The sequence below is a fragment of the Benincasa hispida genome, chromosome 9 (assembly GCF_009727055.1).
Source record: "Benincasa hispida cultivar B227 chromosome 9, ASM972705v1, whole genome shotgun sequence".
Lineage (NCBI taxonomy): Eukaryota > Viridiplantae > Streptophyta > Magnoliopsida > Cucurbitales > Cucurbitaceae > Benincasa > Benincasa hispida.
In genome coordinates, this window is record NC_052357.1 from 86,406,389 (window position 1) to 86,478,477 (window position 72,089).

The following is a 72,089-nucleotide window of genomic DNA, read 5'->3' on the forward strand; positions in this document are numbered from 1 at the left end:
GTCTGAAGAAGTTTGTGTTGGAATTTTTTTTTTAATCTTAATCTCAAATTGATTAATATTTTGATGATAACAAATCCACTCTTATTCACTAACAATTTGAGTGTTTTAAAGTATCAATTATGTAGAGCTTGAAACAATGGTTCCAACGCAATTTCAATCACTCAAATCAGAGTTCAAACGAAGAAGATATGGTCGAAACCAGCTTAATGAAAAAATCCCGAGCGAATGACATGGCAAATTTTTTTCATCAAAGTGGACCAATTGAAAGATGCCACTTGGAGCATGGGTTGAATGACACATGGTGGATTTTTTATTTTCTTATTGGTTTTTTTAAAAAAATGAATTTTTAATATTATTTTACATTTATGTTTAGCGACTAGTTTTCGATGCATGACCTTTGTTTTTTTTTTTTTTGTCTTTTTAAAGAAATTATTTTTAAAAAACAATATATATTATTATATTATTTTTTAGTTGTGTCTAGTTGAGTTTAAGTCTCAACCATTCAATTTTCTTTTACCAACATCCAACCGCCTAAATTTGGTTTTTACCTACTCCCATCTCTTTTTAAACTTTTTCATCTTCTTCAAAAATTTAACAATAATTTTCTTTATTTTCAATTCTCAAAAAACACAGAATCACCGTTGTTGCTCTCTTTACGTTTTAATTTTCTTCTTTTCATCTTATTCTTAAGAGAGATATTTTATGTGGTGAGTATTGGTTTGTTGTGAGCTTAAATTGTAAATCCACTCTATTGAGAGAATTGTAAGAGTGTTTTTTTTTTTTTTTAATATTTTCAAACTTTTTAAAGGGTTGCTCTTAATCCCGAAAAAAGAGCGGTTGTAACAGTTTGATCATTATCCGTGAAAACGATTGAGTTCACTCTTGAACTCGTAAAAAGAACGGTGTAGCAGTTAGGCTATAATCCTTAGAAAGAGTTAGTGAGATTTTTATTTACATACCCAAGAGGAGCTAGGGAAATGGATGTAGGCCGGTTGTGTTGAACCACTATAGAATTAGCGGTGTTAATTTCTCTATCCCTCACATATATAATTTTGCAATTAATTTGTTAATATATTTCAATGCATATAATTAATTGCTACAATTTTTTCTTGAATTTGTATATGTCAATTTACTAATCTTTTTTAAGTGAATTCATTTGTATGAAATTCTTGCTTTAAGTAATTGCTAGCAAAAAAATTATTGATTTGTATTGGGCCCACATTAGTAAAAAGTTTCCATTAGTCTAAATTAACCTTATTCATCCCTCTAGGTACAATTTGCACATGTATAAGAATTGAATGCATGGACGGTTTTTAAATTTAATCTCAATAAGAAAAAAAGTCTAAATTCATTTGCTTATAATAATTTAGAAGTTTAATTGAAATAATGCTATGTTTTGCACGAAATGTTTAAGTTAGGTTTGAAGGAGAGTATAAATTGATCCATATACTTATAAAAGTTCAAGATTTAAACTTATACAATTAGTCGTTTAGGGTTTAAATTGATATAACCTCAAAATTTAGGGATGTAAATGATATATATAAGAAAAAGTGACATAAAATCAAAAGTTTTAAAATAGGGGATTTAATGAAAAGTTGAATCATAATTGATATTGGTTTTAAAATTTCGGAATTGGAAACCATTTTATTTATTTCTTTATTTTTCTTAAAAACCAACCTTATAAATACCATTCTCACTTATGAATTATTCTTGTTTATTATCTATGTTTGACAAACGATTTCGAAATAGAAGCAAAGTCATGAAAAAATTATAAAATTTTATTTTTAATTTTAAAATTAGATTAATAATTCAAAATTTTACTTCGTAGACCAAAATTATTATAATGTAATATCCCCGATGTCTTTTGAGTTTTTATCTCGAGGTAAGTTGAAGTTGAGACAAAAAAGAGAAAGAAGAAACTTAGATGGTTGAAAGTTAGAAAAATGTTTTGCAATTATTAGATCGATGAACATTTGATGATGAAAGTGATTTTTTTTAAATAAATTGTGGAACAAGAAGATCGAATCTCAAACTTCAAGATTGATAGTACAAATTTATGTCAGAGATCCGAACTTAGCTAGGCTAACAAAATGATTTAACGAGTCATATGCTCTCTTCTACCCATCACTAATCTCAACTATGGATTACTCCTCTTTCTTCTTTTATTTAAGATTATTCAAAACCTCTCTCTAACTTTCTTTCTTTTCTGTTTTCTTTTTCCTTTTTTTGTCTTTTTTATTTAAAGAAAATACAATAATATATAATTAATATAAGTAGGCGGTACGTCTTTGTTAACCACGATCTTATTTAAAGAAAAAACATGTCATTAAAATATTCTAAAATTTCTTATTATTAAAACCTGACTTAATTTCTTGCTTTATCACCAATGTATTGATAACATTTTAAAAATAATGCAAAAATTAGAAAGATTTATGGATATAAAAAAATTGATCATTGCTAAGATTATAATTTTTATTGTTCTACTACACATGGGAGCTAAGCCTCCTTCAGCAAACTGATTAATATTCTAATTATGTACCAAAATTAGTAATATATTTGGGTTGTGATCACAAATAATTTATAGAAGTTTTTTTTTTTTAATTATTATTTTTAATTTTTTGGAGAAGAATATATAGAAGTTACTTTATACACATTTTGATTGGGTAGAAAATAATTGATCTCAAGAGGAAACTTAACCCTATGCATTCATCGACTATCAACCACCAAAAACATCATTTATGTGTGGATGAACTTAAATATAGTATGTTATGAGTACGAATTTGAAATGAAAATAATGATAGATTTGCCCCCATTTGATTACGGTTTAAGTCCGTTTGTTAACTATTTAGTTTTTGGTTTTCAGTTTTTGAAAATTAAACCTATAAATATTTATTCCACGGTTTCATTCCTAAATTTATTAGTTTTTTATATACTTTCTACTAATATTTTTAAAAACCAAGTCAAGTTTTGAGAACTAAAAAGAATAATTTTTAAAAAGTAGTTTTTATTTTTAGAATTTGACTAAAAATTCAACTCTTTTTACTTAAGAAAGATAAAACCGTTGTAAAATATTAAGAGAAAACATGTTTAATTTTAAAAAATAAAAAACAAAAGTCAAATAAATACTAAACGAGACCTTAATTTTTAATTTTTGGTTTTTGAAAATTAAACTTGTTTCCTCACAACTTCTTTACCATAAGATTCATATTTTCTAACCACACACTTAAATTCTTATCCAAACTTGAAAATTCAAATTGGTTTTTGAAAATAAGTTTGTAAACCAATTGGTTTTTGGTTTTTCAGTTTTTTAAAATTAAACTTATAAACATTACTTTTACCCATAATTAAGCTTCTATATGTTTTGTTATCCATATATTTTCTTTTAATGTTACCTATAATCAAGTGTTTCATCGATAAATGTGAAAAACCATAATTAAAAATTTGAAACGAAACAAGCATAAATTTCAAAAACAGAAAACTGAAAATGAAATGATTATCAAACTATGTTTACTTTCTTAAGGTTTTAAAATTTGACTCGAATTTAAAAACACTCCTAAAAAATAAATAATAAGACAAAGAAATGAATAGGTGGAAATAAATAATAAGACAAAGAAATGAATAGGTGGAAGTAGTGTTTATAAGCTTAATTTAAAAAAATTTAAAACTAAAAAATAAATGATTATCAAACAAGATGTTAATCTATCAAAACTAGTATGCCATACTTAACCTCAAACACCATAAACCCTTAAAACCTTGTTTAGTTTCTAAATTAAAGAGGAGATTAATCATCAATAAAACCACTCTATTAAGAAGTACATTATTAATGTTCAATGAGCTATACTTAATCTTTTAGTGGCAATTAAAGTGTAAAAGAAGAATGCAAATCAAGATTTGGGTTTAAGAACATAGCAAAAACTTCCCTTGAAATGGAATTCCAAGCATTGAATTACACTATTTGAAAGCTAAAACCAACTGTATATTGAACAATGAATGAGTGACCATATGAGTTTTCGAAAAGGAAGGAGTTTAGGCGCAATTTTGCCACTTGAAGAACAAAAGTAGGGAAACTACCCTTTTTTCTTCTTCTTTTAAGTGAAAATTTACTCTTTGAGTGCTTATATTCAATTCATTGTCGTATAATTAATTCTCCCCTCATTATTAATGGTTGCAATAATAACTAGGCTATGCCTTTATTAAAGTAGATCAAATTTAGGGGAAGTTTGAGATTAGGAGTTTATTATTATAATAATCTAGGTTATAATAATTTGTGTTTGAGGTATAGTTTATTTTAATTTGGATTGTAATAGTATGTGTTTGAAGTGTAAACTATTTTAATTTAAGAAGGAATAGTAAACACCGTATCAAAGAATAAAAAAAAATGATGAATGTAAAATAGTAAAAATTATAGTAAATAGTAAATATAGTAGTAAATGAGAGTTTTGAGAATAAAAAATAACATTTACTGTAGTAAGATGTGGTTATTACAGTCTTAGGATAGTCCCTGTCCCAAACATACGAAAGGGGTGTTCAAATAACCCGACAACCCGAACAATCCGGACTACCCAACCCAAAATGTAAGGATTGAGTTGGGTTAGTTTTGTTCTTGAGTTGGCTAGAAAACCCAACTCGAATTATTTATATATATATATATATATATATATATTATATATATATATATATATATATATATATATTATATATATATATATATATATATATATCAAAATTTTCAAAAATTAATCAATACAACGAAATCAAACTTTAAACAAAGAGAAATAAATATCATAGATATTTGGTATTTAGTATCTTAATTTTATGAGATATTAGTTATTAGTCATGTATATATATAAATTTATATATTTTTCATTAAAAATAAGAAAAAATTATAACCTGACAACCCAACTCAACTCAACCTGAATTTAACCCAACTCAACCTGAATTTTAAGTATTAGGTTGGGTTGGGTTGAAAACTTTATTTGGGTCATTTGGGTAGCCAATTAAACCAAACCGAATTTTTGGGTTGGTCCAAAAAATACCCAACCCCCCAATCCAACCTAACCCATGTACATTTGTCGATTAGTATCTTCTCACTCAATATGAACATTAAAAAATGACATGACCCTTGTACTATTAATCTCAAGATTTAAGATTTGATCTGCCATCTTTATCTATTTTTTTAAGAAAAAAACATTCTGCCTCTCTCAATCTGTTTTTCCTAATTTATTTAATGAATTGTTCATTTTTTTAATATTTATAATAGGGTGAAATTTATGATTCATAATCCTACTATTTCTCCACCGATAAAAAGATGTAATAGTTGAAGGTTGAGAATCATCACACTAACCCTTATCTTTATCTATGGATGAAATAGGAGAAAAGATTGTCAATCCAAATTCCAAGCTTAGTTTTTCAATTTACATTCATAAAAAGTCGATGGTTCGAAAGAGCGTATTACCAATTTTGTAATAATATTGTGTTTAGTTGCACATTGACATTGATGCATAACTCTATATGAATTTAATGATAAAAGTAATAAGTCTCCTAAGAGATTAAAAGCTCAAATCTTTCTACCTCAAATATTGCGTTGGACAAAAAAAATCAAAGCTTAGTATAAAATTAGAAAACTTTATCGAAGTGACTTGTACTTAAATATCTCACTTACAGATGATAATTCTAAAAAAAAAACTTTTTTTTAATAAATGAAGTAAAAAAAATTAAAAAAAATGTAAATTGAGAAAATATTAAATGAAAAGGAAAAAAAAATCTCACTCAACATCTATTATAATATATTTAAGGAGTGTTTGATGTATAGACTTGAGTTGGTGATTATTATCTAAGAAGTTAAATTATCTATGTAATTAGATTGTATGTGTTTGTGGTACTAGGTTGAATTGGTTTAATTGATTTTTTCTTAAAAAAAAAAACAGTGGGATCTAGTTTGGTAATGACATTCGAGTTGGGTTTAGAGATGTTTGTGATCGAATAGGATTACAATCCATCGTTGAGGGATTTTAGGGAAAGACACTTGTGTTTTCAATTTGAATCTAGTGTGAGATTTATACTATTTTTAAATCAATAGACATTAACCTTAATAACCGAAAATGAGTATTTAATAAAAATTTAAGGTAAAAAATATAAATCATAAAATTTAAGAATTAAACTAAAGTAAAATTGTGACCTTTGAAACTTGTAAACTAAATTGAAAATAAACTCAAAAATCTACATATATAATATTTTAAAAGTAAAAGACCAAATAAAAACTATACCTAAAAACGTATTTTTCCGTTTAGTTTCCTATTGTCGATTTACGACTTACAGTGTTAAAAAAATTACTATTTATGGGATGTAAAAAACAAAATCTAGTACTATCGTAGTATCAATCATTTCTATTCATTATTTGACACGTCATTAAATAGTTTATTAATATTATTATTTATTTATTTAAATTATTAAATGCTACTATTGTGGTAAGTAACAAATGGAGGTAGATGGTGATTGGCCTTTGACTTTTCATTTTGGGATAAGAAGCATTGGATCAAATCTCCTTTAAAAGAAAGTTTTTGTTAAGTTATAAAAGCTAAAATAGTTCAACTTCAATTTACATTAATAAGAAGTTTGATAGTTTGATTCTCATCTACAAATATTCAACAAAAAAAAGTGTGAAAGAGTCTGTTGTGAAATTTTGTAATAAAATTTTGTTTAATTACATATTTTATTGAAAAAGTTGAAATATTTTGACCTATGACAAAAATAACATCGATGCATAACTCATTAGAATTTAATGGCAAAAATAAGAAGTCTCCTAAGAGATTAGAGATTAAAATCCTTCTACTCAAATATTATATTTGATTAAAAAATTTCTTGACAAATGAGTAATCAAAGCTTACCATGAAATTAGATTTTTTTTTTTTAAAGTAGGAAATTAAAAAACTTAGAGGAAGATTTATAACTAAATGTCTCACTTATGGATGAGAGTACTATAAAAGGAAAAAGGAAAAAAAGAGTGTAAATAAGGAAAATCTTAAATGAAAAAAAATCTATTTATGTTAAAATCAGAATTATCTCACTCAACATCTAATATCTATTATGGTCTATTCAATATATCTCAAGTCTTTACTATAGGTCTCTTCTTTCTAAGAAAATATTTTTGGATCATTTTTTTAAATAATTTAAATAATTTAAATTACTTTCCTTTAGTTCAATTTATTAAACTCCTAAAAAATGTCAAAATAGAGTTAGTTTAGAGATAATTGGTATGTATTATTCCTTTGAGTAAGGAATTCGACCTATTTCTTTAATTGTTATACTACAAAAATGACTTACGAAAAAAATTCTCTGATTTATTTTTATTTTATTATTGACATATATATCATATTAATATATTAATACATCTATAAATCAATCGTTGAATATAGATATATCTATAAATTGAATGGATTTGTATTGCTATTAAATATAAAAAAAATTTGTATGAATATAAATGAGACATAAAATGTCATGAATAGGCTACTACTATAAATATAAATGTTAAACATATCAAATGTTAATATCCATTGATATGTCTACCTAAAATTGAAATATTGATATTTAGAACCTTCATTTTCAAAAATTACAAAAATAAAATAAAAAGTAGATTTGAGCCAACACATTGCATCTTACACTCCTACTGTAATTATAATTTTAACATTAATAATTACAAATATAAAATAATGACACAAAATTTTAAATTAATTAATTTGTTTAGAAGCATAGCCAGTGGGGTCCAGTTATGTTTTTTTTGGGTACCCTTTTAGAGTACCGTACATCTCATAATATCATTTTCAGTTTCCTTTCAACTCTCTTATTATAAATATGCCATAACTTCACCCCTTTTCTTCTCCATCTTCCCCGATCTTCCACCGTCGCCGGTCACCGCCGACCTCCTTCCCTCCGCCGTTCTCCAATTCCATTTCTGTAGGGGTTTTTTCAAACTCTTCCTTCCTTAGCTTTTGTATGGCAGTGAGCTTGTTTTCGCATGACGTTTCTGATCTCTGTCTCGGCAAGCCTGCGCTGAGGCCGCTGTCCTTGTCCGCAGCCGTCGCCGACGCCTTGGTTGCTCTCCAATTCTCCGACGATTATTTCGTCAGTGTCTGGGATTGTCGTTTAGCGAAGAGCGGTTGCAGCGGCGAAGGCGATGGTGGTGCTGGCGGTGGCGATTTTGACTGCTGCCGGTGTGTCGGGAAGCTGTGTATGGTGGATGTGATTTGCTATCTCTGTAAGGACGAGAATTTGTTGTCCCCTTCGGCTGCATTGCGAGCTTCTGTCTCTGAAATTTTGCCTCAAATTCCTGGAATCGTGATGCATTTGGAGCCGACTGCTAGGTATAAAAATCAATCTATTGAATTTTTTTATCTTTTCATTTCCCCCTTTTAGGGATTGTTTCAACAGTTTCTTTAATTGATTGGGTTTTTGAGAAAATTGTTAACGGCTGCGGTCCTGTTCACGTTTTACTTTGATGTTGATATTCTTTAATTGGGCATCTGAAATTTTGTCAGTTACTGATCTGAAATGAGCGTGTTGCACAAGTTTTTTTTCACACTCTGTTATGGCTTGTTTGTTGTTTTGCTTGTTCTTCATGAGAAAAGTGTTTTCCCCAAATAGTTTTTGTTTTCTTTGTTATCTTGTACTTTTCTTCTTCAACCGTATATGATACTGAATTCAGAAAGAGAATAATAGAGTTCTGTAAAGTTCTTAAAGATGAAGTTAATTGAAGTCTCTTTGTTCATATCCATATTCCAGCTTGTTAGAGGCCATTGATCTGGTTCTCCAAGGTGCTCAAAATTTAGTAGTCCCAATCAAGACTAAGTTAGGAAGCAATTCAAGAAGAAAACAGCTCAAAAACCCCACAAATGCCATCCATGGTGGCCTTGAATTCTGCTGGTTGACTCAGGAAGATATAATCAGATATCTCCTTAGCTCAATTGGCCTTTTTTCCTCCATTGCTGCGCTCTCCCTTGACAGCCTTGGCATCATTTGCACCAATCCCTTATCAGTAAACTACCACTCCCCTGCCTCTTCTGCCATTGGAGCCATTTCCCGTTGTATCGCCAATCAAACCTCGGTTGCAGTCATTGATGGCGAGGGAATTCTGATCGGTGAGATCTCGCCTTTTGCCCTTGCCGGATGCGACAAGGCCGTTGCAGCTGCGATTATGACCTTGTCATCTGGTGACCTGATGGCCTACATTGATTGTGGGGGTCCTCCGGAGGATCTTGTTAAGGTTGTGAAAGCTAGGCTGAAAGATAGCAAGTTGGAAGGAATGCTAGAGGAATTCACTAATTCACCATCCTCAATTGGGTCTGTATCTTTCACTTCTTCATCATCTGATGAGGAATTCTCGCCGTCTCCGAGCTCAAGAAGGTATAGGAGATCATCGAGCTACTCGGCACGAATTACTCGCCGTGCTGAGGCCATAGTTTGTCATCCAAGAAGCTCCTTGGTAGCTGTTATGATCCAGGCAATTGCACACAGGGTGAACTATGTTTGGGTCATTGAAGATGACTGCAGTTTGATTGGAATGGTCACATTCCTTGATATGTTAAAAGTTTTCAGAGAACATCTAGAGATTACCGAGTAGACTTTCAAGCCATTTGGCTTAGAAATTTTGCACCCCTCCCCCCAATCCCTTGTCTAAAGAATAAAAACACTCAAAAGTTGGAATCTGTGTTGCCAAATTGAGACTATTTGGGACAAAATCCATTAGGTTATGTGTTATTTGTGATGTTTTGTTTGTGTCTATAAACTTTTGGGATCTGCATGTTTCAGCCCTTGTATTCTAAAAGCTCATGAACAGAGTAAGCAGATGTGGAGAGCTTTCAGTGAAAGCACTTTTTGCCTGTATAATGCTTTTTTTCTTTTATAAGTTTTTAACTAATGATGAAACTACCATGATTAAATTAATTCAATCAAATCTTGAGTATTGTAAAAGTGGATCAGAGAAGATTTTAGAAAAAAAAAAAAAGGGTAACCATTTTCCTAAGATGAGATGACAGCTCATTAATGATAAACAATTATGGAAGGTCTTACATGTCAATTGAATATTGGTCAATTGTCTGTCATTTGAACAATTAATTACCAAGATTTAGTTCTTTTGTTCATCTGTCATTCTCCTTCCCCACTCAACCACTGGTGATGCATATAAGATTTGGATCTTCCTTGAGATCACAAAATGATTCTCAAATGTGTAATGGAAAATCAAAATAATCTAATATATGTTTTTTTGGTACATATAATGTGGGAAGTTGAGTGTATTAAGGACATCGAATGTGTAGAAGATATACTATGTTAGGTAAGCTAAGCTCTTTTTTATGGGATTTTGAAATAATTAAAATCATTTATGTTATATTTAAAATCACTTTTATTAATGTGTTTAGTTATTATAAATTACTTTGGGTGTGTTTGGGATAAGAACTATTTTAAACTATAATAACCATTTCTTACTACCGTAAATACTATTTCAAAATCTTTATTTACTACTGTTTTTATTATTTTACATTCACAATTTTTTATTATTTACTATAGTATTTACTATTTCATTCTCAAATTAAAATAGTTTACACTTCAAAAATATACTATTATAACCCAAACTAAAATTATTTACACCTCAAATACTATCTATTATAACCCTATTATAATAACTTAGGACTATAATAAGCAACTCTTTGTTCCAAACGTCCCCTTTAATGTTTAGTTTCACTTTTAACCATTTTTGTATCAATTTTGATTTTAAATGAATATAAACATGTTTCAAAGTGATTTTCTTTGAAACTTTCGAACATACCCAAAATTTACCTCATTTCATGCCAAATTGAAATTACTCAAAACAATTAATAAATATTAAAAAATCTCGGCCCAATACTATTTTCTGAACGTTTCCTCTTTTAACTCTACCTTATTGATTAGGTATTTAGCCCATTTTACCATTTTATTTCTTTCCATGTCATAATTCATTTGAATTTTAATCCAATTGGAAGCCTGATAAAATTTTAGCCAGAAATATATAGATAAACCAAGTTAACAAAATTCCACGAAACATGGATTCGAACAAAATATTAATCATCTGGTTTCATGAACGTCTAGTAAAGGAAACAACAAAAGGAGATCAATTAGAACAAATAAATTTAGTAACAAGAGCAGTAAAACTGAACTAAAGTAGAACGTTTTTAGTCTTTCACAGAGAAAATTACATCAAATCCACTAAGATTTCGAATAAGTCGACAATGGTGATTGAAATGTTAATATCAAACATAAAGTTATAAATATCTAAAGTGAAGATGAGAGCTAGGCTAACTACCCAGATTCTGATACAGTACTCTCATCATCCAAATCCTGGATAAAGATTTCAGTGGGTTCAAGGCATCCTCTCAGAGATTCATGTCCCAATTGTGCTCGTTCATTATCCCCGAAGCCGAATATTTTTCCTTCCTCAGTAACCGCGACAGTGTGATACAGCCCCGTGCTGATTTGAGAAACACGGTGAGTTCTTAAGCTGTCGAGGCTTCGAGGTCTCAAGACTTTGTCAGATACTCCTCTGTCTGGAAATCCAAGGCTACCAAACCCCATCCACCCAAAACCATAAACGGTACCGTTGTCCACCAACACAAAAGTTTTCCTCTTTCTCGCACATACCTGAAACAAAAACATTATCAAATAAGCCCTTAATAACACGATCTTAAATCCTAATACAGATTATGTAAGATATGCAGCATCTAATATTTCAAGCCTGTGTTATGAGCTACTTCATCGACTCTCAAAAAGGGAGGCACTAAAGGGAAGCAAATAGGAATCACACACAGTTTTGGTTTGGTAACGATCCAGACCTGCACTGCAAGGTGGTTCTTAAGGCTGTTTAGGGGTTGAGGAATAGTCTTATCAATCTCATCTCCATGGCCCAGGGCACCACAGTAGCCTTTTCCCCAAGTATAAACCTGTAATGAGAAATCAACTAAAACCATGTCACAACAGTTCTTGCAATGATCTGCCTAAACTAAAACATAGGATGTTAATAAGGTTAATATGTTCATCTTAAATTTGGGAACTAACAAATCCATTCGAATCTAATGCCACTGCATGCTCATCTCCAGCAGATACAGAAACAACATGAATATCCTTCAATCTAAATGTCTGTAGGACACGAGGCTGGAACTCATTGTGCTGCTCTCCATGGCCAAGGCAGAAATTAGATCCTGACCCAAAAGAGTATACTCTCCCATCATTAACTACGGCCAATACATAGCTTGGACCAGCAGCAATCTGAATTACAGATCCAATTTCCAGAAGCCGTTGAACAATCTTTGGAGTAGGTCCCTCTAGAGTATCGCCATGGCCAAGCTGACCATATGTGTTTGTTCCACATGTATAGACGTGGCCTTGTCTTGTTAAAAACACTGAAAAATTAAGCCCCACAGAGACCTGAAGAAAATTTACATGCTATAGTTACCAAGTAGTTCATCGTTTCAACCAAGCATGAATGCATGTTTATGGAGGTATCTACGGCTTTAGTTCCCTTCTTTTGTAGTACTACATTCCATCAACAAAATATGTGAATCCACTTAAAAAAAGAATAGATGTATATTAAGGCACGCAGTTGTCAACTGGTTAACTACATCCAGTTCTATCTTCAGCCTGTATATGACGTTGTAATTAAATGTAAAATTCAATCAAATCACAGAAGGAAAATACATATTTGACAAATTAAACAGCGATTAAAAGCATATTACCTGCTTGCAAGGAATTCCATTTAATGCTTCAACAAGTCTAGGTCTAAAGATTTGACAGCTTGTATCTCTGTGCCCACAACAAAATGATGAATTATCTCCACAGGTGAAAACCTATTGGAGAAGACAAGCCATTGGGTTACCAAAGAGTCAAAGACATTAATTGAGAGCGACATCCATGAAACCATATACTACAGCGTCAACAAGTGAGACATGAAATAACTACAGCAGAAAAACCTAGTTAACAACGATCGGCAAACACCTGTTCCTTTCATGCACTACTAAGGCATCAATCTAAGTACTACGAAGTTGAGAGATTCGATACAGCCATTTAAGGTTTATCATGATTTATAAAATGAGAAAAGTAGAACTTAGGAAGATAAGAGTCTTCGATTTCCAACATGGTACTTCTAATAATTAAAGCTACGAGCTCAATTAAGGATCAAATTAGCAATAAGACTATCAAAATTCTATAATACAGGAACTCATAGACATCAACTTTTCTTACAGTCACTGATCAAATCAGTAGAGAAATACCAAATGTTAAAGTGTACAGTTTATTTGGGATTAGAAAGATACTGAAAAAGAACATCCACATACAGAGAGGGGAAGCACAAAATCTGTGTGAAGCAGACGTGAAAACAGTATATAGCAGATCAAACATAGTAAAGATTATTATATAGATCAAATCCAACATAAGATTAAATTGTTGACCTGTCCTGATTGTGTGACAAAAGCAGCATGATTGTGAGAAGCAGAAACTTGCTCAACGTGTATAGAAGGTGGAAAATTTATTCGGGTAAATGTTACACATTGCGTAGTTTCAGAGCCATGACCCAGAACACCACATAAGCTGGAACCACAAGAGTATACTGATGCATTGCTGATCAGTAATGTATGATATCTTCCAGTTGCTATCTGCATCTGCTATAAAATAAATAGGAAAATAACTTCAAATTCTCTTCCACAAATCATAGGTATAAAAAAGAATCTGCAGCAAACATAATCTTAGAACTCAATGATACAATTGTACAACCTATAGAACAGATCCTATTCAAGTAAAGCCATCCATAATAAATATAATCTACGCTATAAAGAACTGATTTGTCCAAAATAATGAATTCTAATGCAGAAGATAGTAGATGATTCTTTCATGCAAATAAGCAAAATCCAAGCACACTCATTCAACTAAAAGAAAAGCAATATAGTTCTAAAAGAAATAATACATTGCCTTCTGAGGTCTCAACGATGTTGGAAGATTTCTCCACCAATTGCAGGAACCGAAAAACCCGTTTCCACTTCCCTTGACAGCGATCAAAAAGTTGTCTTTTGGAATCCTCTCCCATTCCGGAATAAATGTTGTGTGATATACATAACTGAAATGCTGCAAAATCAACTAATGACTGAAACTTGAGAGGGTACAGCTCATGGCTCCCTCCAAACAACTTGCAAGTCAACTCCAAGCAAACAAGATCATAAGTGTTCAGCCGACCAGACGTTAGAACTTCTAAGATCAAATGCGAAGGCAAATCCGCAAATGAAGTCGAATGAAGCCATTTAGCCATGTTTTCAGTCAATATGACTTTCCAAGCTTGAATGAAATCTCAACCAAAAATCCCCCTGAAATACAGTTAAAACTGATTCCCAGCTAATTACAGAGATGCTGACAGATGTAACCAACTCTGGCCAACACACAAGGGTTGTCAAATTTTTAGGCGAAATCTCAAGCAGTTAAAGCAACATATAAAGAACACATCAGAAGGGAGGAAAATATGGGAAATAGAGTATAAAAAAGGCGTTCTTGAAAAGAATTTCAGCCGTAATGAGTACAATGATTGGAAACAAATCATCAGATGGGACAAATGACACCCACACAAGTTATCCCAAGTTGAAGAAATACAATTTCTTTTTCCTGCAAAAATCAACAAAGCCAGTAGAAACAATTAGAATGCAGTAAATTACCTCAAAGAAAATGACAAAATAGCAGTAACAAATTTCAAGTTGACCCAATATTCAAAGGTGGTTCATACTTAAAAGTAGTTGAGATAACTAAATAATTAATTGGTTCAGACAACCAATGTTACTGACAAAAAGAACAGGGATGAATTTGAAAATGAACGATGATGTTGATGAGAGAAAAAAGAGGCTTTATGATTGCAATGTGTGGCACAGGACCAAGCATGCAACAAATTAAAGATTAATACAGTAATCAAAAGCAAGAGTGATTATTACAAGGCTTGTTAGTGCCGGTCACTAACTTTTCTGCAGAAAACTTAAAATTAAACAACTTCAATGACAAATGAAAAGGGGGATGAGAAAGAATGTTAATAAGCGACAACTTTGGATTCTCACTAACGGAAAGAGACAGAGAGAGCAGGCTAGAGTGATGATTACATAAGCTTGTGACTGCCGGTCACTCGCTTTTCTGCAGAAAAGTTAAGATTCAATTACCTTCACTGACAAATGGAACAGCAATGAGAAGGGAAGTGTATTGGCGACGAAAATGGACTCAGAACTTTCCTTAAAGCCCTCTCTCTCTCCAAATAACATACTCTGTTTTTTCCATTTCAAGTAAGGGAATTTCAAAACACAAATGAAAGGATTTAGACGATGTGTCTGATAAAAATAAAGAGTAATTCGCAAAAAACCATCGTTCAGGTCGCTGTAGTCCAAGCACCTCTTATCATAATTTTGGAGTTAGACCTAACAACTTTCACATGAATCACCATAGGAAAATTCTTTTTCCCTTAAAGAAGCTCGTGCTTTCAGAAAAATTTCTAAATACGCGTCAAACACAGCTATCAGCACACACTCACATGTCAAATTGAAAACCCATTAAGAATTGAATCACAATTCCTGAAAAACCCAAACTTCCTACTTCCATCCATACATTTGAAGAAAAAGAAGTGCATCGTTCACAGAATTTGGGCCTTCTCCGACAAATAAACAACTAGAATCCACCCCGGATTATCGGTCAATAATATACAGCATTTCAAACAAGATCCTCCGACTTTTAGGAAGACATTATGGATTATAATCGATTTCATAACAATTCAGATCTTGTTTTAGGCAAATCAAAGTAAACAACAATTAGAATGAAGAAAAGTATCTGCTGACTGAGTATATGTGTATACAGAATCAATTGGAAGAAAGGAAAAGAAGGAAAGAAACCTGTGGATTAAGAATTGAGATGTTGCGCTCTGACTTTTAGAAGAAAGTGCAAAATCCTCCTCGATTTCTGGAGAGAGTAGGAAGTGCCTTCCCCTTCAATATGCACACAAACACAAAAAGCTTCAATTTTGAGAGAGAATATGCTCCCAGTTTTTCCTTTCCTCTCTCAATAATAATAATAATGTTTTCTTATATATATATATATATATTTATTTATTTTACTTTTTCTAAATTTCTAAATATTATTTTTTTAAGAATGGTTTTTAAATGTAGAAAAATAAATCAAAATATTTATAAAATATAGCAAAATTTCTATCAATATCTATTAGTGATATTGATACACAGTGATAGCTATCAGTGTCTATCATTGATAATTCTAAAATTTTGTCATATCTTGTAAATATTTTGAATAGTTTTATCATTTGAAATAATTTCTCTTTGTTTAATCCTTAAATTTTGCATAAACTATATTTTATCATTCAACCTTTGACACTAATTTTATAAAATCATTTTTTTTCAAAAAAAAAAATGTAACATGTTTTTTTCATTGGTTAAGTACCTAAATAAGTTAGGTTGAACATCACCATATAGTTATTTTAAGATACCCTAGAATGTTTGGTTTTTAGAAAAAAAAAAAACTCATAAACAATATTTTTATCTATTGATTTTTTTGGGTTACACGAGAGAGTAATTTTAAAAAATAAAACTAAGTTTTGATTTTTTTTAAAAAAACTCTTTTTTCTATAGAATCTAGCTAAAAGTATATATTTAGTTAAGAAAGATGAAATTACGATACAAAAGTTGGAAAAAGCCCAACACAGTTTTCAGAATTTTCAAAGTAAAAAAAACTATTATCGTGAATAAGATATCTATTATTTCTCTATACTAGAGATGTCCATTGGACGGGATAGGAAACCATTTCGGCCCGACTCCATAGATTAAATTGACATCTTTACTCATTACAATACCATTTTTTGAATTCAAAAAGGAAAAAAAAAATGCAATTATCAAATTGTGTGGGAGATATCCATAATGTTTAATATTGAAATTGTTAAAGTCATTTTCAAAGTTATCCTAAAAACTACATTCAATCATTCAACATTAATTTAACATTTTAACACTTTTAAATGTAATTTTCATACCATCAATATTGGATTTGAATCATTAAAATTGTGTTTTAGAGTGATTTTGAAAATTAAAAAAAATGATAAATCATTTTAGAATCAATTCTCAAACATGTCCGTTTGATGATATTTAAATCTGTGTTAGAATGGTTAAAAAAACAAAAAGAAAGGCAAATACTTAAGTAGTATTACATGAAATTTTTAGGAACTAAAATAAATAAAAGTCAACTAAAATAGGTTACTTGAAGTTTAAGAAATCGAAATAAATTAAATGTGAAAGTTTAAAGAAAAAAAATAAATTAAACCATATAGTGATATATATTTATTTATTGACAATCCATATAGTATATTTAATGCATTAATTTCAAGTTCGTTCTCTCTACATAATGATTTGACTTTTGAATCAATAAATTATTTTAGCATTATTATTCATTAATGTCTAAAATAAAAGAAAGATGAGTTTTTCAACCAAATATGTCACATTCCTTGGTGGCTAAGCATGTTTTAGTGAAGAAAGAGTTCAACATCACTCTAGCTTAAGATGGAAGAAATATTCTATAAGTCCAACAATGGAATTTGGGCTTGGATTTTCCTAACTGATCTTGACATTGTGCTATGGAATTTTGTATTGATTGTGATTATGCACATCAAATTGCCAACAATTCAATTAGAAAAAACAAGTTGGTTGTTGTTTGTTTGTTGTAAGGGATTATATATGTTACCTAACTATATAGCATCAATCAAATGTTGTGTTTATAAAGAGACATGTATGCTGTAATTCAATACCTTTGAGAATTTGTTTCTTAAAAGTTTATTTAATATAAATATATTTAATTAGTTAAGATATTATATCATTAACAAAAAGTTAGAAATTCGAATTCTTATCTCCACATATTGTAATTTCAACTTTAAAAGAAAATATCAAGAGTTTAATTTTGGGTTTTCTTACGGATGACTCGGAAGGAAAAATGAGATTTGCCATACTTTTCTTATGGAGGACACGGATGAAATTGGCTTACTCGCTCTCTTATTCTCATATTTCTCTCTCTTTCCTCTCACCTATCGCTCTCCTCTCCCTTTTTCTCACGGTCTCGCTCTTTTGCTCCTTTTCCTCTTACAGATCGCTCTCATCTCCTTTTTTCTCACGATCTCGCTCTTTTACCATCAGTCTTGCAGTCTTGCTCTTTGTTGTGTATAATTTTGCGTGTGTGTTATATTGATCAATTAAATTATCTTTAAATAAATACAAGTTTTCTCTAATTAAACCCAAGTGTAAGTTTAAGTGAAGTGTCTTAACAAATACTAGGGTCGAACACAGGGACTTGGAACTGATAATTAATGTTGAACTTGATGAATGATATTTACGCAGGAATGTTCAATTAGTGTGTTGATGACTGTTTGTACCAGGATTTATTTATTTTTTTTTTTTAAAAAAAACTATTCAAAAGCAATAAAAGAGATGATGAGAAAGTGATGCATTGAAGATCAAAGTGAAGTGTGTTGTGGTGAGAGATGGTGAGTGGTAATGTGTTGAGTGATAGGGAATGGAATGCATTGATGGAAAGTATTGCAACACAAAAGAAATAGTTTGTGTGGAGTGATGGAAAATCAATTAATAAAGCATGGTTGAGAAGGTTCACTAACATTCACCTAAATGATGCACAAATATCCATTCATGTCTTTAATTTATTAAATGAAGAACTCACTTCTTGGTGTTTAAGGCCTAATAATCTTATCTCTAGCTCAAGTTAAAAATGAACAAAAGATTAACTTTATCTCTAAAGCCACTTATTTCCTTGTTTACTGATTTCAATAGCCACTTGCTCTCTCGAGTAATTAGCTATTCCTATTTGTCAGATGGATTCAAGTAATAGATTAAGCATACATCAAACAAGATGAACTTCAACTTATGCAAAACTTATAAGGATATTACTTTATTCTTCCTAACCCATTAAGAATTTAACAACTCATGATGGAGAGAGGTGAATACATGGATGGATAAGGAGGATGAAAATCATGGTTTATATTTAAAATAAAGAGTTTCTCAATCTCAATATCTCAATACAAACTCAAAGTAAGCAACAGAATAAATGTGCAAAGATAGACATGTCAAGTCGCCAGTCACAATCTCTTGCTCCCTTTGGCTTTGATGGATGTCTGTTTCACTGTGCTGGTGATGGAGATTGATGGACTCTGCCTCTAGAGAAGAAGATTGAGCTTTCACTCAGAATTCCTCAAAGAGAAGATCGAGAGGTTGAAGAAGATGGAGGATGAAAGTGGGTAGAGTTGGGACCAATCTCTTGACTAAGAATCTCACCCTTTCAACATGAGAGTTTTGAGCTATTTATAGGTGTCAAATGAAAAGTTCTTCAGCTTCTTTCCAATGATGATTTAACATACTTGCATTTAATTTCATGCCTTGCTGCGCCAAATTTCTCATGTCACAGGTTCATTGGTTCTGTCGCGACTGTCTCAAATCAGTTTCCAACTTGCAGTTTAATTAGACAAGTCACCTCCTATGCGTTTGTCATTTTCCTTTCTTTATGATTTTTTTCAACGCATAATTCTTCTTTGCATGTAAGATTAGGTTGGTTGATCTTTTGCGTCCAATGGCTATAGTGTCATCTTCCTTTGTCAAGTTCTTTTTTTTTTTCATTAAACCTTGCATTTAAAAATGTTAGACTTATAATATTTCAGGATTATGTTGGTTTTTTTGCCCTTAATCTCAAATTAATTTATTTTAATTAATTAATAAATTAATATTTTGATGATAAAAAAGTTGCTTTTATTTATTAATAATTTGAGTATTTTGAAGTGTCCATTGTGTAGAGCTTGGAACAATGGTTCCAAGGCAATTTGAATCACTCAAATTGGAATTCAAACGAATAAGATATGACCGAAACAAACTTAACGGAAAAATCCCGAGCTGATGACATGACAAACAGTCCTCGACCATGCATTCGACGATCGACAACTCAAAAGAGAACCGACGATCAAAATCTAAATGTAGAATAGGTTGTAGGTGAAACTAGGACAATCAAAGCGGCAATGGGCTTGTTAACCTTTTCATTGAAGCGGCAAGGGGGAAGGGGACTGATCCAAAAATCAACAAATCAATCGAGAAACTATGAAAAAAATCGAGAGATCTGTATGTAGAAGAAGAATCAATGAAACGAGAGATCTGAGGGTTAGACGATAAGGTTTGAGATGAGAGATCTCAGAGGTTAACAATAGGGTTTCAAATATGAGGGTTTGAGATGAGAGATCCTGAAGATTTCATGATAAGGTTTCAGATTTGAAGGTTTCAGATGAGAGGTTTGAGAAGGGTTTGGCGTTAGGGTTTTAGATCTAAGGGCTTGAGATGAGAGATCTAAGGGATGAGATACGTGTGATAGAAATAAAAGAGAAGAGATTTGAGAAATGAGATCTGAGAGATAAGAATCGCATGAAGGTAAGGGGAAAGTAGAGATCTGAGGGATGAGATCTCATGAATGAGAAACAGGGGAAGGAAAGGGGAGAGAAGAGATCTGAGTGATGAGATCTAGGGATGAGAATCGCATCAGTGAGAGGGGAGAGCAGAGAAACGTGAGAGAGAAAGGGGAAAGAATACAGACGTGTGAGAGAGGGTGTGATACGAAACATCCCCTCCAAATTGAAATCACTGTTTACAAATCAGTGGGCTAGACATATGAAATGGGTGACATACAGAAACTGGCCCTCAAACACGAAGATGCTCGTCTAAACTCATCTCATATTAGACCCCCAAACAACCTTTAGGGTCATGATTCTATAACTTATATGAAGTGTGATTGAAAAGTAATTAAGAAAAAAATTAGTTGTGGTTGACTTTTTCAACCATGAAGATGAGTGGGAAAGACATACTTGTAAATTTTTTTCTATAATTTGGAAAATGAATACCTCATATTAACCCTTATACTGATGTAGATGGAAATATCGAGGTCTTAATTTTATGAAAGTTTCAATGGATGTTTGAGAAAAATTATGAAAGCAATAAATTTTAAAAATAAATTTATGCTAGTAAATAAACATTTTATGATTTTTAAACAAGTTAACATATTTATTATCTATATTAAATTTACATAGTGATATTCCATTGTTGAATTATTATGTTTCGTGGATTTTTTTGTGATATAATGAAAATATCAATTCACCCCTTATATTGATGTCGAACCCATGGGAACGTAGAAATATCGATGAAAATATGAACATTTCGTCGGAAATTTAATAATAAGCCCTTAACTAAGTTGAATTAAAATTATTAAAGGTTGAGACATTAGAATCTTTTATTAAATTAGAACGATTAGAAGTAGGTTTTGGAGTTTAAATTTTAAAAATTGCCTAATTCTAAACTTAAAACTCAATCCCTTTACATTGTATTTAATGATTTAACATTGGGGGCATTTAAGTAAATAGTGTTCAATTATTTTCATATTGGTAATTTATTCTAATATATTTATTTAAGATTTTATGTGATTTGAATTTGATCTAATTTTCTTTAATCTAAATTATTCCACAAAAGTTTAAAAGTGATTTTAATAGATTTGCTAATAATTTGTTGTACTCACAAAAATAGTTATTTTTTTTAAAAAAATACTTTTAACCCTTTCAAAATTAGTATTATCAATGTATGATTATGATTAACATCCATTGAGTAGAAAAAAAATTATCTTATGCATAATTTTTTATTTAATAAACAAAATAAAAGTAAAATTAGAATCTTTAAAAAACTAAAATTAGATAAAAACACCAAATCCAGTAAAAAAAGATAAAACACCAAATCTCCCTTTAGAATGCTAAATTCCATGAAATTATCATAAATAGCCCGTTTAAGTTTTCACCTTATAAAATTAACACGTTTTTTGAAAATTTATAAAAATAGCTTTTTTCATCCATTTCGGACGACCACTAAGAATTAGTTAAAAAAAACTTTTTCTAATGTATCGATTGTTTTGGGCCTTTTTGGTACATCTTGATTACACTGAGATTTGCTATTTTTAATTTTCAAAATTCCAAATGAGGTTTTCAGTTATCAAAATAGATTTTTCAAATTGATTCAACATTTTAAAATATTGTGGAAGATCAAAATTTTTGAAAAACTGGGTAAAATTATGCCTGAGATATATACAAAATCTCGGTGTTAATCCTACCCAAGATTTTACGAGAAAGTTCAAATATATGAATTTCGGTGTTAATTATGTTCGGAATTTCACCGAGAGCTTAAATATATAGAATCTCGGTGTTAATTGTGCCCAAAATAAATATATAGAATCTCGGTGTTAATTATGCCCGAAATTTCAGTGAGAAAGCTCAAATATATAGAATCTCAGTGTTATTTTGTCCGAGATTAACATTGAGATGTACGTAATCTAATCTGACGAGATGTATCGAGAAAGCCCCAAACAATCGAATTGGAAAAAGTTGATTTTTTATTAAAATCTTGTGGTTGATCTTGCTCGAAATAGATTGAGAAAAACTATTTTATCGAGTTTTTAAAAGAATGCTAGTTTTATAAGATAAAAACTTAAATGTGTTATTTTTTTACCATTTCTCCTAAATCCTACTTCCCTTTTTCAAGTCCCATTCAGCCATCGACTCCCGAAACATACCAAACACCGAACACTAAATTGATCTCATTCTCACCATCACCGTTTCACAATCCATTGATCGGCGACCAAAGCTTCGCGATTTACGGTCCATTGACCAACGATTGCCTAGCCCTCCGACCAAGCGTCTTTCCTTCTGTCCTCAAACTCAAGGCTTCATAGGATTTGTCATCAGTCCTCACCAATCGATCTCATTCCCTTTATCCTCATCCCGCAGGTCTTCTGTTCTTCTAAATTGCTTCGATTTTTTTGTTCATTCTTGGTTCTGAGTTTTTTAAGGGCTTGTTTGATTTTGTAGCTTTTTACGTTTCTTAGTCAATTTATTTGAACTCAATTATTCTTTTGTGACATTTGATTCTTGAATCTAGCTTCTAGTTATTTGAAGTAGAAAGAATGAAGGACTATGACTTGGGGGATATGATTTAAAAATGAGAGGATGAAAGGTGAGTCGTAAGGATTTCTTAGTGAGAATTCTTGTATGATTTTTTTTGTTTTAGCCTTGAATATTGTTTGTTTGTTTAGATTATAGGTCATAGACTTTATTGTAAGCACCATCTGTTCATTAAAAGTCCTAAAAGAAGATATTATTGGGCATTTGCATAATTTTCATTTCTAGCTTCAATAGTTTAGGCTTGGTGGTCATTGAAGTCTTGATACTCTTATTTGGTGTGAGCACCATCTGTTCATTTGTTGTGAGCACCATTTGTCCATTCAATAGTTTGCATAATTATCACTCATATTAGTACTCTTCTTTCTAAAGTTTTAGAGTCCTTTAACATAACTTAATATATATGATGTTCCTTTCGTCAGGTTTCTTTTGGATGGGGGAATAAACAAGAATTATATTCTCTAATATTATCCGATGGACAAATCATGGATGACGAAGAATAAATTATCTATAGAATATGAGTTGAGTTGAAACATTCATTGAATTTGAGTTGCATCATGGTAATGGTTCCAATTTGATTCAATGTCCATGTTTAAAATGTGAGAATTGTATATCTAAGGATGTTTCAATAGTTAGGGATCGCTTGCATGTCAATGGAATGGAACAAAGTTATAAGATATAATTTTGGCATGGGAAAGATTTGACCACAGAGAAAGTTAACAATAATTCGGAGCATGAGTTAAATGAGAATTATGAAGATAATGACGATTTATATAATGTAATTGACATGGTTCAAACTGCTCAAGATCAATTTTCAAATGCACCCAATATGTTTGACACTACGTTCGACGATGCTAAGAAGCTATTATACCTGAAATGTAAAAAATTCAAAAAGTTGTCAGCCCTCGTGAGATTGTACAACTTAAAGGTAAGTTAGATTTGGATGGAGTGATTGAAGTTTTTCGGAACTTTTATCTACAATAATTGAAATCCTACTTGAGAAGAATGAACTGCCAATCTCTATGTATGAAGCGAAGAAAACACTAAATGCCCTAGGTTTGAATTACCAAAAAATAGATGCATGTCCAAATGATTATTGCTTATATAGAATTGAGCTTGAAAAAGTAACCAAATGTCCTACTTGTAATTTATTGAGATGGAAGGTAGTCAAGAACTTAATAGTAGAGAAGAAAGGAGTGGCTGCTAATGTTAAGTCGTTGTGGTACTTTCCAATAGTTCCAAAATTTATAAGGATGTTCAAAAGCGTTGAATATGCAAAGAATTTGTGTTGGCATGCAACTAATAGGAAAGTTGATGATATTATGTGAACCCAACTGATTCTCCATCTTGAAGGTTAATAGATTACTTGTGGCCAACATTTGGTTCAGAACCAAGAAATCTTTGTTTGGGTTTATCTATTGATGGAGTCAACCCATATGAGGATTTGAGTACTAAATAGAGTTGTTAGCCAGTGATTACTATAGTGTACAACCTCCTACAAAGGTTGTGCATGAGGAGAAAGTTTTTAATGTTATCAATGTTGATATCAAAACCAAAACAATCAGGATATGATATTAATATTTATCTAGCTTCGTTGGTTGATGACTTGAAACTTTTAAGGGAAGTTGGAATTGAATGTATTGATGCGTATTGGGAGGAATCATTCACTTTGCGAGTTGTCTTATTGTGGACTGATAGCTTCTAGCAATACAAGCTATTGCAACCTTTTACTTAGAATTATAAGGGTTGATGAGCAGAACATGCGTTGATATTGCTAAGAGTTCATGTGAAATAATGAAATTGCGTTGATCTGCTCTAAAAATCCCCGTTAACCCTATATCATGCGTTATCTTGCATAAAATGTCTATTTTGTAGTTGTCACAGGAATCGATCACATGCATTGATCCCAAACCATCGCAAAGTTGATCGCACACATTGATATTAATGAAAAAAAGTTGATCGTATGCACTGTCGCAACTACAGAATGATAGCCATGATAGAAGGATGATCGCAAAGATTGAGTGGAATACATTGATCCTTCAGAAGAAACGATCATGAACACATACCTTGGGAGTTATCAAAGAGATAAGATCATGATGACATTCTCACCTACTGCGTCAGTAATGGTAGTGATTCAGAGCAGGATTATCAAAGTTGTCGGCATTTGGCTCTATAAATAGAGCATTAGAGACCAAGTTCAAGAAATCTGGGACTTCTGCCTTGGACAAATTCCTTTGATCACAGACGAGAGCATGAGCAGAAATTCTTTGAGAGTTCTTCATTTACACAACTTCCCCCGATTGATGACCAGAACGTCGTCGGAGATAGATCTCGAGAGAGACTACTCCACCGCTCATCTATTGCACCACCGATAGCCTTGACACACATCTGATAGAAGCAAGAGATTGCCTACATCTAGCTTTCCACCTCTCTTCTCACCTTTGTATGGTATTACATTTTGGCTTAAGATATCAATATATTTTGTAATCAATGCGTCTCTTTAATTCCTTCAACATTTATTCTCACTGCCATGAGTTAAGTACAGATTGCAAGAGTTATCGCATACTCAATCATGCGGCATAGAGATACAATGCATGTAGTAAACCACCGAGAGATGTGTGTTGTGCGAGTATAGTAAGTCAATCTTGTTTGCTTAGTGCGAGGCTATTACAATGCTTGTCTATGAGCAGGTAGCTATAACCAACTGTCTGAGAGAGTAAGTGGTTGTGGAACTCACTAAGCAAAGTAAGAATGTTCCTAGAAATAGGAATAACCTTATGCTTAACAAAACCATGTGTTATAGAGATATAAAGCATGTGGCTGACCACCGAGAAGTGTGCGATGCGTTAGTGTGGCGAGCTGGGCTTACCCTTGCATCCAAACTTAAGAACTTGGTGAAATCTCCTCCCCAACCCTACTTCTCNGTACAGATTGCAAGAGTTATCGCATACTCAATCATGCGGCATAGAGATACAATGCATGTAGTAAACCACCGAGAGATGTGTGTTGTGCGAGTATAGTAAGTCAATCTTGTTTGCTTAGTGCGAGGCTATTACAATGCGTTAGTGTGGCGAGCTGGGCTTACCCTTGCATCCAAACTTAAGAACTTGGTGAAATCTCCTCCCCAACCCTACTTCTCTATGCATCTTATTACGCGTTAATAATTTCCACATCTCTACCGATTCTCATAGTCAAACTTCAGTTGTTCAGTCTGTTTAGTTAGGAGTAGGAGTAGCACATTGTTAATCAACTTCTTTCTTTTTATTTTTATTCTCCGCTTCAAATACATTAATTTACATTCATCTTTTAGTTGTAAGTCCTCGTGTTCGACCTCAGATCATCCCGAGAAACTTGCGATCTCATTATACTTGGCGAGAGAGCAAGAAGACTTGTGATAGGAACGCATGATCATCGCATACAATGCATACTGCATCCTCTTCAGACCAAAGCATGATCATTGCATGACCATCAACGCATATCAATTAATGCAAACAAATTATTTCCCCAACAAGTTTTTAGTGTCATTGCCAGGGATTTGGCATCTAATAGTTTGTTTAAGTTTTGTGTTTTTGCAAACACCCTTTTGGTCTTATGTGTATTGTAGCTTGTGCGACCAAGTTGCAAACGATATTTAAGTAAAGGTGCTGCGCCCAAATTCAATATTGACCTTGAGATCGAAAGACTATTTGTCGCATGAGCTAGAAGTAGTCTTAGGAGCATGGTGACCATCATGTGGCAATGATTGCTGGAGGCTCTGGTGGTCAGGACAACGAGTCCCTTGACATATGCAGACAAGTTTGATCCCCTGCGTTGAAGAGTCCTTGCGGTAACTTCACTCCAACTTCCTTTCGGGACGCCTTCTACTCTATCTTTACTTTGCTTTCCTAGTTAACTTCTTTAGTTGATTTATTTGATTATTGTTGTTTTGGATTTACGGCTGCTTTTCTTGGACGTGGTGTTGCACTCGTTCCTTTTTGGTGTAATAATAATTTCCTCTCGGAGTCTTGTTTCGAAAGAAGAAATCTCTCCCTCATTCAACACATGACTATTTCTTCCGCATGAATTCTAGGAGTGTTATTTTGAAAGAAGAATGCTCTCCTTCATTCAACGCATGACTATTTCTTTTACATTAATTTTAGTTATTGACGCATTCACCACTCTGCCTGCATCTACTCTTTTTTTTTTTTTGTCATCTTGCATGCATTATCCTTTTGAAATTCTCTTTTGCCTGTTTGCCTTCTTTTGCGTTGATTAATTAGCATCCATGATGATACTTATGAAAGTTCACTAAATCCACTCGCTAAAAGTCGCATGGCTCACTTCGCTTTAGTAGTGTAAGAGTGTAATAACATGCAGCATAAGTAACAAGGATCAATAAGCATTCAAATTCACTAATTTTGGCAAAAACTAAAGCATGTTCATCTAAATAAGAGGGTTTTAGATCATACCTTTGTAAAACTCTTCAAGATCTCGATCAATCAATAACAGTCTTCTCCAAAGATCACCATGAACCACCTCAAGATCTTTTTCACTATCCTTTTGGAGCTTTAGACTGAGTTGTGGAACTCAAGAACAACTTAAATCAATGTAAAACGCAAGGAGAAGCTCACCACAACACTCACTCGAAGAACACTTCTTCAGCTGAAATTTTCTCTTAAATTTTTGTAGAATGCATGCCTCTAAATCACTCCATTCTTCTTTATTTATTGCAGGTGAACATGCAAAGAAGAAATGTGCAAAGCTTTGAGTTAATGAAGAAGAGGAAGCGAGTTTTGTGTGAGCATGAAGAAGATGATAATGGAAAACCATGAAATTCCATTTTGTGCATGTTTTTCCAATTTTCCAATTTATCTCAAAATCAAAACTTTGATTTTAAAAACCATTTTGATTTTAAAACTGAAAAATTAATTTCATAAATTAATTTAAAAGATACTAATTAATTTAATATCAAATATTAAATTAATTTTTGCACAAATCCATCTTCATATATTTAAATCATATTTAAATATATATTCTCCTATTTCGTTTAATTTTAATTTGAACGTTTCAAATTAATTTCTCAAACTACTCTAAAGCTGTCTCTTATACACATCTAGATGTGTATAAGAGACAGAAACGAGAGATTAACCTGCGGTGCGCTACGCCCGGCAACTCATCAAGCAATTTCTTTGCGCTTTCATTTCAGTGATGAGGTCGCAAAGAGGGAAGTAGGGCTCCTATTGACTAAAGGTGGATTCTTCGCTTTCCTTTAGAATGAAAGTCGCTATTCAGCCCCTACTACTGACTTTTGACTGCTCGCGGGCTCTAACGATTTAAGATTAATTGGCTAAACTCATTAGACCGATCTAACTCCCATTAATTAACTAATGAGACACTCCACTATAGCCCATAGTTGAACTCCCCTATAGATATATTATGTCCACTTTATAACCATAACAGTAAGTCGATCATTCACAGGTTGTTCGTAATCACAGCTGGGTCAATATAACTGTTTTACCCCTGTGAATACATCTTGCTCCTTAAACCATTTGATGAACAATTCTGATTCATAACACCTATGAATCAAATCCTTTCTCTATCATGAGAAGGCGGGGCCCCGATTGTTCAAGACATGGAATCAGTACTTAAGAGAACAACCTATCTGCTAACTCTAAATCGGGTAGGAGTGAATTCCATCTTGCAAGACTATGTTCCCAACTATTCATCCGGTCTTATCCCAAATGGGAAGCTTATCGAACAATGTTGTTGGACTACTCTCACCGTTTGCAGATCAAAGGAAATTCCGAACAAACAGGAGTTCATAGCTAGCTTAGGATTAAGATCGAGTTAACCTAGGTTATTTGATAAATGAAATAGTCAGTTTTAACAGTAAACGGTTGTTATAAAGAAAAGTGACTATTTACGTGGTCAGTTTATATGCAAACTCATTGCATAGGATGCCCTCACCCATATATCTCATTTGTAGCACTTTACAACTCTTGTAACAACTACAAAATGGGCGGCATCCAATAGTGTTACTAGGATGAGATACCCAATTTCATTCATATACTTATTAGATCAGGCTATATATCGTTAACTTGATCCTGTTTGTGTCTCTACATAAAGTTACAGTATTCAGACTATATCCATGGATATGTTTATTGGATTTTCATAATAAGATGCAAAATCAACAATTTATTATCTATTGATAAATAGAATGTTTAACATGAACTGCGAGTTCTAGAACATTCCTAACAATCTCCCACTTGGACTAAAACTCCAGTGAGAACAAATATATACAATATAATGTTGAGAAACATAATGAAAAATACAATAAACTAGGGCATCTCTAATACTATAAATATTCTTCTACTTGTCCTAGATTACACTACTCGGAGTCCCAGTCCAACTAGATGGCCCTCGAATACTTTAGTCGAGAGAGCCTTTGTGAATGGATCAGTAAGGTACCATAGATATTGTCTTCAGATGCAATCTTTGTAATGATCACATCTCCTCTATGCACTATCTCTCGAATGAGATGGTATTTTCTTTCAATGTGTTTTCCACGTTTGTGACTCTTGGGTTCCTTCTAGTTGGCAACAACACCACTATTGTCACAACACAGTGTGATAGGCAGGTGCATATCTGGAACTACTTCCAAATCAGCCAAGAATTTGCGTTGCCATACTACTTCTTTAGCATCTTCACATGCAGCCACGTATTCTGCTTCCATTGTTGAGTCAACAATACAACCTTAATGCTTCTCCAAACTATAGCTCCTCCATTAAGAGTGAAAAATGATCCTGAGGTAGATTTCCTCGAATCTACGTCAGTCTGAAAATCAGAATCAGTGTATCCTGTAAGGATCAAATTCTTAGGTCCATACACAAGCATATAGTCCCTCGTTTTCCTTAGATACTTGAGGATGTTTTATACAGCAGTCCAATGACTGTGTCCTGGATTGGATTGGAACTTGTTGACGATTCCAACTACAAAGTATATGTCAAGGCGTGTACACAACATAGCGTACATTAAACTCCCAACTGCAAATGGGTATGGAATTCTGTTCATCTCCTCAACCTCTTGAGGTGTCTTAGGACACTGTTCCTTCGACAAATGAATTCCATGCCTAAAAGGTAACATATCTTTCTTGGAATTTTGCATATTATACCTTGACAACATCTTGTCAGTATAAGATGCCTAAGATTGTGCAATGTTCTATTCTTTCGATTCCGAAAGATCTGTATTCCTAGAACATACTGAGCATCACCCAAATCTTTCATTTGGAACTGTATTGCTAACCATATCTTTAAGTCAGCAAGAAAACTTGTCTCATTCCCAATAGGCAAAATATCATCAACATAAAGAACTAAGAATGTTACATTTTTGTTGACTATTTTCTTGTATACACAAGGTTCGTTAACATTCTGTTCAAAGCTATAAGATTTGATCACAGTGTCAAATCTTATATTCCAGGATCTGGACACTTGTTTCAATCCATAAATGGATCAATTAAGCTTACAGACTTTTTGTTCCTGTCCTTTTTTTATGAACCTTTCTGGTTGAGACATAAAAATACTTTCATCAAGATAGTCACCCAGAAAAGCTGTCTTGACATCCATTTGTCATATCTCATAGTCATAATATGTGGCAATAGTAAGAAGTATTCTTATTGATTTTATCATTGCAATAGGAGAAAAAGTTTCTTCATAATCAACTCTTTCTCTTTGGGTGAAACCTTTTGCCACGAGTCTGGCTTTATATGTCTGTACCTTGCCAGTTTGGTCTCGTTTTCTCTTGTAGATCCATTTGCAACCTACAGGTATAACCCTATGTGGTTGATTTACAAGTTCCCAGAGTTGAAGTACATAGACTTCATTTCATTGTCCATGGCTTTTATCCATTATTCTCTGTCAACATTTTTCATTGCTTTCTTAAAGGTCAATGGATCCTCTAAACCATCATCCTGTATGATATTTTGAGTTTCTGTTAAACCCATATAGCGTTCAAGTTATTGAATAACCCTTCCACTATGTTGAGGCATCTTCAAGTCTTGGGATGGACGTGACGGGACAACAACAGTTGTTGATGGATCAGATTAATTAGCAACTCTTGTTGATCTTTCTGTAGTATCTTTAGTCAGTTCTTGCAATACTAGTTTACTGCGAGTTAGATGATTTTTAATATGAACCTCTTTCAAGAATATAGCGTTTTTCGATACAAATAATTTATCTTCTTGGGGATTATAAAACAATCTCTTTTTGTTTCGTTGGGGATCCTACAAATAGGCATAATTTTGAACATGTTTCCAATTTCTTAGAATTTTGTATCAACACATGTGCTGGACAACCCCAGATACGGAAATGACATAAACTCGTTTTGCGTCATTTCCATAATTCATATGGTATTTCAGAAACACTTTTTGAAGGAACAACGTTCAGAATATATACTGCAGTCTGTACTGCATATTCCCAAAAGGATTGAGGTAACTGAGCATAACTCATCATAGATCGAACCATGTCTAACAAGGTTCAATTTCTCTTTTCTGCAACACCCTTTTTTTGTGGTGTTCCAGGTGCTGTGAGTTGGGATTGATTTCCATGATCTACTAGATAGTTATGGAATTGCAAATCCATACACTCACCACCTCGATCAAATCAAAGTGTTTTAATTCATTTATTTAATAAATTTTCAGTCTCAGTCTTAAATTCTTTGAACTTTTCAAGAGTTTCAGACTTATAACTGATTACGTAAATGTAGCCATATCTAGAGTAATCGTCAATAAAACTAATGAAGTACTGATATCCTCTTCGAGCTTTAACATTCATCGGACCATATATATCTGAATGTATAAGTTCGAGAGGCTCTTTGGCAGGAAGAACTTTGTCAAAAAAAGATCTTTTAGTCATTTTTCCCTCAAGACATGATTCACATGGAGGTAGAGAATTGTATTCTAATTAATTTAGATGACCGTTTTTAACCGATCTCTCAATCCTATTGAGATTAATGTGTCCAAGCCTGAGGTGCCAAAGATAGGCATTAGGAGAAATTTTTCGCTTTTTATTATGAGTCTCAGTCATTTTAAACATCTCTATATTTAAAATGGCTCTTGCTTCGGTTGGTTTTAATATGTATAAGTTGTTATCAAGTCTTGCAGAACAAATATGTACACCTTTGAATAAATAAACACTTCATTACTTTCAAAAGATATACTGTACATATTTTCTAATAGACAAGAAATGGAGATCAAGTTTCTTTTCATCTTAGGTACATAGAACACATTCTTAAGCAAGATAAAAGAATCTCCAAAAAACAACTTTACATCTCCCACTGCTTCAGCTGAAATGACTTCACTCGTTCCCACCTTTAAAGTCATCTCATATTGAAAAAGTATTTTCCAAGAACTAGTTTCCTGTAGAAGAGTGCAAACATGATTAGCGGCGCCTGAATCCAATATCCAGGTAAGGTGAGAATTTTCCACTATACATGTTTCAACAACTAGTAAATCAGATTTATCTTGTTTTGCCTTTTCTGTTTTCTTCTCAGCCAAATATTTTGGGCAGTTTCGTTTCCAATGCCCAACTTCTCCGCAATGGAAAAATTTTCCATTTGGAGTTTTGTTTTTGTTTTTCTTTGCAGTGACTTTCTTTTTTCTTTTTCCTTTTTCCTTTCTTCTTCATTTGTACGGTTTTATCCTTAGAAGAAGAAGGATCAAATTTCTTATCATCAGTGGGTTTCGTTCCTAACGTCGACCCTTGATAAAACTTCTTTGGTTTCGAAATAACATTTGTTTCTTTTTCCTTTAGTTTCATCATTGATTGATAAATCTGCAACTCATTCAACAACGTTGTCAAGTTATAAGTGATTTTGTTCATAACAACGTTTGTTCTGAACGATAGATAACTCTCCGGGAGAGATTCCAGTATCATGCTCACTTGGCTCGTCTCGTCTATCATCGCCCCGTGAGCCTCCACAACATTAAAATGAACCATCATATCGAGAACGTGTTCTCTTACTTTGGTTTCATCTTTCACGTTGGTTCCATCTTTCATGCGCGTAACATAGACATACTTAATGGCTTAATGTTTAACAGAAGATGACGGTTGCTCGAACATCTCCTGTAATGATGCCATTATTTCATGGGCGGTGGACATGACCTCATGCTTCTTATTGAGTACATCAGATATACTCGCTAAGATATAGGCCAGGGCTTTTTCGTTCGCCCTCACCCACCTATCATAGACGTCCCGAACATTTCGGGTGGCTGTTGAACTGGGAACTGAAGGACACTTCTCTGTCAACACAAACCTCAGATCGCCTACCACTAATATCGTATTGATGGTTGATTTCCAGTTCGAATAACCCTCTCCATTAAATTTATCAGAAGCAAGCAATTGTATGATTGAGTTCGACATTGCTGAAACATTTTAAACAAATTCTATTAAATATGCATCTAAATCCATTTTTAGTCAAAAATAATAAAGTACCCAATAAATCTTTATTTATTTGCAACGATACTTTAGTGATTTAGAACAATTTCTATCGAGGGGCAGTCAAGAATTCCTTCACAAAAGCAAGACAATTCTTGACCAAATACTATCTCCAGAATAACTCATATTCCGATAGTTCTTTTGGTTATCATTTTTGGTCAAGATCTTTACTAACAATTATTAATTCTTGTAAGTGTGATTCGCCATTTTCAGATCTTATAGGACGGTATAAATATGCCTTCGAAGTAGAAGACAATACCCAAGACGAAACTATAAGACCCTATTTATTTTACTGAAGCCTGGGTTGTTCCAAATCCTATGCTACAACCCTCTGTGGGGATCGTCGCGGTCAATGACTAGCTAGTGCCGCCTAAAAACGATAACAGGCGCAGCATAGGAATCTCACGGTTCAAACTAATGGAAGAGACCATAGGATAATGTTGACACATTTCTTTCACCCACTTACTATGAACTACCTCCCTTATTCACCTTGTTATTGACCCATGCAAACACTTTTCGAATGGAGCAGTCGCGGTAAAAACGACACGAAGCCGAGCATGGATCTCACAGTGTGAACTCTTGAGGACGTGAGAGCTAAAAACTATATATCAAATATATTATTAATCTCCTACTGAAGTGTGCTAAAAGTTTGGGTATTTTACTTAGGTATATTGGCTAATTTCAACAACCTAAGTCTAAATGGTTTATCCAAGTATAACGCTTATAATTGGATTTAACCTACAATGTCTAGGTGATAAACCATTTTATTACCTCACAGTGCTCACGCAAGCTCATAAAATCAGTTCACAATGCTCAATCTTTTGATCATAATCCCCAGGTAAGAGGTGTTCCGTAAACAGTCAACTTAAGTACCCCAGCCTTAGACAGGTTTATGAACCGATATGAGTCTGTAACCGTATTTTATAAGGTAACAATCTATTTTAACGATTAAAACTAATTGTTAACCTAAGTGAGTATGCAGCTGTTCTTTGTTATGGATTTTAAACGTCTAACCAATTTTATAACAACTTACAAAATTTTAAACATACTAAACATGCACAATATTCAACAAAGGCATCTAATATAACCATTATATTAAATATAACCCTAACATGGATACTATATATTATAACAATTATAACATACTTTCAATGCATGTAACATGCTTCCTATGGTGGGGTTTTAAATCTACATGGAATATTGTATGCATATATATGAATTATTTAATTATTACATACATCACATGCATAAACAATTAAATACTAACTGATATGATTTTGGTTTTGACATAAACAAGCAAACAGATGAACTATTACAAACAGCTTCAAAATCGTCTTTGAACCACTCGAACCGCTCCAAACCGAACCCAAGCACCTGGAACCGGATTGGATGAGTCTGAACCGAACCAACAAAGTCTGAATCGGACAAGCCACAAACCCTTTGAGGCTGAACCGGATTGGACCTTGAGAAAACCGATCGAACCGGCTGCTCTCGGTCCAACCTAAAAATCTCGCTAAGGCCGATCGTGTAATACTGAAGGAAATCGTCTAACAACATCGCCTTGCGTTGAGCTAAGGTACACGATCGCTTAGTGTCTTCTATCTATCGCATAGTGCAATCGTTTAGCTCTCGAGTAGAACTACACGATCGCTTAACACCATCGCCTAGCGCTCCATGTCATCGTTTAGTGTCCACTACAACTAAACGATCGCTTAGTTTCATCACATAGAACATCATCGCGTCGTTCAGCGTCGTAGCTACACGATCGTTTAGTTCCATCATATAAAATCTTCAATGCATCGCTTAGCACCACATCTAGACGATCGCTTAGCGCTATCGCATAACACTTCATCGCATCGCTTAGTGCGCGTCGTAGCTACACGATCGTGTAGTGCCATCATATAGCACCTCTAATGTATCGCTTAGTTCCCATGCAATAGCTAAACAATCGCATAGTGCTATCATATAGCATTTCAACACATAGTTTAGCTCCCGCAGGTACACGATAGTTTAGCGTCCAACATCACAATGACTGGCGCCTATTGTTATATGATCGTCTAGCTTTTCTTCACATCGTGTAACTCCTAGAACTAGACGATCGTTTAGCAACTGAATCTTAACAACGATTTTGAGCAGAAGCTGAAAAACTGGAACAGTAGCTCGACTTCCTTCACTTGTTTCTTCAATTATAGCTTAATTTCAACTCTAATGACTCCAAAAAAATTACAGACTCTTGCTAACACATATAAGCTCATGAAACAAGAGCCAATTACAAATTTAATTGAGAAATTAAAGAGAAATAAAATGCCAAAACTCAAAAAACCATATCAGTGCATCAGTTTCATATATCTCATGAAAAACACTCACCACACCAAAATTAAACCGAATTGAATGCTTATATAATGCTTGAATACCAATTTTAAGAGTGTAATAACATGTTGCTGAAGTAACAAAGATCAATAAGCATTCAAATTCACTAATTTTGGTAGAAACTAAAGCATGCTCATTTAAATAAGAGGGTTTTAGATAATACCTTTGTAGAACTCTTCAAGATCTCGATCAATCAACAGCAGTCTTCTCCAAAGATCACCTGAACCACCTCAAGATCTTCCCACTATCCTCTTAGATCTTTAGACCAAGTTGTGAGACTCAAGAACAACTTGAAGCAATGTAAAACGCAAGGAGAAGCTCACCACAACACTCACTCGAATAACACTTCTTCAGCTGAAATTTTCTCTCAAATTTCTGTAGAATGCATGCCTCTAAATCGCTCCATTCTTCTTTATTTATTGCAGGTGAATATGCAAAGAAGAAATGTGCATGACCTGCAGCTCATGTTTGGAGTTAATGAAGAAGAGGAAGTGGGTTTTGTATGAGCATGAAGAAGATGATAATGGAAAACCATGAAATTCTATTTTGTGCATTTTTTCCAATTTTTCAATTTATCTCAAAATCAAACTTTTGATTTTAAAAACTATTTTAAAACTGAAAAAATTAATTTTCTAAAATTAATTTCATAAATTAATTTAAAAGATACTAATTAATTTAATATCAAATATTAAATTAATTTTTACACTAATTCATCTTTATATATTTAAATCATATTTAAATATATATTCTCTTATTTTGTTTAATTTTAATTTGAACATTTCAAATTAATTTCTCAAACTACCCTAAAGCTTAACCATTTACGAGCTAGTAGGTGGCCTCGCTGACCTACAGATCATGGACTCCAACGATCTGAGATTAATTGACTAAACTCATTAGACCGATCTGACTCTCCTTCGTTAACTAATGGGACACTCCATTATAACCCATAGTTGAACTCTCCTCACTGTAGATATATTATGTCCACTTTATAACCATAATCAGTAAGTCGATCCTTCATAGTTTATTCGTAATCACAGCTAGGTCAGTACAACCGTTTTACCCCTATGAATACATCTTTCTCCTTAAGTTCCTATTGACCCTCTAATGAACAATTCTGATTCATAACACCTATGAATCAAATCCTTGCTCTATCATGAGAAGGTGGGACCCCGATTGTTCAAGACCTGGAATCAGTACTTAAGACAACAACCTATATGCTAACCATAAATCGGGTAGGAGTGAATTCCATCTTGCAAGGCTATGTCCTAACTATTCATCCGGTCGTATCCCTAAAATGGGAAGCTTATTGAGCAGTGCTGTTGAACTACTCTCACCGTTTGCAGATCAAAGGATAATCCCGAACAAACAGGAGTTCATAGCTAGCTCAGGATTAAAATCGAGTTAACCTAGGTTATTTGATAAATGAAATAGTCAGTTTTAACAGTAAACGGTTGTTATAAAGAAAAGTGACTATTTACGTGGTCCAGTCTATATGCAAACTCATTGCATAGGATACCCCACTCACATGTCTTAACCTGAACGATCTATGGATCACATCGTTTGTAGCACTTTACAACTCTTGTAACAACTATAGAGTGGGCCGCATCCAATAGTGTTACTAGGATGAGATACCCAATTTCATCCATATACTTATTAGACCATTTAGGCTATATGCCGTTAACTTGATTCTGTTTATGTCTCTACATAAAGTTACCGTATTCAGACTATATCCGTGGATATGTTTATTGGATTTTCATAATAAAATGCAAAATCAACAATTTATTATTTATTGATAAATAGAATTTTTAACACGAACTGCGAGTTCTAGGACCTTCCCAACAAGTGCTTCTTCAACAGTTTGACAGTCTAATTTTTATTGCATGTAAACCTCTGCTCAAACCTTTTTTACTGTATCTCTGAACAACTTTGTCTTTAGCTTTTTGGAAAGGACCTTGTCACTTTCTAAATTTGGGGGTAGGATTGATCTGAGCAAATGCGTTCAATATAAACATTGCGATAACGTTTAAAAAAATGATCATAATAAAACTCTGCTGTTAACGTAAAGGGAAAAACCCAAGTTGATAAGAGTTTATTTGTGCAAGGTACCTACCCCTAGTTGGATACTTCGCATGACACCCGTGCAAGTAAGCCAAAACGAAAGTAGGTGACCAAAATCAATGCATAATTACAACGCCTCTGTCTGGCACAAACTAAATCTAGCCAAGATAAGAGTTGGGTTGAATATGGCACAGAACCGAAGTTGGATGCCCACATGACACCTGTGGGGGTAAGCCAAAACGAAGAGCGTAACCAGGTTCATCGCCTCAATCTAATAATAAGTCGCGAGCTTTAAATCCTTTTAAATGATCACATTGTAAAGAGCTAAAAACAAAGTTGTCTGTGATAAGTAAAAATTTTTGAGTGGAGGTTTGCCGGAATTTAACTTAAAAAATATTTCTTAGAAGTGGCTAAGTTTGAGGATAGTGCTGCTGCCTAAACTAGAAATGCAAGTGAATTATATTCTGAGAAATTAGTCAACGCAGAGGAAAAGTCAAAGGACAAGTTTTGAGTTTCCTTAGTATAAGACATGCATGAGGACAAACATGATTCTAAATTTAGGGATGTGATAGCTTGTAGAAATACAAGCTATTGTAATCTCTTGCTTATAATTATGAGGGTTGATGAGTAGAACTTGCGTTGATATTGCTAAAAATTTATGAGGAATAATAAACTTGTGTTGATCATCACTAAAAATCCCCACTAACCTTGTATCATGCATTATCTTGCGTCAAAATATCTTTTGTAGTTGTCGTAGAAGTCGATCGCATGCGTTGATCTTAAGCCATTGGGAAGTTGGTCGCATACGATGATCTCAAGGAAGAAAAGTTGATCGCATGCGTTGCCGCAACTACAGAGTGATAATCGTGATAGAAAGATAATCATAAATAGTGGGTGGAATGTGTTGATCCTTCGGAAGAAACGATCATGAACGCATACCTCAGGAATATCAAAGAGATAAGATCATGATGACATTCTCACCTACTACGTCGGTAATGGCAGTGATTCAGAGCGGGATTATCAAAGTTGTCGGCGTTTGGCTCTATAAATGGAGCATTGGAGACCAAGTTCAAGAAATCTAGGACTTCTGCCTTGGGTAGATTCCTTTGATCACAGACGAGAGCATAAGCAAAAATTCTTTGAGAGTTCTTCATTTCCACAACTTCCTTTGATTGACAACCGGAGCTTTGTCGGAGATAGAGCTCTAGAGAGACTACTCCACCGCCAATCCATTACAACACTGGCAGCCTTGACACACATATGATGGAAGCAAGAGATTTCCTACATCTAGCCTTCCACCTCTCTTCTCACCTTTGTATTATATTACATTTTGGCTTAAGGTATTAATACATTTTGTAATCAATGCATCTCTTTAATTCCTTCAACATAATTTTCATCATCTTCTTCTATTACTCCATCTTTTACTCTCACCGCCATGAGTTAAGTACAGATTGCAAGAGTTATCACATACTCAATCATGCGGCATAGAGATACGACGCATGTAGCAAACCACCGAGAAGTGTGCATTATGCAAGTATAGTAAGTCAATCTCGTTTGCTTAGTGCGAGGCTATTGTAATGCTTGTCTATGAGCAAGTAACTATAACCAACTGTCGTGGAGGGTAAGTGGTTGTGAAACTCACTAAGAAAAGTAAGAAGTGTTCCTATAGATAGGAATAACCTTATGCTCAACGCAACCATGCGTTATAGAGATATAAAGCATGTGGCTAGCCACCGAGAGGTGTGCAATGCGTTAGTGTGCCGAGTTGGGCTTATCCTTGCATCCAAACTTAAGAACTTGGTGAAATCTACTCCCCAATCCTACTTCTCCATGCATCTTATTACACGTTTAATAGTTGCCGCATCTCCACCGATTCTCATAATCGAACTTCAATTGCTCAGTTTGTTCAGCTAAGACTAGGAGTAGTGCATAGTTAATCAACTTCTTTCTTTTTATTTTTCTTCAATGCACTGTGCTCCAAGAGTGTTTGGGTATCATAGTTGGATGCAAGCTGATATAGTTGTTACACTATGTTTACTTGAGAAATATTTCTCACCTTCATTCTTTGCAATAATGACCATCTCACCATTCACCCTGTATGTCAAGTGAAGCTTTATGGACCTATCTATGGTGGGTGTATCCTATTGAACGACATATGAAAGTGTTGAAAAGTTAAGTAAGAAATAAAGCTCGCCTTGAAGGTTGCATTGCAGAAGCACACATATTTGAAGAGCCTGTTGAATTTTGTTCTGAGTTTCTAGCCAGACTAGATTCAGTTGGACTTGGTTCATTCAAATCACAAGAAGAAGCCAGAATAGGTCTTTATCAGTTGGATGTCATGTCAGGCCACCTGTGCAAGAACTAAAGCAAGCACATCTTTATATACTAGATAACACCGAAGAAGTACAACTGTACAAAATATAAGTGTACTAAAATTTTTAAATCACATACTTGTTGAAATGTGAGCATTTAAAAAAATTGGTAAATTTTGTAAACAACATATGGAGTATCTGAAGGTCCAAAATCCGAGTAAAGCAAAGAATGAAAAATGGCTATAGTGCTCTTCATTTGCTAATTGGATATGTGATCAGGTATTTAATTATTCACATTTGTTACTATATTCACTTAATCTAGTCCAAATAAGAATGTCACAGAAATTATTTTGAGGAATAATGGAAATTTGGCACTTTCTTATGTCACTGTACTAAGATTATCAACAATAAGAATCGAGAAAAGTGAAAAAAAAATGTGTAGAATCATCGAATGTCACAGAAGGGATATGCTAATCTTTCTGAAGAGTTGGTAAAATAGAACTTTACTACTAAATTATTTTCTATATATTACATTGGAATCCAAGTTTATGTAAGATGATCTGAAATGGGTGTAGAAAGAGTCGTCACAACACGACGATCCAACCGAGCGATGCGTTTAATGGAAAAGGGCTCGTATGGATAAAGATGAAAATATTCCTGACAAAAGAACACAAGTAGTCGTGGATCGTATAGTAAGTTGGTTAATGCTAGTTTTTTTAAATTGGAATAATTGGTTAATGCTAATTTTTTAATTTTTGAACTTTTATAGGATAACATTTTGGTCACTCAGAAAGTCAAAGGTGGTAACGCATCTAAGGGTGAAGATATCCTATCAGAAGCATTAGGCACCAAAGATACTTCAGGAATAGTAGAGGAGTGGGTAAATTTATGATGCCAACTAAATATTTTCATACCCTGAAGCAAGTTTCAAAGGTGAAGAAAGACAAGTGTACAACTGATGCGGAAGAAAAGGTTTGGATGGTCGCACGTATAAATCTCGTGAGTCATGTAGTTTATAATTATAATGTATAAACAATTTATTTATCTAATAAAATAAGAGATATTTTATTTGACATTTAGTAATATTAACCCACAAAACCAATAAACTAAGATTCAAGGTTATCTTCTGTAACTTAAACATGTATGTGAAGACATGTAGGTGGATCATGTTTAAGAGATAACCTAAATGATTTGTAGTAGATGAATTGTTGGATTACAAAAACATGCAGCAGAAGAAAACATGATCATTAAGCATTTTAATTCCTTAATTTTGACATCAAAATAACCATATTCATAGGGTATTAAGAGGATTTCAATACATACCTTTGAAGATCATATTCAAACACGAATTTGAGCTGCAATTTTCTCCAATTGAAGTCGGGGACCACCAAGAGATCTTCTCTACTATTCTCAACCTTGAATTTGAGTAGTGGAACTCACAATTGAGCTGAATTTGTAAAGGCTTTGGTGTGGATTTGAAGAGAGGGAAAAACAGTTTCTGCATAAACTAGATGATGCCACTTCAAATGGACAAGATGAAGTGGGCAAGGTGTGTGAATTAGGAAAAATCCACTACCAAGTTCAAAAAATTCTAATTTTCATTTTCAATATTTAATTTTAATTAATTTAAAATTAATTAAAATCAAAACTAATATTTCAATTCTTGAAATTGAAATAAAAATGAAAATTAATTTTGATTTTTAATTAATTAAATTTGTTTAATTAATTAAATAGTAATTTAATATCAAATATTAGATTAATCACACATCTAATTTTAAACATGAATCCTATTCATGTAATTAATATTTAATTCAATATTTAAATATTATAAATTCTTCAATTTCATTTAATTTCAATAAATTAAACGTTAATTAATTATATCAAATATAATTATACAAACCTTAATTTCAATTTGAACTATTCAAATTCAAATCCTAAATTCAATTTGAACACTTCAAATTGATATTATTCCAAATTCATTCAATTTACTAATTCAAGGAGTTCATGTTTTACGAACTAGTAGAAGGACCTTATGAACCTACAGATCATGAGCTCCAACGATTTGAGATTAATTGGCTAAAACTCTTTAGATTAAATTAATCAATATTCATTAACTATCGGGTCATACTACTATAGCTTGATAGTTGTACTCTCCTCACTGTAGATATCTTCATGTCCACTTGATTTAACCATAATCAGTAAGTCGACCCTTCATAGGTTGTTCATAATAACAGTTGGGTCAAATGTTGTTTTACCCCCGAAATTACGTCTTGCTCCTTAAGTTTCACCAATCCTCTAATGAAAAATTGGTTTGTGATCCAATCACTAAAATGGATCCCTCTTGGGCCAATGAGAGGGTGTACCCCTTGTTCAAGACTTGGATTCAGCACTTAAGAGAACAACCTTCCTCTTATCCCTAAATCTTATCCCCAAAATGGGAGGCTTATTAAGCATTATTGTTGGACTACTCTCACCTATGCAAAATCAATTTCAATTGAAAAAGAGTGAAAATGGAATTGAAATTGTCGAAACCCCATGCCAACATTTCATTCAATCTTTGGTCGTCCAACGAATGCTCGTTCTGTTGTCATACATAATTGGAAGCCCTTCTCGATCTCATAGGGTTGATCCGTCGGAAAGAAAACAGAACGAACTAGACCGGAGAAAGAAAATCGAAATCGAGATCAAAGGATAATTCGGAATAAACAGGAGTTTATAGTTAGCTCAAGATTAAGATCGAATTACCTAGGTGAATAGAGAAAGAAACTTGTCATATTTTATGCATTCGTAGGTCGTTCAAGAGTCTTAAAAAGAAAAAGATCAATTGGAAATCAATTAAGGTATGTTATTTCATAGACAACAAAGTTAGTTCTATAAACATGTACCTTATGTACTTAACTTGTGTATTGCATTTTATACACACACTGTCCTAAGCAATCGGGTGTGGTCAAATATGGATACTATGTCATGTATTATATGCATGAGATAATATTACAAAGAACTACATCAATTGTACATATAGTACGTATACAAAATCAAACAAATTCAATTGCGATTTTAATTATTGAAGTTTAATTGGTTTGCTTTGTTTATAGATGAAAGATGCACCACCTAACTACTCATAAGATCATGTTGACGTGGTGCGAAGTGAGTGGGCGGAATATGTGGGCTCATACATATTTTTTGCATAGGATTTGTGCAATCGTTAGTTATTGGATTATGCACAAAACAATTATTTTGTGGATGAATTACTTATGTTTTGTTAACCAATATGGATTGAATGTGCTTTGTGAAGGGATTGGAATTCCCCGCAGCGGAAGCAATTAGACGCATTAATCTCTAAATTTCATTTATAGAACGCAGAAAATTCACTGTGACGGAAAACTATGAAAAAATATAAACCTAAGCATGCTTTCTACAGTGCAAATTAGAGAGGAAGGGATTACAAAATCACTTACCCGTTAAAGACCAATTCTTCACGTTCCTCTCCAATTCGCGTCGTCTTCTCCAATCCCATGAACGTCGCATCCGGACACCACCACAGGGTCTTCCTCACTATTTTCTGGGATGGGAACTGTGCAGAGTTGTGGGCTTGCACATAAGTTTGGAAGGAGGGAAGGAGAAAAGAATTGAGAGGAAAAAAAATGTTCTCTATAAACAACACAGAGAGAAGAAGAAGAACCAGAGAGAGAGTGAAACTGTTGGGGTTGATGCCCTAAAGTTTCGTGTCCTGTAGTTTGTAAACAATTTGTACGAACGCTTGTGTTGTTAATATATGATATTTACTTCACATCTTGTTTTTTGCTCAGTTGCTTGTTTTATTTGCTTTACCACAAACCAATAAACATAAAATCCCTGGTTATTTGTATGTGACTCAAGCATGTATGTGGTGACATACAAGTGGATCATGTCTTGAGTGATAACCAAAATGGTCTGTAATATATGGATATAGGAGGAAAACCTTATCCTGGTAACACTACGGATACGACCCGCTTTGTGGAATGGTCACAAGTGTTGTGACTTGCCACAGATGGTCTGATCCTGATCATTTATGTTGAGGACATGCGAGCAGAGGCGTCCTATACAAAGAGTTTGTATAAGACCTGACCACGAAGTGTTAACGTCTCGTTTATATAAGCTACCCCGTTCAATGACAGAGATTTCAATTTCACTTTAAGTTGACCATAGGTAACATAACTCAATCCTGAGTGAGTTGGGAACTTCTGCCATTGAGGGGCGGTCCTTTGAAATTTGTATGAGTGCAAGTGGCCAGGTCGCCGATTCAAACCTAGCCATTTTGGGATTATCTGATTTGGGAGTAGAAAACGTCAGGCTACACAAGATGGAATTCACGGTCCTATCCCCGAGGCAGGGGTAAGTAGAGTAGATTAGGCTTCCTTAAGGCTAGACTACCAAGGTTTGAACGATGGTGGCAGGTCACACACCTCTTTTTTTGGGCTCGAGAGGTGTTCACAACCATAGTTGGATTATGTTGATTGTTTCATTGGAGGAATCAGTGGTACATTAAAGATTGAGATTGTAACTTATAGCAGTGCAAACCGGTATGTTGCCCAACTGTATCTTACGAGCAATGCTATGAAGGTCTATCGTACTTCATGACTAAATGGTTTATACACGATGCACACAAAAATATATTGTGTAAGAAGAGTTCACTATTGGTCTTTAGTGGATGCCTTGACAGTAACGAAGGATGGTAGATTCTCGTGTTAAAGAGTTTAGTAAGCATATTCATAGGACGTGATTGGATTGCTTCCGAGCCACTAGTCCATTAGGTCTCTTCCTGGTATATATGTGTCGGTTGATGAAAGAGTTAGTCTGCTAGAATATGTGAAAATTTAGTTATCATTTTAATTTTAGAGTGTACAAGGTCTGAAGTTCGATTAATATATGATATATATTCTGACTAATAGTCTAATTAATACGTTATTTGATATAGAGTCTGGGCTAAGTGTATATGAGATACCATTATTCTTAGAGGGAATTAGATATAAATTTATTTATATCAAGTAGAGGAGGAGAAATTACTATAATATATATATTGAGATTCAACTATAGTTAAAGAATATAATATAATTATATTTATTAAATATTTTAATTGGTTAATATAGTGATAATTAAACAAAATCATGTTGAGTACGTGAGTTAGTGGGAACTGCATCGTTATTGTAACTAATTGAATAAATGAAATTTGATTCATTTTTTTTGAAATCGTTCATTCGGTCGTCGCGAAAAGAAATAGATATGAACGCGCTGGTGAAAAGTAAGTCGATTACGCTTAAGTATTTCGAGAGCCTATATGATAGTCACTCTGCGCTTAGACGATCGTCCACCTCGCGTCTAAACGATCGCACACTAGTTTCTACCCGATTGGATAGCTTCTCTAAACAATCGTATTGTGTGTAGAGTTTGCTAAACGATCGTATACCATTTCCTAAATGATCGTTCAATAAAACCTACACGATCATGTAGTTTCTCTTAAACGATAAACATCGTGCTATACAATAGCGCCTTTTTTCCTCCCACTTGCTTATCGCCTACACGATCCGTTCGTCTTCCTTCCTCTACCAAATTCACCAAAGACCACACTTTAGGTTCTCACTCCAAGAATACATGGGGCTCTTTTTTGGTGGTGTCGTCCCCGCGGCATTCGTGTTCGTGCGGTTGTTCGAGTAGAGATTTTCGTTGCATTGAGTTCCGAAGTTTGAAGAACGTCTTCAATTGGTATGGCAACTCTCTCCTTCATTTATTTTTGTTCAAAGCATGCCTTTAATTGACTGTTAGTTTAGATAACTGTATGTTGTTGTATTTTGGTCACTGTGAAAATGGAGCGTTCCGAATGCGCACATGGAGCTCTTCGGTAAGAGATCCTTCAATTGGTATCAGAGTCAGGTTCTGATACTCTGATTTCATATGTTGCAATGAAATGACATTTACGTTCATGGTGGGTGCATTTCTACACTGTTTAATGGTTAAATTTGCTGTGGATATGCGGATTAATGGATGTTTTCATGGATGGTAGCCTCGGTTTGATTTAAATCCTTTTACATTTGCGGTTGTTTGTAAAGGCCCCTGCGTTTTTGGGCATTAATAATCTTTATCGAGTCTGTATTCAAATTTTGTTTGAAGTTTTGAGTCGTTCGAAGAAGCAGATCTATGCAAGCGTTGCAGTTCTTCGAGGAAGGAGACGATCTAGGGTTGATCACATCGTGCAGAAGATGTGGTACATGATCGCTGTTAATCGCATCGTAAAGACAATGGAGCACGCGATCGCTGTTGAATGCATCGATTAAACGATGGGGTATGCGATCAAAAGTTGATCACATCGTAAAGACGATGGAGTAGCGATTGTTGTTGAACGCATCATTTAAACAATGGGGTATGCGATCAAAAGTTAATCGTATCATATTGACGATCGGGTACGCGATCGCAAAGTATTGAGTCATGTAGGCGATGAGATGCTCGCATATCGTTTAACGCACGCGCACTAGACGATCGTTTAGGTCAACAAGCTTCATCGCTTAGTAACTGACTAAACGATCGCTTAGTAACGCAAGGTAAATCGTTTACCTGGTTGCACGCATCATGTAGACGATGAGATGCTCGCATATCGTTTAACGCACGCGCACTAGACGATCGTTTAGGTCAACAAGCTTCATCGCTTAGTAACTAACTAAACGGTCGCTTAGTAACACAAGGTAAATCGTCTATCTGTTGTCGCGCTAAGCGATCGCATAGACGATCAGGCTTCGCAGCCTCGTTGTTGTCTACGCGATCGTTTAATTATGCTTCTATCATCTAGTGTGCGCTGAATGATCATAGATCTACGGCGTTACCTACACGATGGAGTCCTCCTAGCGGTTCAAGACCCAGTTCGCCTGTGAACCGGTTTGCTCAATGAAAAATGTAATAGATAGGGTTTTTTCATTTTGGTTTTTATAAAGGCTCATCCCGGTCCATTAATCCTTTGTTTATAATATGCGATGTATGTTTTTTATATGTGATATGGTATACACATATAGTTAATCCCACTTTAGGTTATGCAATGGTCATGCATCATCTCTTTATTGTAGTTGTTATAATTTAGAGAAGCATGATTTAATTATGTAAGGCATGTTCATGCATCATATAATATAAAAGTTATATTTATGCATGCATAAAAAGCATTGACATGCATCATCTTTATATTATAATTGTTATAGTATAAGGGTGAATGATAGCATGTTTACTTGGTTTTTAGGCGTTATATAAAAGTTATGTATAGTAATGACCGGACATTGCATGAAACATGACACATAGGTTATTTTATAAATGTTATAAATGCCTCGTTGTGCGCAATGGTTTTAGTTGTTTCTTTTTAAAAGTTAAAGAAAAATTAGAATTAAAAGAAATAAGAAAGACATGCATGCTCACTTAGGTTTAATTCATGGTTTTAAAGTGTTTAAAACTTGGATCACATAGACCTAAGATCACGGTTCTAATATGATTTACAAACCTAAGGCTTTAATCTTTTAATCAGTTTAATAGGATTAAATTGGCTAATAAAAGATTAAAGTGTAGCAAATCTATCTATAAGGGACCTTTTGTCTAAGGCGGGTTCTGTCTAGGATTGGGTATTTAAGTTGACGAAAACATAACACCCCTACCTGGGAACTTACCTGGAAAGGTGAATTAGATAGATTTGATGCATGCTTGCAAGTTAAGGACAATCCATTAAAGTGTTTAAATGTGACTACTTGAACTTGTTCATATTTCATAGACAAACGTTGTTTGTGAGCAGAGTTTAAAAAGACGACTTAGACTAAAATCAGTAGCCAGATTGTCTAGGTTAATGAACCCCTAGGTAGAACATTTATTGGGAGGTACTTGGGGTATAAGATGCTTCACTTATACCTTTCACGTTTCTCCTAAATAGTCTACACCATGAGATCTACCCTCGGCCTCGCGGCACTTTTGGTGTGTCCCCCTAATGGATGGTGTTTGGGTAGGTCAATATCAAGGTGGATGGAAAGAGTGTTCATAGTAAGCGGGAGCAGGAAGTGCACTCATATCCCTCGGTCTCCCTCATTAGATTGCATAAAGTTACTGCACATCGCCTCGAGGCACCTTGGGAGTGTCCCCTAAAGGATGGCAGTTTTACGTATTTCTTTATTTGATCTCCTGTAAGAGAATAAGGTAACTTAGTCTCTTGTCCTAATCTACTGAGCTCATTAGGGTGGGACTCTGGCACTGAAAGCGAGGGGTTACACTTACACAGAATAGTTAAATGTTAAAGATTTTGGACCGAAAAATGGTGGTTGTTAGGTTCAGTTTCAAGAGTTGGTTCTGCCTAATGGTTGAGAATTTCTCATCCTAGTGAAGCGGCAACTGATCACCCCACTAGTGACATTTGTCCTGCCTTATTGGGGCATCATTGCAAAATAGAAGTCTATATCTTAGGGTACTTGAAACTATTTTGCAAAACTGATTGGTTTAAAAGTGGTTTAGAAAATTCTAATAAAATTTTGTTCATATTTTCAACAACTTTTTCAAAATGGCAACAGCCACGTTGGCATTACTAAGCGCCGAAAAACTTACTGGTGATAATTTCGCAACTTGGAAACACATAATCACGATGATCCTGATCATCGAGGATCTCATGTTCGCTCTCACGGAGGCTTATCCTCCTATTCCAACTCCTAATGCCGCTCGAAATGTTCAGGAGGCATACGAGTGATGGACAAGGGTGAATGAGAAGGCCCGAGCCTACATCTTGGCAAGTCTTTCTGAAGTCTTGGCCAAGAAACATGAGCCTATGGTCTCAACGCGTGAGATCATGGAGTCCCTGCAGGGGATGTTTAGACAACCGTCTGAACAGCTTATGCATGAGGCTTTTAAATACATATTCCACTCCAAAATGGAAGAAGGTACCTCTGTTCGTGAACATGTGCTTAACATGATGGTCCACTTTAATGTGGCAGAGTTGAATGAGTTTACCATCGATGAGGGCAGCCAGGTTAGCATAATTATACATTCTTTGTTGGAGAGCTTCCTGTATTTGTTAGCAATGTGATACTTAACAAAGTGAAATATAACCTTACAACTCTCCTCAATGAGTTGCAAACCTATTAATCTTTACTAAAAAGTAAGGAGAGGCAAAAGGGTGAGGCAAATGTTGTTTCATCCTCCAGGACATTCCATAAAGCTTCGACCTCAGGAACGAAGTCTGCACCTTCTACTTCTAACTCTGCAAAGAGGAAGAAGAAGAAGGGTGGTAAGGGAAAAGGGAAAGCGCCTACTAACCCACCGCCTGTCGCTCAAAGGAGGCGTCCACACGTTGCTAAAAGAAAGTGTTTCTACTGCAATCAAGATGGACACTGGAAGAAAAACTGTCCTCGGTATCTGAAAGAGAAGAAAGCAGACAAGGCTAAGACCAAGGTCGATAAAGGTAAATGTGATTTACTTGTTCTTGAAACTTATTTAGTGGAGAATGATGATTCTGCCTGGATAATTGATTCGAGCGCCACTAACTATGTTTATTCTTCTTTTCAGAGGATGAGATCTTAGCGACAGTTGGAGGCTGGTGAGATGACGATGCAAGTAGGCACCGGGCACGTCGTCACAGCTGTGGCAATGGGAGGACTCCAGTTAGCTTTACATAATAGGTTTCTTATTTTAAATGATGTATATATTGTTCCCGAACTAAAGAGGAATTTCATTTATATAAAGTGTTTATTGCAATGTAAATATACAATCTCTTTTAATGTGGATAAATCGTTTATTCATAAAGATGGTATTTTTATTTGCACAGCAAATCTGGAATCGAATTTATATGTGCTAAGGACGTTAGCCATTAATTCTCTCCATAATACTGAATTTTTCAGAACAGTCGTAACTCAATCAAAACGTCGACGTATTTTTGCAAAAGAAAATGCCCAACTTTGGCATCTTCGTTTAGGGCACATCAATTTCAATAGGATTGAGAGATTGGTGAAGAACGGACTTCTAAGTGAGTTAGAAGAAAATTTTTTACTAGTGTGCGAATCTTGTCTTGAGGATAAGATGACTAAACAACATTTTACTGGAAAAGGTTATAGAGCCAAGGAGCCTCTTAAGTTTGTGCATTCTGACCTTTGTAGTCCTATGAAAGTGTGAGTCCGAGGTGGCTATGAGTATTTTATCAGTTTCACTGATGATTACTCAAGGTAGGGTATATTTATCTTATGCAATGGAAGTCTGAATCCTTTGAAAAGTTCAAAAAGTTCAAGGTTGAAGTTAAAAACGCATTAGATAGACGGATTAAAACACTTCGATCGAATCAAGGTGGAGAATTTTTGGACTCAGCATTCTAGGACTATTTGATAGAACATGGAATCGTTTCCTAACTCTCAGCGCCGGGTACACCTCAGTAGAATGGTGTAGCGGAGAGGAGAAATCAGGACCTTGTTAGACATGGTTCGCTCGATGATTGAATTATGCTTCCTTTACCGAACTTGTTTTAGGGTTTCGCAGTGGAGACTTACGGTATACATACTCAACTGTGTTCCCTTCAAGAGTGTTGCAAGAAACACCTCTGGAGTTTTGGAACGGGCGTAAAGCTAGTTTACGTCATTTCTGTATTTAGGGTTGCCCTGCACATGTGCTTAAGACTAATCCCAAGAAGTTGGAACCACGGTCGAGGTTATACCTCTTTATAGGCTACCCCAAAGGTACACGAGTGGGATATTTTTATGATCTGATGGAAAATAGGGTGTTTGTTTCAACAAACACTACTTTCCTGGAGGAAGACATATAAAGGAGCACAGTCCACGAAGCAAAGTCGAGTTGCGTAAGCTTTCCAATGAAACTACTGAAGCTTCAACAAGAGTTGTTGAAGAGCCTGCTATATCAGTAGAAATACAAGTTATTTATACATCTTATTTGGAATATGTGGTAAAGAAGGAAAAAGTTGCGTCGAACATATAGAAATTGACTTAGAACGCAAAAGTTGTAAAATGTCGGAAGCACACCTGTTTACCCATTACAATGGCAAAAAGGGACGTCCAAGCCTTTGTTTTGTAGGAAACAGGTATCACCGTATGCAAAAATCGCTAGAGGACAAAAAGAGCAACGCATGCGATGATCGATAGCGACCTGAAAAAAGCAACGCATTCGCACCGTATGTGATGATCAACCATGTATAAAAAGAGTGACGCATTCGCGAGGTTTTCTGAAATTGTACAGCTTTTCTGTTGTACGATTTGACAAATTGAATATGGAGCAGAGTTTCCACCAAGCCTTGGCAGAAAAAGTAACTTTTTAGAGTGGGACCACTGACGAATAAGGTGCTAAGGTCTATAAATAGCTACATCAATTTCAAAGAGAGAAGGCTGGTCTAAAGAGACATTTAGAGAAAATCTGGGAGAAAGACGAGACAAATCCGAAAGAGAAGTCTCGGAAGCTAGAAATTCATTCACAATCCCGAAAAGAAGCTCTGTGCAAGGAGCATCTCCACCTGGGGAACTATCCTGAGAAGGAAGTCCTCCACCTCACTCCTCCTACACGTCGGCAAGCAAATCAACTTCGGTCGGGATTCGTATCAAGACATTGACACGCTTTCCTTATTTGTTCTCATTTTCTACTCATCAACTGTTGTTCATTTCTAATCTTTCATTCATTTATCTGTAGCAAATGCTTATCTTTGTCTTTTAATATCATTATCATATTCATCTTCATCTCTCTGTTCTCCACCATACATTCATCATCCATTTCCCAAATCATGTGTAACTAATCCTCTAGGGTAAGGGGGAAGGATTAAGCGAGTGAGTTAATCCATGTTGAAGAAATCAGCTAAGTTTAGCTAACGCATGCTCAACGACATCTTCACCTCACATCTTCACCTGTGAGAGCAGAAGTGAAGATGTTAATCCACCTCTCGAATACGTTAACTAAAACAAGAAGTATTTCCAGAGATGGAAACAACCTTGCCTTCGCTACATTCATCCCTGTTCACCATAGAGATATGGGAACGTGGCCGATCACTGAGAGGTGTAAGCCAACGAAAAACGGAACCTTAGTTGCATCCTCAACAGGATTGACGAACTTGCAATGTCCTTTCCCCCAACCCATTCTCTTTCGACACATTTCACAAGACTTGCCATCGCATTCCATCATTCACTTGCACAACTTCACAGTTATTCATTTATTTGTTTGTTTATTTATTTGTCACCACATTTTACTTTTGCAACACGATTCATTATTATTTTGTTTTCGGTCGCATATATCACATTTATCATCGCAATCCCTGTGTTCGACCTCAGATCACTCTGAAAAACTTGCGGAGGAATTATACATGGTTCCAGCACAAGAAAACATGTGACACGCACAAATTACATGAACGCATACTACGAGCGCATCTAAGCACCATCGCATATATTATCTTAAAGCGTATTATCACATTTATTATCGAGAAGTGTGATTTAGCAACGCATATCAACATATACACACATCATCATTTAGTCTTTGAGGTGGCATTGCATTACATTACATCTGCCGCAATTTCATTTGACAATCAGCAAGAGTTATTGATGGGAGTTCATCCAGTAGGTCGGTTCCACCTCAAGAGTTGAGGGAACCTCGACGTAGTGGGAGGGTTGCGAACCCGCTCGTTTACTATCTGGGTTTCACGAAAATCCTTGCTATGGTAGCAGATGGTGACGTTGAGGATCCGTTGTCTTATAAGAAGGCAATGGAGGATGTTGACCGGGATGAATGAGTCAAGGCCATGGATCTCGAGATGGAGTCGATGTACTTCAACTTAGTATGGGATCTTGTAGATCAGCCTGATGGGGTAAGACCTATAGGTTGTAAATGGATTTACAAGCGAAAACGGTGTGATGATAGGAAGGTACAAACCTTCAAGGCTCGACTTGTGGCAAAGGGTTATACCCAGGTAGAGAGAGTCGACTATGAGAAGACTTTCTCACCTGTTGCCATGTTAAAGTTGATCCGCATCCTCCTGTACATTGCAGTTTATTATAATTATGAGATCTGGCAAATGGATGTCAAGACGGCCTTTTTGAATGGCAATCTTGAAGAGACCATTTACATGGTGCAACCTGAGGTATTCATAGCCTAAGGTCAAGAGCAAAAGGTTTGCAAACTGAATGGTTCATTTATGGGCTAAAAGAGGTGTCTCGATCTTGGAACATACGGTTTGATACTGCGATCAAGTCTTATGGATTTGACCAAAACGTTAATGAACTTTATGTCTATAAGAAGATCATCAACGCTTCAGTAGTTTTCTTAGTGTTGTATGTAAACGATATCCTACTCATTCAGAATGATGTAGGTATACTGACTGCAGTTAAGAACTGGCTAGAGACCGAATTTCAAATGAAATATTTTGGAGAGGCTCAGTTTGTTCTAGGTATACAGATCTTTCGGGATCGTAAGAACAAAGTGCTAGCACTGTTTTAGGCATCGTACATTGACAATATGTTGCTCAAGTACTCGATGCAGGACTCCAAGAGGGGCCTACTGCTATTCAGGCATGGAGTCACTTTGTCTAAGGACATGTGTCCTAAGACGCCTCAAGAGGTTGAGGAGATGAGACGGGTCCCATATGCGTCTGTCGTTGGCAATTTGATGTATGCGATGCTTTATACCCATCCAGACATCTGCTACATTATGGGCATAGTCAGTAGGTATCAGTCTAACCCAGGCCAGAGTCACTGGACCGCAGTGAAGAATATCCTCAAGTATCTTCGGAGAACGAGGGACTACATGCTCGTGTATGGTTCTAGGGGTTTGATCCTTACAAGATACATGGATTCTAATTTTCAGACTGATAAGGACTCTCGTAAGTCCACATCAAGGTCAATCTTTACTCTTAAAGGAAGAGCTGTAGTGTGGCGAAGCACTAAGCAGGGGTGCATCGCCGACTCCACTATGGAGGCGGAGTACGTAGCGACTTGCGAAGCTACTAAGGAGGTCCCTGGCTCAGGAAGTTCTTGACAGAACTGGAAGTTGATCCAAATATGTTTAGGCCTATTATCCTCTATTGTGATAATAATGGGACAGAGGCAAACTCCAAGGACTCGAGGAGTCATAGGTGCGACAAACACATAGAGCGAAAGTATCATTTGATCCGCGAGATAGTGCATCGAGGGGACGTGATCGTCACGAAGATCGCTTCGGAGCACAATGTTGCTGACCTATTTACAAAGGCTCTTACAACTATAGTGATTAAGGGTCACCTACGGAGCATGGGTCTACAGGATCGCCCGTGACTAGACTAGGGCAAGTGGGTGATTTTATTATACTGGGCTTTTATGCCTTAGTTTATTATACACCCACTTCGCTTTAGGAAAAGTGGGAGATTTTTAGGGTTGATGCCCTAAAGTCTCGTGTCCTGTAGTTTGTAAACAATTTGTACGAACGCTTGTGTTGTTAATATATGATATTTACTTCACATCTTGTTTTTTGCTCAGTTGCTTGTTTTATTTGCTTTACCACAAACCAATAAACATAAAATCCATGGTTATCTGTATGTGACTCAAGCATGTATGTGGTGACATACAAGTGGATCATGTCTTGAGTGATAACCAAAATGGTCTGCAGTATACGGATATAAGAGGGAAACCTTATCCTAGTAATGCTACGGATGCGGCCCGCTTTGTGGAATGGTCACAAGTGTTGTCGTCTCGTTATATAACACCGTTCATGACAGAGACTTCATTTCATTAGGATAGTCATAGGTAACATGTCCTCAATCCTGAGTGAGTTGGGAACTTCTGTCATTGAGGGTGGTTCTTTGATTTGTATGGGTGCGAGTGGCCAGGTCATTAATTCAATCCTACCATTTTGGGGATTCGTCTGATTTAAGAGCTGGGAACTCAGCTACACAAGATGGAATTCACTCTTCCCCGAGGCAGGGGTAAGTATATAGATAGCTCCCTTAAGGCTAATTCCAGGGCTTGAACGATGTGGTGCCACATAGGTTCTCTTGGCCCGAGAGGTGTTCACACATAGTTGGACTATGTTGTATTGTTCATCAGAGAAATCAGTGGTACTTAAGAAGTGAGATGCAACTATAGGGCCAATGTAATACCCCGAGTTTTTATTTAATTTCAATAATTTTTATTAATTGGGGGCATTTTTGGAATTTTTGGACTTAAGTGTAATTGCGGGAATTTAACTATTGACATTGAAATTAATTAATTTGGAAATTAATGGATTAACGTTGAAATTATTCAATTTGGAAATTAATGGCAGGAACTAATTTCATTTTGGAAGGAAGGGGTGTTTCAATTTAATGGTTTAATCGGAGGGAAGTTATGAAAATTGGACTTTCAATGTCACACAAATTTAATTTGAAATTAATGTCAAGAATTAATTACATTTTGGAAGGGGGCTATGTCACACAAATTTAATTTGAAATTAATGTCAAGAATTAATTTTATTTTGGAAGGGGGTTATGTCATACAAATTTAATTTGAAATTAATGTCAAGAATTAATTTCATTTTGGAAGAGGGTTATGTCATATGAATTTAATTTGAAATTAATGTCAAGAATTAATTTCATTGTGGAAGGGGGTAAGTTAAATTCTTTGTGAATTGAAAATTTTACGAGAGAAAAGGATTAAAAGTTGGAAGCAGGGTCTGATTGAAGGAAGAATTTGGAGATTGGAATATTGAGGGTGGTTGTTGCTCAGGCTTCCTTGGGGAATTGAATTCAAAGATTTATTATTGAAGACTGTCGCTTGGATCGATATCTGAATCTAGTATTGAGGTAAGTAATCTTACTACTGGAACTGCCCTAGTGCCAGGCAATGATAATTATGATTTATTGGGGATATATTGATAGTTTGATTTTATGTATGCCTTGTTGACATGAGGGTTTAAAAGACTAGTTGCGAATAGAGATGTTTGTATACTAGTATGATTTGAGTATATTATTGTTATTGAAAATTCTGCTGAATCTGAGGATGATGAGATGCATACGTATGTTATAGAGCTATAATGAAGAAATTTATATGTATGCTATAGAACAATGATGATGAGATGTATATGTATATTATGAGACTAGGATGACAAGAGGTATATGTACGTTGTAGAATCATGATGATGAGATCTATATGTATGCTATAGAATCATGTGATACTTGTGATGTTGAGATTGTGATAGTGTCCTCATTGATTAGTTAGATGCTCACTAGATATTGTGTTTCCTTTGGGATTCACCAGATATTGTGTTTCCTCCGGGATTCACCAGATTGTGTTTCCTTCGGGATTCACCAAATATTGTGTTTCCTTCAGGATTCACCAGATTATGTTTCCATCGGGATTCATTAGATATTGTGTTTCCTTCCGGATCCACCAGATATTGTATTTCCTTCGGATTCACTAAATTGTGTTTCTTTCGGGATTCACTAGATATTGTGTTTCCTTCGAGATTCACCAGGAGTTGTGTTTCCTTCGGGATTCACCAGGGGTTGTGTTTCCTTAGGGATTCACCAGGGGTTGTGTCTCCTTCAGGATTCATCAGGGGTTGTGTCTCCTTCGGGATTCATCAGGGGTTGTGTCTTCTTCGGGATTCACCAGCAGTTGTGTCTCCTTCGGGATTCACCAGCAGTTGTGTTTTCTTCGGGATTCACAGCGATTGTGTTTCCTTCGGGATTCACCGCGGTTGTGTTTCCTTCGGGATTCACCAGAGGTAGTGGGCATATTTAACTACCGTAGGATAGAAATCAGTTTTTCATGTATGTATGTGTCCCATGAAAACTAGAGCAGTTTATATGTTCCACCAGAGGTAGGCATCTAAAGGACATAGATGCCTAGCCTGACTCCAGTAGTGAGGTTACTTACTGAGTATTTTATACTCACCCTTTCTCATGTTTATGTTTCAGGTAAGGGTAGAGACGCGCAAATGAATGACAAGAAGAGTCCATGAACGAGCCACTGGGGACCATTTTTAATGCTTCCGCTCATGTTTTAAGAGTTATTTTATGTTTTTAACTTTCAGTCTTGACATTTGGAACTTACCGTTTGAGTGTTTTCAGACTTATTTATTTCCATTTATGACTTATGGATACCCCATTATTTGTTTTTAATATTTGAATTTAATGAAGGACTTTTAAACTTACCTTATTTATTTAGCATTTATTTTACCATAAAAGATGTCGTTTTAAGTTCCATGCATGCATGTATTTAGTAACGGTCTAACTTAAGTCCTAGGGGGTCAAGTCATTACAGTTGATATCAGAGCCCATGTTTTGAGTTTTATAGACTAACTTACTATGTAAGTCTAGATTTTCCTTATGGCCCTTGAACGGATTCCTCATCATCGCCAAGTATGTCTTATCAATTAAAAGTTTTAGCTTAAATGCACTAGTTATATTATAATGCTAGGTCAGTGACTCTTTAAAAGTTATTATAAGCGGATTATTCAGGTACGACAGTACAAAAGGAGAAAAAAAATAAAATTATGAGGTCATTTGGCACTAGTTTATCTCATAGAAATTTTGTTAGAAACAATCAAATATATACCTCAGTTCAGAGATCTTAAAGGTTAATGAAACTATGTAGAGTTATGACAATTTAGGAATAAAGGTATTTAAATATTTAAGCCAAGGAATAAAATTGTCTAGATAAGAATTCATTAAGGACTAGTGTTATGTTCTTTATTGAGTAGTGCAATTGGTGTTAGTATAAATAAATTCCTTCACAAGCCACGTACTCAAGTATAAGGTTAAAAGTTGTTTTATGGATAAGAAGGAGAAAAAGAAGAGACTATGGATTTATTAGGTTCTGAGATATTAAAACTAACCATTTTTAGAGGAATTTTGGAAATGATTCATAAGTCATAATCACTTAGGTAATACTACGACTTGATGGAGTAGGTAAAGTATATGTGATGATATGAAGAATTCTTTTGGAATATCTAGCTAAGTTGATGTCATTAAAGGAAGCTAAAATAGTTGGACATGACCTTAGACTTAAAGGGGATAAAGTATGGTATTATTTGTTTAGGTTGAAGGATTATTCTAGTATACCTAGACGAAACCCAGAGCGGATTATTCTAGTATACTTAAACGAAACCTAGAGCTTTATTGTGATGAGGAGATCCAAGTTAGGCAAATTTGAAGAAACAAAAGTCTTTTGGAGTTTAAAAGTATGCAAATTGGCAAAAAAGAATTCTACAAGATGGAAATTCTTAGTGAGAGAGATAATATTTATGGAGGAGTTAAGTAAAATATAATTTAGTAAAGAGATTATGTTCCACTTGGAAAGTGGAGAGGAAAAAAATAAAAGAGACGTCTTGAACTTAGTGGTTTTATCAAAGATAAGTGTGAATGAGAGAAAAATATCCAAGAAAGTTTACTCTTTTGGAAAGAGAGAGAAACTTAATGTGTCCAAAACTCTTAGTTAATTATGATTTGAAGGCTTGATACGATGGGTTACAAGGTATTAGTTTTGGTATAAAAGAAGTATATTTCATTCTCAGTGAAACTTTGGGACAGTATGTGTTGGATGGAAAAATAGCTTACATAGTTGATTGGGTATGGAACTTGGTTTTAACACAAGAATCTGTTACCAAAATAAAAGATTGAGAAGGGGTTAGAGTTAAATGGAGTTACTAATAACAGTTCAAGAACTATTGACAAGGTATGTTGAGGCTTCATTAGTTAAGAGGTAAACCATTAAGGGCATTTATAAGATTTAAGGGATTTTGACCTAGTGTGCAAGATCGAAACATGAACTAGCAAGGCCATCAATTTAATTGAAAAAGGAAATTATCCAGCTCGAGGTAGACAAAAGTGGCATATGCACAAAAGTAAGTAAGTTGGATCTTCCAATGTCACCATTGACAATGAGTTAACAAGCTCTAGGGAAAACGAGTAAATCAAGCTATGACTTATGAATCAATAAGGTTTTATTGTAAAAACCGACTTCAGGGATCAATTACGGTTATTACGAGGTTAAGGAAATGTGTTATCAATTGACTGACGCTTTAGCATCCAGGGACTTCAAAACCTCATTTTCAGAGGGAATGTTAGACTCATCCACAACAGGGTCTAGGTAATGATATGTGATTGTTTTAAAGCTAAAGAATAATATGAGGATAGGCTCTTTGATGCTAGTTTCAGCAACGTCAACGACGACCCACGTTTTACATCCATTTTTGGAAGTGTCTCCCAGAAGGTGTTGGATCCCAGTTAGAATTTATTGTAGCTTTCACCCACAGACTGACAGTCAAACAAAGCGTTCGAACAAAAAATTGGAGAGTATGTTATGGGCGTATGGGACTCTCATTTGCATCTCATGAAGTTTTCTTATATTATTAGTCACCATACTAGTATTAGCATGTCGCCATTGAAGGCCTTATATGAGAAGAGTTGCAGGATTCATGTATGTTAGGATGAGGTTGGTGAATGGAAGTTGTTAGGGCTTGAGTTAGTGCAAATGACAAATGGGCCAATACAGCAGATCTGAGCACATATGCAAACAGCTCTGAGTAGATAAAAAAGTTACGCTGACGTGAGACGTAAGGACCTAGAGTTTATGACTAGTGATAAGGTATTATGAGGTTTGGTAGGAAAGGGAAGCTGAGTCCATGATGCATTGGGCCTTTCGAGGTCTTAGAGTGAATTTGTTTCGTAGCTTACCGATTGACATTGCCTCTATCACTTTCTTCAGTTCATAATGTCTTCCATGTTTCGATGCTGAGAAAGTAGATAACAGATCCGTCCCATGTAGTTAACTTTGAGCCATTGTCGTTGAATGATAACTTGAGTAATGAAGAGAGGCTTGTGCAGATTCTCACCAGAGAGATGAAGATGTTACGCAATAGGGAACTATCAGTTGTAAAGATTTCGTGGCAGAATCACCAATTCGAGGAGCCCACTTGCGAAGAAGAGGATGAGATGAGGACCCAGTACCCAGAGCTTTTTCAGGAATGAACTTTTAAGGACAAAAGTACTTTAAGGAGGGAAGAATGTAACATCCCGAGTTTTTATTTAATTTCAGTAATTTTTATTAATTAAGGGAATTTTTGGAACTTTTGGACTTAAATGTAATTGCGGGAATTTAACTATTGACGTTGAAATTAATTAATTTGGAAATTAATGGATTAACGTTGAAATTATTCAATTTGGAAATTAATGGCAGGAACTAATTTCATTTTGGAAGGAATGGGTGTTTCAATTTAATGGTTTAATCGGAGGAAAGTTATGGAAATTGGACTTTTAATGTCACACAAATTTAATTTGAAATTAATGTCAAGAATTAATTTCATTTTGGAAGGGGGTTACGTCACACAAATTTAATTTGAAATTAATGTCAAGAATTAATTTCATTTTCGAAGGAGGTTATGTTATACAAATTTAATTTAAAATTAATGTCAAGAATTAATTTCATTGTGGAAGGGGTGAGTTAAATTCTTTATGAATTGAAAATTTTACGGGAGAAAAGGATTAAAAGTTGGAAGCAAGGTTTGATTGAAGGAAGAATTTGGAGATTGGAATATTGAGGCTGGTTGTTGCTCAGGCTTCCTTGGGGAATTGAATTCAAAGATTTATTCTTGAAGACTGTCGCTTGGATCGATATCTAAATCTAGTATCGAGGTAAGTAATCTTACTACTGGAACTGCCCTAGTGCCAGACAATGATAATTATGATTTATTGAGGATATATTGATAATGATGTTTATGTATGCCTTGCTGACATGAGGGTTTAAAAGACTAGTTGCGAATAGAGATGTTTAAATACTAGTATGATTTAAGTATATTATTGTTATTGGAAATCCTACTGAATTTGAGGATGATGAGATGCATACGTATGTTATAGAGCTATGATGAAGAAATTTATATGTATGTTATAGAACTATGATGATGAGATGTATATGTATGTTATGAGACTAGGATGACAAGAGGTATATGTACGTTGTAGAATCATGATGATGAGATCTATATGTATGTTATAGAACCATGTGATACTTGTGATGTTGAGATTGTGATAGTGTCCTCATTGATTAGTTAGATGCTCACTAGATATTGTGTTTCCTTTGGGATTCACCAGATATTGTGTTTCCTCCAGAATTTACCAGATTGTGTTTCCTTCGGGATTCACGAGATATTGTGTTTCCTTTGGGATTCACCAGATTGTGTTTCCTTTAGGATTCACCAGATATTGTGTTTCCTTCGAGATTCACCAGATATTGTGTTTCCTTCGGGATTCACCAGATATTGTGTTTCCTTCGGGATTCACTAGATATTTTGTTTCCTTCGGGATTCACCAGGGGTTATGTTTCCTTCGGGATTCACCAGGGGTTATGTCTCCTTCGGGATTCACCAGGGGTTGTGTTTCCTTCGGGATTCACTGGGGTTGTGTTTCCTTCGAGATTCACTGGGGTTGTGTTTCCTTTGGGATTCACCAGAGGTAGTGGGCATACTTAACTACCGTAGGATAGAAATTTGTTTTTCATGTATGTATGTGTCCCATGAGGACTAAAGTAGTTTACATGTTCTACCAGAGATAGGCATCTAGAGGACATAGATGTCTAGCCTGACCCTAGTAGTGGGGTTACTTATTAAGTATTTTATACTCACTCTTTCTCATGTTTATGTTTCAGGTAAAGGTAGAGACGCGCCAATGAATGACAAGAGGAGTCCATGAACGAGCCACTGGGGACCATTTTTAATGCTTCTGCTCATGTTTTAAGAGTTATTTTACGTTTTTACTTTCAGTCTTGACATTTGGAACTTATCATTTGAGATTTGTTTTCAGACTTATTTATTTCCATTTATGACTTATGGGTACTCCATTATTTGTTTTTAATATTTGAATTTAATGAATGACTTTTGAACTTACCTTATTTATTAGCATTTATTTCACCATAAAAGATGTTGTTTTAAGTTTCATGCATGCATGTATTTAGTAATGGCCTAACTTAAGTCCTAGGGGGTCGGATCGTTATCGGCAAAACAGTAATTTGGCTCAATTGTACTTACGAGCATTTGTGAAGGGTCATCATACTCATGACTGGTTATATCCGATGGACACAGAAATATATCTGTGGTAAGAAGAGTTCAGCTATTGGTCTTTAGTGGAATGCCTGATAGTTAACAGATGATGGATCTCGTGGCTAAAGAGTTTAGTTATTTATTCACGGACCATTGGAGCTTCAAGCCACAGGTCCATTAGGTCCCCTGGGTAGCTTGGATAAAGTCGAAAATCAATGTTTGGGTTAATTTGAAATGTTCAAATTGGCAAGAGAAAGTTCGATTATATATGATATAATTGGACTAGTTAATTATATATGATATAATTGGCTAAGTGTATGAGATACATTATTCTTGGAGGAAATTAGATATAAATATGATTTATATCAAGTAGAGGAGAAATTACTATAGTAGATATGTGATATCAAATAATAGGTTAAAAATATAATATGATTATATTTATTAATATTTTAATTGGTTAATTATATGATAATTAAGCCAAAATCACATTCGGACGTGCGTTAGTGGAAACTACGGTGGTTATTGTAACTAATGAATAAAATGAAATTTGTTTCATTTTTTGAATCGTTCGTTCAGTCGTCCAAAAAGAAATAGAAGAAGCACGCTAGTGAAAAGTAATTGATCGCTTAAGTATTTCGAGAACCTATACGATAGTCGCTCTGCGCTTAAACGACCGTCTACTTCGCATCTAAACAATCGCACACTAGTTCCTACATGATCAGATAGCTTCCCTAAATGATCGAATTGTGCGCCGAGTTTGCTAAACGGTCGTATACCATGTCCTAAAAAATCGTTCAGTAAAACCTACACGATCGTGTAGTTTCTCCTAAACGATAAGTATCGTGCTATATGATAGCACCTTTTTCCCTCCCACTTGCTTATCGCCTACACGATCCGTTCGTCCTCCTTTCTCTACCAAATTCACCAAAGACCACGCTTTGGATTTTCATTCCAAGAATACCTGAGGCTCTTTTCTGGTGGTATCGTCCCCGCGGCATTCGTGTTCGTGCGGTTGTTCGAGCGTTGGTTGATCGGGTAGAGATTTCTACTGCATTGAGTTCTGAAGTTTGAAGAACGTCTTCCACTGGTATGACAACTCTTTCCCTTATTTATTTTTATTCAAAGCATGCCTTTAATTGACTGTTAGTTTGTATAACTCTACGTTTGAACGTATATTGTTGTATTTCGGTCACTGTGAAATTGGAGCGATCCGAACGCGCTCATGGAACCTCGGTAAGAGATCCTTCAGTAACTTCCTCCTCTTTATTAAATTTGAAATAATTAATTTCAAATTCTAAATTTGAATTTAATATATATATTAACCACTTTAATATATATTTAAACTATATGTTATATCACATATAACATATAACATAAACTATAGTTTATTGTTCTCTCAAATAACCTAAGGTATTAATATGAATCAAATTCATTTTAATTTTAACCTATATTTTTTATATGAATCAAGTTCATAAAAATAATAGCTTAATCATATTCAAATTATAACACCTCTCAATAAAATATATAAAATTAATATGAATCATATTCATGTTAATTTTAACATATAGTTTCTATATGAATCATATTCATATAATTAATATTTGAATCATATGTAAATATCTATTTCTCTCGTAAAACCATATAAATTTAATATGAATCATATTCATATTAAATTATAACATATAGTTTTTATATGAACAATATTCATATAATTAATATTTGAATCATATTCAAAAATTTATTTCTCTCATAAAATTATATTTAAATTTAATATGAATGATATTCACATTAAATTTTAACATATGATTTTTATATGAATCATATTCATATAATTAATATTTGAATCATATTCAAATATTTAATTCTCTCATAAATATGTATCAATATATATTATATTATATAATGTATCAATATACGCTATTTAACTGTATCTTATATAATTAATTCTCTTTAATTAATTTGAACAATTCAAATCACACCAAAATTAATTTGATTCACATCAGTCCTTATTAAGCTAATAAGGAGACCTTATGGACCTATAGATTGAACTTCAATCGTACGAGATTAATTGATTAGACTCTTTTAATCAAATTAATCAACATTCATTAACTGTCGTTCACTCCACTAAAGACCGACAGCTGAACTCTTTGTATTATAGATATATTTCTGTGTCCATTGGATTTAACCAATCAACAACGTTGACCCTTCACAAATCGCTTGTAAGTACAACTGGGTTAAATTACAATTTTACCCCTGTAGTTACATCTAACTTCTTAAGTACAATTGATCCCTCTAATGAACAATTAGTCATAATCCAACTATGACCAAACCCCTCTCGGGTCAGGAGAGGGTGATGTGCCTCTTTATTCAAGTCCTAAAATCAGCCGTTAAGGGAGCAATTTATCTTCTTATCCTAACTATAAGAATGAGTAAATTCCTTCTTATGTAGTTATATTTCCAGCTCCCTAATCAGACGAATCCCCAAAAGGGTAGACTTAAGTCGATGAATCTGGCCACTCTTACCCATACAAATCAAAGGATTGCCTTCATAGGCAGGAGTTCACAACTCACTCAGGATTAAAGTCAAGTCACTTATAGTCATCCTGGTAAAATGTAAGTCTCTTCTAGAATCAACGTTATAAAGATAGACTTAACATTTTGTGGTTTGGTCTTTATACAAACTCTTTTATATAAGATACCTCTACTCACATGCCTCCACAAGAATGATCAAGATCAGAATATTTATATCACTTTACAACTATTGTAACAACTATAAAGCGAATCATATTAGTAGTGTTACCAGGATAAGTCACCCAATCTTATCCATATACTACAGACCATTTAAGTTATCACTTAAACACGATCCACCTGTATGTCTCCATATACATGTTTAAGTTACATCAGATAACCTTGGATCTTAGGTTAATGGATTATTGCAGAAGTAATATAAAATCAATCAACCATTGATTCAACTAACATAAAACTACCAGGATTTAGGGCATACACCCCAACACTTTGCACAGTATTTTTTGTGGGGTTGCAGAATGGCATCAGATGAGATGGTCCTCAGTATTATTTTTGGACATGGTAACTGGTAGAAAACCCAATTCTTGGAGTAATCTTGGAGAAAGAGATTTTATTAATGTGTGAGAAATGATAACAAGTTTCCATACCAAGTTTCCCCTTAAATAGACCCAGTGGGAAGGGTTTGGTCATCCCTAAACTAATTAACTAACTAACTAATCCTAAACCCCCTTTAAATAGACCTAAAGAGGAAGGGTGGGTTCACACCTAAACTAAAATAAAAATGAAAGTAAAAATGTTAATGAAAATACATTTGGCTAATACATGTAAAAGTTTACAAAAATAACTCAACTCGAGTTACATTGCTAGTTGAAATTCATGTGACAGGTAGTATGGAATGAGATCGGCAACGTTGAAAATGGAATGGATATTAAGAGAAGAAATGAGGTCAATTTGATAGGCATTCTCTCCAATCTTGTGTAAGACTTTGAATGGTTTGAGTTGCTTGTTGGAGTTTGTTGTGAGCACCAATAGGTAGTCTTGTTTTTATGAGGTAAATCATTACTAAATCTCCAGGTTGAAAGGTTTGAATACGTCTATGTTAATCTGCTTGAGCTTTACATGATGCATTGGCAGCTTTTATGTGGTCGATTACCTTTTGGTGTAATTTTTTTTATTTATTTTGTCCACCATTTGCTCTGCTTCTACACTTAAATCAATAGATGATAGTAGATTAGTGAGATAAAAAATTAGACGGGAAAGTTTAGTATAAACTACTTTAAATGGACACTTTTCTATTGATTTATTTTGCATATTATTCTATGTAAATTCAGCTTGAGCAAGACAAGTATCCTATTATCTCGATTTATCATTGGAAAGACATCTAAGCAGGTTGCCTAGAATTCTATTTGTGAATTCTGTTTGACCATCTGTTTTAGGATGGCTAGTAGTGCTAAATTTTGTATCAAACCTTTTCCATAGACTTTTCCAAAAGAAGCTCATAAACTTTACATCTTATCCAATACTATTGATTTTGGGATGCCATGAATCCTGACAATTTCTTTGAGAAAAAGATTGGCAATGTCCATAGCATCGGATATTCTCTTGCAAGTAATAAAATGAGTCATTTTGCTAAATCTATCCATAACAATAAATATTGAATCAAATGTTTTTTGTGTTCTAGGTAGTCCTGGATAAAATCTGTGGGTAGATCCTTCCATATAGAATTTGGAATTGGTAAAGGAATATAAAGGTCAACAATTTGTGTTTTGTTGTTGAGTTTTTGACATATAAAACATCTTTTTAACAAAGTTGTTTAATCTCTCTTTTGTTGTGGCCAATGAAAATATTCACTAATTAAGGTTAGTATTTTGTCTCTACCAAAATGGTCGGCTAAGCCGTTTGAGTGAGTTTCTTGGATGAGTGCTTCCCTAAGAGATCCTTGAGGTATACATAATTGATTGTCTTTAAAAAGGAATCTGTCAAGTATGTGAAAATCTTTACTATTGTTGTTAGTAAGACAAGACTACCATGTGTTATGGAAATCGGGGTCATTTTCATAAGATGTAGGAAGATGATCAAAAACAATAATTGTTCCACGTAAAAGAGTTAATAAGTTAGCTTTTCTATGTAAGGCATCTGCTACCTTATTGGAGGACCCTAAAGTATGTTTTATTACAAAGTCAATTTCTTGGATAAAAGTAATCTATCTAATGTGCATCCTACTAACATGCTTTTGGGAGTGGAGAAATTTTAATGAGTAATGATTAGTGAATATAACAAATTTTTTTCCAATAAGGTAGTGTTCCCATTATTGGAGTGCTTGAACCAAAAAGTAGAGCTCTTGCTCAAAAGTGGACCATTTTTGGTAGGGTTCACTTAAATTTTTACTAAAGAGTTCTATTAGATGAGTCTGTTGGGATAAGACAGCCCCAATTCCCACTCCACATGCATCCACTGCCACTTCAAAAGCTAAGCTAAGATTAGAGGAGAAGATAATTTGAATTTTAGAATGTTAAAGCTATATAAAGTATCTTCATTCCATTCAAATTTTCCTTTCTTAAGGAAATTAATGAAGAGAGCTGCTAGAGAGCTAAAATTTCTAATGAATTTGCGATAAAGTGAAGCAAGGCCAAGCAAGGATTGCACTTTTTTACTGTTTTGGGTGGCTACCATGCTATGATGGCTGTAAGTTTTGTTGGATCCGCTTGAATACCTTTGCCACTGATGATGAGCCCTAATAAGGAAATACTAGAAGTTAAGAATGCACACTTCTTAATATAGATAAATAGAGAATTAGAAGCTAAAACAGAAAATACTTCCTTGAGGTGTAAGAGGTGTCCGTCTATAGATTTGCTATAAATCAATATGTCATCAAAGTAAATAACATATTTTCTAAGGAGAGAAAATTTTGGTTCATGAGCCACATGAATGTGCTAGGAGCATTGGATAATCCAAATAGCATGACAAGTCATTCAAAAAGTCCTCCATTAGTTTTGAAGGTTGTTTTTCATTCACCACTTTGTCGAATGCGGATTTGGTGGTATCCACTAGCAAGGTCTATTTTGAAAAATATTTGAGATCTAGCTAATTGATCCAACAAGTCCAAAATTGTGGTATAGGAAAACGATATTTAATGGTTATCTTATTGATCATATGGCTAATACTAATACATAAGTGCCATGAACCATCTTTTTTATGGGCTAAAAGAGTTGATACAACGTAAGAACTAAGGCTTGGTTGAATATGTATTTTATGTAGCAAATCCTGAATTATCTCATGAAGAATTTGATATTCAGATGAGCTCATTTTATAGTAGGGAAGGAAGGTAATGTTGAACCGAGTATGAAATCTATATTGTGTTGAATATCCTGAAGTGGTGGGAGGTCTTTTGGTTGGGTCGTGAGGGTAAGAAAGTTGTCTAAAAGTTGTTGTACCCTGCTGTCTATAGGGATGGGCGGAATAGGTGAATTAATCTCCTTGATAAGAAGAGCCATAGAAAAGGAAAATGAATGTGTAATAGCCTCTTTATTAGAAAGAAAAGTAAATAAGTGTGGTCTTTTTCTTAGTTTGAGGCGAACTTGAAAGGGGTGAGATATTACTATTGAATGGTAGAAGAAGAATTCACTTCCCCATCCAATCAAATTTAAATGTGCTATCACTTCCTTTATGAATGTTTGATTGTCATATTGCCACGATCTACCTAAGAGAGCATGGCAAGCGTCCATATCTAGGATGTCACAAATTATTTGATCCTTGTAATAACTCCCAATGGATAAAGGGATCGTGCAAATTTGATTCACTAGAACTTCTCCACCCTTTTTTTATCTAACTCACTTTATATGGGATGGGATGATGATCAACTTTAAGTTTTAGTGCCTTAACCAGCTTTTTAGACACTAGATTTTCACTGCTACCTCCGTCCATGATGATCATGCATACTTTAACATTAATAGTGCACTTTGTTTAGAATGTGCATGTCTCTAAGCATGAGAATTTGAAGTGGGGGTAAGTAAAGTGCGTTGTACCACACAGGAAAGTTCATCCCTACATCCGGTTGAGTTACTTGGAGATAATCCTTCTGTCCTTCATCCTCTTGGCCAGATTCTTGGTCTTCCTGAATTGTTAAATTTCTACGTTGAGGGCAATCTTTGGAGAGATGAATTGTTGACCACACCTAAAACATTTGCCAAGGTTAGGTTTAATATAAGAATTCAAATTATTATAAATATTAGAACTAGTACTCCTCTTATTGTCTCGCTCGGATTTAGGTGCACCAAGATCCCTTGGTTTGGAGGTAGAAAGATTGGCATCCGATGGAGATTTAAGGGTGTCTTGTGGTTGCATTTTACCTTGAGTTGGAGCCTTGTCCCAAGTATTTCTTCTAGAGAACCACCATTTTTGCTTCTGAATTTTATCTTCCTCAATGGTTAATGCAATGGACGCATCCTCAGATAAATAAGAGATGGTGTGTAAATGGAGTTTCTCCTTAATTTCAGTTCAAAAACCATCAATGTATCGAGCAATTTGTTGATTCTCATTTTCGGCCAAATTGTTTCTTCCACTAAGTCGTTGAAACTCCTCCGTGTAGTCTTCCACATTGTAAGTGTCTTGCTTACAATGTTGAAACTGATTGTAAATCAATATTTCATGGTGAACAGACAATAATCTTTTCTTCATTAATCGAAGCATTTTGGGCCAGCTTCGAATTAGGGCTTTGTCGTACAACCTTCTATTAGATTGGATTTGATCCCACCAACTGGATGCCCCGCTCTTCAATTTAAGGCTTACTAGTTTCACCTTTTTATCTTCCAGAGTTCCCATATATTCAAAGAAATTCTTGATGCTCTTCATCCAATCAAGAAAGAGCTTTATATTCATTCTACCATTGTAATTGGATAGATCAGTCTTCATCTTGTAGTCGGCTACATGTCTTTAATATTGATTTCCACGAACTTGTGGGTAGTTGTGAGGATCTTAAATATTGTTCTCGATATAAATTCCTATTTTAATAGCCTTCTTGAGGTGGTTCTTCATGTTCTTAGAAGTATTCTTGGTAAAGAAGTCGAAGGAATAGATATCTATGTTACTGAGTAGCTAACAAAGGAAGGGTTTCCTCATCCTCGGATGAATCAGTTTTAGAACCTATAACAGGGTGTAAAGGTCCTTAATGTATTGGCTGGTGGTTAGGAAAAATTGACTTAAATCTAGGATTTTAGCATAATTACCTTGTGGTATCTTGAGTGGAGTCTTTCCTGGTTGAATTCTTGTTGAATTTTGATCTTTATGGAAGCCAATTTGTAGTCCTTGTTGTTTCCTTGGTTGTTGGTCTTGAATTCCCTTGTTTTCTTGAATTTCTTGCCTGGTGTGATCAACTTCTTTTCCTTTGTGTTTGTTTTGATTACTCAAAACTTTACCAAATTCAATTGTGAGGAGTTCAATAGCCTGTTGCTTACCCAAGATGGTGGTGCTGATGTTGCCGATGAATTCTTCAAGAGTTGTGAGTCGATAATCAATTGTTTTAGGGAAGAAGATACTTCCCGATACTTACCCATCCCTTCACGAGGTACTCTGATACCAGTTGATAGAAAACTCGGTTCTTTAAGTAATCTTGGAAAAAGAGAGATTTTACAAATGTTTGAGAAATGATAACAAGTTTTCCCTTAAATAGACCCAAGGGAAAGGGTTTGGCCACCTCTAAACTAACTAACTAACTAACTAATTCTAAACCGCATCTAAATAGACTCAAAGGGGAAGGGTGTGTTCATACCTAAACTAATACAAAAATGAAACTAAAAATGTTAATTAAAATACATTTGGCTAATACAGGTAAGAATTTACCAGAATACCCTACATTAGTAACCTTCCTACTATTGCTTCAATTTAAATTTTCTTGAGTTGTTATGATAATAGACTTATGTCAGTATTCAAATTATGGCATTCGAAGGTGCTATTTATAATGTCATGTAAGATTGATATATTTATCGTTTATATGTTAACATATATGATTCCCACCAATAATTTTATATGAACATTTTTATTTATCGTTTGGATAGGATTGGCAGTGGTAACTTCATATTGCGTATGGTTGGGTAACAAAAAAAAAAAAGCTTCTTTGTCATGGAAGATCTAAACTTCTGCAAAATGTTTGTGAGGAAAGAGGTAAAATGTGGATGTCAATTTTATTGCTTCTGTTCCTTAATTTTTGGGTTTGTGATTTGTTACATTTTGTGATTAAACTTTATGATACATGTTTACTCTTGCTCTCTTATATTTATATTCTTTGCCGGTGGTTTTTGAAAAATTTTGACAACAGTCTTCTGTAGAAGGACCAGACTTAAGGAAGAAGATTTGAAGTTAGAGTACTTGTTAGTGTATAAGAGGTATATCATATAACTCATAACCACATATTTATTTGAAATAGTTTATACTAATAGACTTAATTTTTCTTTCTTTTATAATGATGTGAATATCTTTCAAATACATATTTACATCAACTTACTTTGATAGACCTAATATCTAAATAGTAAGATTGTTGTGAGTATTTAAAATTTGTACTTCAAAGATTGTATTGGATTAATTACATGTTTCACTTATTAACTCCCCCTCCCTCCAAAAAAAAAAAAAAAGTTTGTTACCTTTTCATTATTGAAGAATGATTTAAATATGGAGGTTATCTACGTTAATAATGTTTGGTTTGGAGCCTATTTATGTGGTCATATTGTGACTTTATGACTTGTTTCTGTTTCAAAGTTTGATTTTTAAGTTTAGTTGTACGATTAAAGTAAGGTTTTAAGTGTAAATGTGATCAATGAAATGACACAGAGAATGTGAATATCAAGATCAAGCTTGATATTATTATTATTGTTGACATTTATGTGTTGAGTACAATTCTAAAATGAATGTTTTGTTTACTTAGGTACTTGCATAAGCCCGTTGAAGCAAGGAAACACACCAAGCAAGTTATTTATACATGTTTTTTTTTTTTGTTCATAATGTCAACAATTTAGTTGTAATTGCTAGATCTATAAATAACTTAACCCAAGTTTGGTTACTAGTTTCGTTGTCCATAGTTTGCCTTGTATGAACGTTAAAAACTCTATCGTTATATATGAAAGTTCATATTTGTGCATGTGTATATGTTTAGTGCCGAAATTGGAGGAAGCATAAGTGTATTAACAAATATGAAACAAATAGTTGTCTATTATCAAAAGCATTTTTTTTACATTCGATAAATGTTGTGAGTTGTATTTATATGACATCAGAATACTGTCATTAGTCATACTGTAATACTAT

At 34.4% G+C, this 72,089-nt stretch overlaps 2 protein-coding genes and 1 long non-coding RNA gene across 4 annotated transcripts; 2 read left to right on the forward strand and 1 right to left on the reverse strand.

The window, feature by feature from the left end:
• Positions 1-7,856: 7,856 nt before the first annotated feature.
• LOC120086429 (CBS domain-containing protein CBSX5) lies at positions 7,857-9,882 on the forward strand. Its single transcript, XM_039043071.1, has 2 exons — positions 7,857-8,360; positions 8,779-9,882. The coding sequence occupies exons 1-2, from the start codon at positions 7,993-7,995 to the stop codon at positions 9,614-9,616; spliced, it is 1,206 nt and encodes a 401-aa protein (XP_038898999.1). The 5' UTR covers positions 7,857-7,992; the 3' UTR covers positions 9,617-9,882.
• Positions 9,883-11,158: 1,276 nt separating this feature from the next.
• On the reverse strand, positions 11,159-16,088 carry LOC120086611 (ultraviolet-B receptor UVR8). Of its 2 annotated transcripts, none has more exons than XM_039043345.1 (7): positions 15,927-16,088; positions 13,982-14,667; positions 13,470-13,679; positions 12,759-12,869; positions 12,082-12,450; positions 11,859-11,966; positions 11,159-11,667 (listed from the first exon to the last, which is right to left on the reverse strand). In XM_039043345.1, exons 2-7 carry the CDS (start codon positions 14,318-14,320, stop codon positions 11,329-11,331), a joined length of 1,476 nt encoding a protein of 491 aa, XP_038899273.1. In that variant the 5' UTR covers positions 14,321-14,667; positions 15,927-16,088; the 3' UTR covers positions 11,159-11,328. The 2 variants fall into 2 exon arrangements, with proteins under 2 accessions (XP_038899273.1, XP_038899272.1); XM_039043344.1 differs by having other exon boundaries at positions 13,470-13,682.
• A 6,549-nt stretch (positions 16,089-22,637) lies between these two features.
• Positions 22,638-25,518, forward strand: LOC120086921. The gene is made up of 3 exons (XR_005484380.1): positions 22,638-22,891; positions 23,043-23,117; positions 23,485-25,518. It is a non-coding gene; the product is annotated as an uncharacterized LOC120086921 (long non-coding RNA).
• Positions 25,519-72,089: the final 46,571 nt, after the last annotated feature.

Excerpts from the sequence above, each read along its gene's own strand:
- LOC120086429 (XM_039043071.1), top strand. The coding sequence starts at position 7,993 with ATGGCAGTGAGCTTGTTTTCGCATGACGTTTCTGATCTCTGTCTCGGC. Across the intron at positions 8,361-8,778 it reads CATTTGGAGCCGACTGCTAG|CTTGTTAGAGGCCATTGATC; the intron begins GTATAAAAATCA and ends TCCATATTCCAG.
- LOC120086611 (XM_039043344.1), bottom strand. The coding sequence starts at position 14,320 with ATGGCTAAATGGCTTCATTCGACTTCATTTGCGGATTTGCCTTCGCAT. Across the intron at positions 12,870-13,469 it reads TTGTCACACAATCAGGACAG|GTTTTCACCTGTGGAGATAA; the intron begins GTCAACAATTTA and ends CTTCTCCAATAG. Across the intron at positions 11,967-12,081 it reads CATTAGATTCGAATGGATTT|GTTTATACTTGGGGAAAAGG; the intron begins GTTAGTTCCCAA and ends TTCTCATTACAG.